The sequence below is a fragment of the Panicum hallii genome, chromosome 3 (assembly GCF_002211085.1).
Source record: "Panicum hallii strain FIL2 chromosome 3, PHallii_v3.1, whole genome shotgun sequence".
Taxonomy (NCBI): domain Eukaryota; kingdom Viridiplantae; phylum Streptophyta; class Magnoliopsida; order Poales; family Poaceae; genus Panicum; species Panicum hallii.
This window is the reverse complement of record NC_038044.1, coordinates 55274279-55346367: the sequence shown is the minus strand read 5'-3', so window position 1 is coordinate 55346367 and position 72089 is coordinate 55274279. Positions and strand designations below refer to the sequence as shown.

Genomic DNA, 72089 nt, shown 5'->3' with positions numbered 1-72089 from the left:
CACCAATATCGACAAATCATTGCACTGATCTGATCATAGAGCTGCTTTGGTATCTCGAAACATCCCATTGCGTATGACGGAATGGCCTGTGCCACAGCTTTGATTAAAATCTCCTTACATGGTCGTGACAGCATCTTCTCCTTCCACCCTTGTATCTTCTTTCACTCGCTGTTTCCCTTGGTATATTCGTTGTTGCCTCTCTTCTTTTTTGATAATGGAGCAGGAACAAGTATGCTGAGCTGTGTAATAGACTTCACGCTAGCTGGGCCAGCAGCTAGGAAGATTTTGATTGCAGCCCTCAAGGTGAGCATTTTTGTGCATGCAGAATTTCTATTATATTAACAGAGTGTTTTCATACAGGATTAGGTACTATATGTCAGTATACGCTTTGGCAATAGTAATTCCAAATCACTGAAACAAGCTTATGAGTTATGACCTTTGAATGGCGAATGTGTATCAAAATTAAAGCTAGGTATTTCTATCTTCGCTGCATACGTGTGATATGTCAATGAAGCTCAAGAGGCGTACCTCAAGGACTAGAAAATCTGAAGCTTGGCTGCATTTCACGGAAGTGGTGGACGCTATAGATAAATGTAAAAAGTCCATTTACCCTTGGCTCTTCTCCCCCTCCTCAATTTCCACTCTTTGTGTCGCTGTTCGCTCAACTTTCCACAACATTTTATATGATGATACATAGTTATGTAACAAGTAGCTTTAATCTTATTCTTCATGCGTCCAAAATACAATACGATGCATGGGTAAATAAAATTCTATGTTTCAAATTAAACACTTGTGATGTTCCATAAAATTCTATGGGTAATAAACTGGTTGCGGAATTTAGAAGGGGAAGGAGCCAAGGGTAAAGAGGACTTTTTGCATAAATACCATATTATTATGTAGTGTAATTTCAATAAAAGGATGAGTTTGACCCAAAAATGAAAGTTGAGTAACTATATTGGCCAATCTAAAAGTTGAGAGATTTAACTTGACCCTCACATAAAAGTTGAGGGACCAAAATGACTATTCAAGGCATTTTGCCTTAAAGCATAGAACTTTGCTTCACCTCGCCACATGCTTCGTAATGGTCCAAGTGTCTTTCAACTTACCACCGTTCATTTTGAGGGCTAAAATAGATAAACCCACCAAATGCTTGGTATAGAGATTCGAGCCGTTTAAATGTCCATGCCTTTGTTTGAGTTGTAAACCGGACATGGCTCAATAACATTGATGAATGTTACCTCTACCCTGCCGACTTCAATTCTCTGGACACGCACTCAAACTTTCCATCATCCTTCCCCTTGACTTGGCAGTTGGCACTATGTAATCTAAAAATATAATTTTTCACCATTTAGATATAAAGAACCACATGTATAGTATACTATATGTTACTAAATTTGTTATTGAATGTACTTCACTCCTATTCAGTTATATTTATCCAAAATGACTTCTTTGATAAATTTGCTAGACAAATTTCCACCTCTTAAACTATGACGATGTTCTAAACATTATATATTAGGCTAACATGCCCATTGCGTGGAGGTTAGCTTGCCGTACGTTATGCTAGTAGCTGGTCAGTAGTTCAGCTCCTAGCCTCACATGTAGGTGCCAAAAAATTGTGCAGTGGTCGGATGCACCAAATAATGGCCATCCTCATCTGGGTTCATGCTTACACACTACATATATAAAAGATCCATCATTGTAAGGATGTCTCGTGACCTTTTCTAGATAAAATATGGTTGCATGCAGATATTTTAAACATTATATGTTTTGAATCCTAATTAAGGAGTATTTTTGCATGCTTGCCATATTTACTCTCTTTGTCTGGTCAACAACCAACTGGAATGATGAATGCACAACGAGGTAGAGGCAGGGATGGCTTCATGTAGCACCATACGTTGCCCGCGAAACTCTCGTGGCCTCATACTTTTACAACGGCCTTTTGTATATAATTGCATCACGTCCTTCTCTCTTGACACACAACACAAACACACATTCACCAACAAGGATTGACGCTACCAAATCACAATGGCCCAGAGCAGGACCGTCGCCGCAGCCCTCTTCCTCGTTTCCTTTGCGGCGGTGGCTGCTTCTGTGGCATCATCAGCTAGCGCATCCGAGGCCGCCGCCACTAGGAAACTTCTATCAGGCGATGGCATGATCCCAATCACCACCAACGACTTGCTCCCTGCGTCAAGTGCGAAGTCTCTAACGACAGGCAGGGCCAGCGGAGTCGCCATCCAAAGGGAACTGCTGTCAGGCGGTGGCATGATCCCGATCACCACCAACGACTTGCTCCCTGCGTCAAGTGCGAAGTCTCTAACGACAGGCAGGGCCAGCGGTGTCGCCATCCAAAGGGAACTGCTGTCAGGCGATGGTATGATCCCAATCACCACCAAGGACTTGCTCCCTGCATCAAGTGCGAAGTCTCTGATGACAGGCAGGGCCAGCGGCGTTGCCATCCAAAGGGAGCTGCTGACCAAGGGAGATTTTGACATCGGCAGGTCCGGCGGCACGGAAGCCCTGACCAAGGCGAGGGGCGGGTCTATCGGCATCCAGACGGTGCCAGCAGCATGAGCCCTAACAATTTGACCATCATGCAGTGACCAACGGCACATTATCCCAAGCTATGCGCGTCGTCGGGTCGGTTGTTTGTGTTTGTGTCTTCCATGAGTGGATTGATGGATCTACTCAGCTACATGGTTATTTCATGTGTCGGTTCTGCATTTTTTTCTTGGATTATAAATCCAAGGGTGGAGTCCTGCCCTTAAACAAGAATCCAAGTATGTAATGGCAAATTCCATTGATTAATGTGGATTTGGAATTTCATTTGGACTAAATGTGTGTTTGTTTAAAGATTTTTTGTCACATTCATTCCCTGACTGCATAACAACCTTGCAAATCATATAGTGCATTGCATTCCGAAAAACAAAGTATTGTGGTCTCCCCTTTCACAACCTTTCTCACACTACTGTCACAGGTCGTGCACTAAACATGACGCCTTGTAATATTTTAATTTAATGCAGCTCTCTCCGCTCACTTCTCTATCCTATTTTTTGCTGAAGAATAAGAGATCATCTCGGGTGGATCTCCTATATTGCATCATCTGTAAGATGCTTTTTGGGAGTCCCCTGGAATCTCTTCAACATCTGGGGCCATGGGAGAGCACTACTAGGTTACCTTCATGTGGCCCTATATTTCATTTCATATGACTTCCTTTCTCCCTCGTGTCTATACACTCAATTCCATCTCCATGTCAGTACTATGGGAACCTAATCACCGCTGGTTCATAAGGTTTCATCACAGTAACTTGACAATTATCATCACCACCAGTTTGTGACAGGAACCGGTGGTGATATTTGTGACTTTACAGCCGGTTTGTGACATGAACCAATGGTGATGTTTATTTCGAGATAAATTAGCTAAATTTAAATCTAAATGTAGCACCATTTTGACAGCAACAATAATTAATAGAAACATAATATAGCTAACAGTGTCCATACATCACTAATGCATCAAAATGTATTCTAAATCCACACATCAAGCTCAAACCACGAGTCCATACCTCAAATCCTCATCACGTGTCCATACGTCATATATATACATACATTTATATATATATATATGTATATTACAAGTTTCATAAGAACTGGATAATGAAGAACTAGTTAGAGCTACACCTTACAACTAGATAAGACGGAACCTGAACCTAGTTTCAAAAAGTTGTCAAAAATGAACCTATCCGGTTGTTCTTGAAGTGACCATATATAGCTCATATAGAAGACCTAACTCGGGGTTCTGCAACACATAATGAGAAAAGCAAATTATAATACTAACCCAGATGCGATTGATACAACCAAAAGAATTGTCGTGCCACCCATTCACACGCCACATATACATAGCACATGGACAAACAACAAGACGCCTCATATTAAAGCATACAACTTTGCTTCACCTCATCACATGCTTCATAATGGTCCAGGTGTCTTTCAATACTTACCACCGCTCATTTTGAGGGCTAAAATAGATAAACCCACCAAATGCTCGGTATTGAGATTCGAACTGTTAAACTGTACATGCCTTGGTTTTAGTTGCAAACCGGTAAATCCTCTTGCATGCCCTATAAGGCATGGCTGAATAACATTGATGAATGCTACCTCTACCCTGCCAACTTCAATTCTCTCGACACCCACTCAAACTTTCCATCATCCTTCTCCTTGACTTGGCACTATGTAATCTAAAAATATAATTTTTCACCATTTAGATATAAAGAACCGAATGTATAGTATACTATATGTTACTAAATTTGTTATTGAATGTACTTCACTCCTATTCAGTTATATTTATCCAAAATGACTTCTTTGATAAATTTGCTAGCCAAATTTCCACCTCTTAAACTATGACGATGTTCTAAACATTATATATTTTGCTAACATGCCCATTGCGTGGAGGTTAGCTTGCCGTACGTTATGCTAGTAGCTGGTGGGTAGTTCGGCTCCTAGCCTCACATGCAGGTGCCAAAAAATTGTGCAGTGGTCGGATGCACCCAATAGTGGCCATCCTCATCTGGGTTCATGCTTAGACACTACATATATAAAAGATCCATCATTGTAAGGATATCTCGTGACCTTTTCTAGATAAAATATGGTTGCATGAAGATATTTTAAACATTATATGTTTTGAATCCTAATTAAGGAGTATTTTTGCATGCTTGCCATATTTACTCTCTTTGTCTGGTCAACAACCAACTGGAATGAGGAATGCACAACGAGGTAGAGGCAGGGATGCCTTCATGTAGCACCATACGTTGCCCGCGAAACTCTCGTGGCCTCATACTTTTACAACGGCCTTTTGTATATAATTGCATCACGTCCTTCTCTCTTGACACACAACACAAACACACATTCACCAACAAGGATTGACGCTACCAAATCACAATGGCCCAGAGCAGGACCGTCGCCGCAGCCCTATTCCTCGTTTCCTTTGCGGCGGTGGCTGCTTCTGTGGCATCATCAGCTAGCGCATCCGAGGCCGCCGCCCCTAGGAAACTTCTATCAGGCGATGGCATGATCCCAATCACCACCAACGACTTGCTCCCTGCGACAAGTGCGAAGTCTCTAACGACAGGCAGGGCCAGCGGTGTCGCCATCCAAAGGGAACTGCTGTCAGGCGGTGGCATGATCCCAATCACCACCAACGACTTGCTCCCTGCGTCAAGTGCGAAGTCTCTAACGACAGGCAGGGCCAGCGGTGTCGCCATCCAAAGGGAACTGCTGTCAGGCGATGGTATGATCCCAATCACCACCAAGGACTTGCTCCCTGCATCAAGTGCGAAGTCTCTGACGACAGGCAGGGCCAGCGGCGTTGCCATCCAAAGGGAGCTGCTGACCAAGGGAGACTTTGACATCGGCAGGTCCGGCGGCACGGAAGCCCTGACCAAGGCGAGGGGCGGGTCTATCGGCATCCAGACGGTGCCAGCAGCATGAGCCCTAACAATTTGACCATCATGCAGTGACCAACGGCATATTATCCCAAGCTATGCGTGTCGTCGGGTCGGTTGCTTGTGTTTGTGTCTTCCACGTGTGGATTGATGGTTCTACTCATCTACATGGTTATTTCATGTGTCGGTTCTGCATTCTTTTCTTGGATTATAAATCTAAGGGTGGAGTCCTGCCCTTAAACAAGAATCCAAGTATGTAATGGCAACTGACATTGATTAATGTGGATTTGGAATTTCATGTGGACTAAATGTGTGTTTGTTTAAACATTTTTTGTCACATTCATTCCCTGACTGCGTAACAACCTTGCAAATCATATAGTGCACTGCATTCCAAAAAACAATGTATTGTGGTCTCCCCTTTCACAACCTTTCTCACACTACTGTCACAGGTCGTGCACTAAACATGACGCCTTGCACTACCGGATTCAGGACCTTTGCCGAGCGTCGTAGACACTCGGCAAAGCTCTGAAAACACTCGGTAAAGGCTTTGCCGAGTGTAACACCCGGCAAAGGGCTACTCGGCAGTGAATATTCCGGCAAAGACATCTTTGCCGAGTGCCTTTTGTCGGGCACTCAGCAAAGGCTTTGCCGAGTGTCAGGTTTGGCACTCGGCAAAGAAAAGTAGCCGTGACGACGTTTGGGACCATGACGGCTCTTTGCCGAGCGCCCTCGGTAGGGCGCTCGGCAAAGAGCCTAGTCTTTGCCGAGCGCCCTCAGTCTGGCGCTCGGCAAAGGCTGGCTCTTTGCCGAGAGCCCTCAGTTTGGCGCTCGGCAAAGGCTGGCTCTTTGCCGAGTGCCTGTGACGTGGCACTCGGCAAAGGGCAGACTTTGCCGAGCGCCAAACAGAGGGCGCTCGGCAAAGTTTAGGTCACTTTGCCGAGTGCTTTTTTTATACACTCGGCAAAGAGTTTTTTTAAGATTTTAATTTGTTTTTTTCTGTGGCATTTTACACAAGCACATATTCACACAGGTATATTATATATTCACACAGGCATATTATTTGAAATTTCACATACACAACCAAATTCACGCAAGTCTTATCGTCACAACCAAATTTAACAAAGTCTCGTCAACACACAAGTAATATCACATACACAAGTTCACCACATAAGTGTTAAGAAAAGGTTCATTTAAAGTTCACCACACATGTTCACCACACAAGCTCCAATGTCACAAATGAAGATTTCGAGATGGCTGATTTGGAGTTGCCTGATTTGGAGATGGTTGTGCATGCGGATCATTTGACGCCGCCGATTGTCTCTACACAGAGAAGCAGAGATTGCATGTAAGACAAGATAAATGACGATCGTACATAAATATAGCCAGACTATTAGAAACCTAATAAAGAAATAAATTAGTACAAGTGAATTCCTCTAATCATCATCTAATGTACAAAAGCATCTAATACTGAATTAAGCTAACAAACAGCATACAAAACAAAAAATCTCTACTGTCAACAGCATCGAAGAACTAACACTTCGGCATACAAATGCAAGAAAGTGCAGCCCCGCTGCATAGAGTTATCATCTAATGTGATTATGTGATATACAAATTATAATCATAAGCAACTGTTTTCTAAATATGAATCTTATGACATCCTTTCTGTATCACAAAAGTTACAATTTAATAGAGTGATCGTTCCTGAAAGGCTTGTCCTAACTAAATGAAATAAGCCTTGTAATTTCAGATGTTGGGAGTATTGAGGAGATGTGTGATTCTGGATTAATTTCATGAGGGGAGTATCATCTATTATCACATCAACTGCAGTTTACTTTCTACTTGAAGATCAGAGGCATAAATTCCTAGGTCAAAAAATAATGTTGTTATGTTGCCATGGTGGATGCAGTTCGGAACTGCTAGCCTACTAGCACAGTTCCATCTTTTGCTCTATCATTGTAATTCAACTTCATTCCACCTTACTCGTCATGTTCACCTAGTATTTTCTACTATGTTCCTTTTATTAACGCGCGCATAAAAAATAAACTTTAAAATGCTAGCTCGCTGAATTAAAACATAAATGGACAAAAAGGTGCCCTCTAATCTTTTAAAAAGGAGCCCTACCATTACATAAAAGGACAATCACAAGCCTTTTAAAAGAAAAGAAGCTAAAGTTTGTCTGCAACTGACTAAGGAAAAGCTATTTTTATATACTAACAATGTTTATCTAGATGTATAGCAAAGACTATATATTTAAATTTGCTAAAACAATCTATATTTTATATTTTATATACTTACAGGAGTAGAGTACGGATCAGGTGGTGGAGGTTGCGCGAACAGAGAAGCTGGCGGTGGAGGTTGCGCGAACAGAGAAGCTGGCGGAGGTACACCCGTTGCAGCGCTAAGACTCTGCATGTAAGTAAGTACATCACTCATCCTTTGCTCCAACTCCTGTCGTTTCCTCGTCTCTTCTTCCAGCCGGCCCTGCACAGTTTTCACGCCAATGTTACAATAATGCAAACAAAACGTATGTAATAATCAACGAGCGACGGACAAAGAAGGAATAACCTGGAGTGCCTGTATCTGATGGCGTGAAGTGTCCTGCCGAGGTCGTATGGCTGGGCTCGCACTCGTGCTCCTTGCTCGGATCTAAGAAAGTGTAGGAGTAGAGGATGAGTCGATTGCGCCATCGGCAATCCAGTACCGTCCTTTCTTCTTACCTCCTCCGACCCTCATGACGATCTCTGTGTCAAGATACTCTGTGGTGGGATCATATTCTGGGCCATGGACCTCTCTTGCCATCGATGTGTAGTCACTGAGGCGGGAGTGAATGCTCGCATTGCTGTATGCCTCGGGCCCGTCCTCCGGGTTATAGCTAACGTCGGAGGTCGCCTTTCCCTTGTGGGACAGAGCAAATGCCGTGAAGAGATTGCAAGGCTGGCCACCATGTGACGATGACTACGAGAAAAGCAACAAAATGATAGATGATTAGAAAGCATGCATAATTGAGTGTTAGATGAAATAAATGTGCGTACCCATGCTTCAGCGTATCCGCTGAGGTTGCGGCTGCCTTGATAGTGTGCTACACCTGGCATCATCAAACGTCGCTCCCGGCAAGCAACGTGATTCTCCTCCCACTCCTCGGAGCACCACTTCTGCACTATGTGTCGCCAGCAATCGGGATACGAGATGCACCAATTAGGAGTCACCTAGAAGACACCAAGTACATGCATGACGTATTAGAAGATGAAATTAAGCCGTCCTTATGTAGAAAAAGAATCAAGCCACAGTGTTTATACCCTCGTAGTGCATCTCCCAGACCAGTTTCTTGTAGCAATTGGTGATCACCACATCTGCCTCGCCCTCTTTACCAGCCTCGCATCGGAAGAAATCCTACATATACAAACACAATGGATCTCATTCATTTATGGTATAAAATTGTGCAATTAATATGCGATTTATCGAGCACTTACCCACAGCTCCCCCTTCACCCGCCCCGCCTTGTTGCTGAATACCCGGCCCTCCCGATCTTCAGCATCCGGGGCCGCGGCATAGTGCTCAAATGTATAGGCCGGCTCCCACACTCCGCCATACAAAACCATGCCAGGAAAGTGTTGCCTGCATAGAATACCGATGATGCCATTGACGGTGCGCTTGTGAGAAGCTCCAGGCTACACAATCTTCCAACCCCTGCACAAGTGATTAAGAAAAATCATTACTTTCTATTCCAGATTTGCTCATATTACATGTACAAGCGGTGAAAACATTTAAAGTTACCTGTTCTTATCGGGAGTAATCAGCGGGCGCCTGTCACGAGGTATCGGTCGGTGAGGGAGACTCGAGGGACCTCGCAAGTAGACTCTCGACGCACCAGAGGCTGCGGAACCAGAGCCCGTGGAACCAGAGGCGGTGTGCTGCAAATCCTCGTCCTCCTCTTGCGAGTCCTCGTCCCTCTCCTGCACCTCCTCGTCCCTCTCCTGCACCTCCTCATCCCTCTCCGACCCCTCATCCTGCGTAGGCAACTGTGCCACCTCCTCCGTGTCATCCTGCGAGGGCCCCTGTGAGCTCCCCCTCCCCCTCCCCCTCCCCCTTCTCCCCCTCCCCCTCCGTGACAACCCCTCTGCTACATCGGACGGTGCAAGGGCAGTCCTCGCCCTAGAGTAAAGGGACCGTACGTTCCTCAAGTAACCACCGCCCACCATCTTTGTTCAATCACCTGAAATTAAGAAGAGTAAATCAATAAGTACAGATAAACTTGCCATACTTAGAAAGAGATGCAAAATAAATAAAATATAATTATGTAATAATATAGTATTACATTGATTAAAAGTAATCTTCATCATCAGGATTAGCTGGATCATAAGTCTCGTCATCACTATCAACCATGTCATAGTCCGCATTATCCGAAGCATAACTATCGTCATTGACATTGCCTAAATGTAATGCTTCTAGCATTTGTAAGTCTTTTGCATTTTGCACCTCATCTTCCTCCTCCTCATCATCAATAACCATTTCAACTTCTATTCCGATCGCTTCGGTTAAGTCTATCTCAAATCGCCCTTCTAGCCCCTCTTCTTGAAAGAACTCTCCGTCGTATGTGTTTGGGTCTAAGTTGTAATCCTCATTGATTGGGACAGGTACTTTGCCATGCGGTGATACCTTATGCACAACATACCAACCCTTAAGATGCTCCTTGGTTTGGCACGCATATGGGAGATAATAAACTTGTATGGCTTGTTGGGCCACAATATAGACATCATCTCCTGGTAAGATGGAATCCTGTCGGACCTCCACTAGCCCAAGATTAGAATATGTCCGTCTTGTTACCTCTGTATCAAACCAATGGCATTTGAATATGACGGGATTGAGAGGTTTGGAACCATGAAAACTGAGTTCGTATATTTCTTCAATTCTTCCATAATACTCGACATTATCAAGGCCGAGAGTAAAAACTCCAGAATTTGTGGTCTTTCGATTGGGTTGACTTGCCTCATGGCTTCTCGTCCAAAAACGATATCCATTAACGTCATAACCAGAATATGACCTGACCCTATAGTCAAAGCCATCTGCAACCTGTCTCAACTCGGCACTCATCCTATGACCCTGCAAGTTCAAGCACGATAGATCGTTATATTATTTGCACGTAACAACTACGATTGACAAACTATGTACGAGCTACATTGGATGGTACCTGCTGTTTGAACCAAGCAATGAAAGTGGGCGATCCATTGCCCACGCCCTGTCTAAGAAGGGTGTCACATTCCTGCTCGGTAGGATCCCTTGATTGATGCCAGAACTCACGAAGAAATCGCTTCATGTACGGCACCACCTCTTCAAGGTTGGTCAACACATATAGCATGATCTGAAGCCATTCTTGAGGGCTCAATGTCTTATTGCTCGAACCACTTGCACTTCCGAGTTGCCCTTAAAACAGGCTGAGGTTCGATTCATTTTCGCTAGCATTGTAACGAGGGGGAGGATTATGCACGCTAGGGAGGTTGTCACCTACAGGACAGCAAGTACATGCATGACATATTAGAAGATGTAATTAAGCCATCCTAATGTACAAAATGACTAAAGCCACGATGTTCTGTTCTTACCATAGTATGTTGTTGTGAAGTTGGACACCTCTTCATGAATGTATGCCTCTGCAATGGAAGCATCAATTTTGCTTTTATTTCCACATTTCTTTTGAAGCACCTTTAGACATCTCTTGATTGGATAGCACCAACGACCCTGCACGGGCCCCCCCATTCGTGCCTCATACGGGAGGTGCAAAATCATACGCTCCATCGGATTGAAAAAGCCGGGGGGAAGGATCTTCTCCAACTTACAAAGCAACACCGGTACCATTCTTTCTAAGTCTGCAACCACGGTCCGAGATAATTCCTTGGCACAAAGCTGGCGGAAGAAATAGCTCAACTCTGCAAATACTAGCCAGACATGCTCAGGGAAATAGCCTCGAACCATCACCGGAAGAAGCCGCTCAATCCATATGTGGTAGTCATGACTCTTCATCCCTAAAACTCGCATAGATGAAAAGTTGACCCCCCTACTCAGATTAGCTGCATACCCATCAGGGAACATCAACTTCTTAATCCACTCTAGTACTTCCCTCCTCTGGGGCTTGATCAAGACGAAATCGGCCTTAGGCCTTCTCCATGTCTTTCCGCGACAAGGAGGCTTCATCTCTAGGTTCGGTCTATCACATAATATTGCTAAATCAACTCTAGCCTTAACGTTGTCCTTTGTCTTGCCGGGAATATCCATGATTGTTGACCAAAGTGCCTCAGTGATATTCTTTTCGGTGTGCATGACATCAATGTTGTGTGGAAGGATCAGGTCATCATAGTAGGGGAGCCGAGTCAAGCCTGACTTATGAGTCCACATATGTTGTTCGCTATATCCCACAAAGCCACCTGCTGGATTGACCACGAGACCATCTATTTCCTGACGAATTGCGGCACTAGTCTTCATTGGAGGTGCAAGGCTTGTCACTGCAACACCTTTCGTAAAGTTCTTGATGTCTCGTCTGAATGGGTGGTCAAGAGGGAGGAATTGCCGATGTTTGTCGAAAGCAACATACTTGCCACCCTTCTGCAACCAAATGAACCTAAGACCTTCCTTGCATACAGGATATGGGAACTTCCCGTGAACACACCATGCGCATAATACCCCATACGCCAGCAAGTCATGCATGGAGTATTGGTACCAAACATGCATTATGAAGTTTTGCTTTGTAGCCCGATCGTATGTCCATACCCCGTCCTCCCAAGCATGGATCAAATCATCAATGCGAGGCTCCATGAACACACCCATATTATTCCCCGGTTGTCTAGGAATAATCAACAAAAAGATTATGTTCTGCCGTTGAAAGCATACGCCCGGGGGAAGATTGAGGGGGATAACGAATACAGGCCAGCATGTGTATGTGGCAGCCGACATTCCATAAGGATTGAACCCATCTGTTGCCAGCGCAACACGTACATTACAAGCATCTATGGCTTTCTCATGATGAATGCTATCAAAGTGTTTCCATGCTTCACCATCGGATGCATGTACCATCTTGTCAAGATTGTATCATTTGCCATTTTTGTGCCAAGTCATTTGTTTCGCGTAGTCCTCAGTCATGTATAGCCTCTGGATCCTCGGAATGAACGGAAGGTATCGTAGGACTGTCACGGGAATGTTAAGCTGCCTCTTTGGGCCATCACCATCACAGTCTACCTCCATGAACCTTGAGAATTTACACTTTGGACAGTACTTTGCTTCCGTGTATTCTTTCCTAAACAGGACGCACCCATTCCTACAAGCATGTATCTGCTCATACGGCATCTTGAGTGCATGAAGGAGTTTCCGTGCCTCATACATGCTCTTTGGCAGAATGTGACCCTTCGGAAGCAGGCTGCCAATAACCGTCAATAAAGCATCAAAGGCGCCTCGACTCAGACTGTACTGCGACTTTAACGCCATTATGCGTCCAATGGCATCAAGCTGAGAAACCGTCGTATGTCCATGAAGGGGTTTATGTGACGCGGCAAGCATGTCGTAGAACGCCTTTGCGGTCGACTCTGGCTCCTCCTCCGTTTGTCCCTCGGCGAACCATGCCTCCCCATAGTCATCCAACATGTCCGCTACACCGGCATTAGCATCATAATTCTCGACACGTGGTCTCACCACATCCTCTCTTATACGATTGGCTTCACCGTGGTAGATCCACCGGGTATAGTCTGCCGTAAATCCATTCTTGCAAAGATGTTCCCCCATGTTCTTCTTATTTTGTCTTTTCCTATTTGCACACTTGCTGCATGGGCAGAGAATCATATTCGCTCCTTTAGCAGCTTCGCCAAACGCCATTTCCAAGAAAGCATCGGTCTTCCTGATCCACTCACTAGTCATCCCAACCTGACTTGGGCGGCCAGTGTACATCCACGCACGTCTTCCATCCTCTAACATATACACCGGAGACAGAGTAATATCAATTGCCCTACATATATGCACGAGAGCGAGGAATATAGCATGTTATATCAACACAGCAGAATGATCTATAACAACTCCTAAAGATACATGGTGTATTTTTTTAAAGAAACGTGCATCAGCTGGTGGAACATGAACGGATGCAGTACCTGCGGCGGTCGGGGCGCGGCGGGGGCACGGCCGAGGGCGCGGGCCGGGGGCAGTACCTGCAATGGAAGCCTCAATTTTGCTTTAGTATTCCTAGGTGACTTAATAATATATGTTACATATGTTACATCAAAGGACGCACACTCACACACACAAACCAAAACAGAGATCACAAATTACTAAAGATTAGGGCGCTGCAAGATTAATTCCTGACACCTTCTAGTCCTACTGAAGAAATGATATTGATGCAAAGTAAAATATACATGTCTAAAAGAGGCTTGGAACACAGACATAATCCATGTGGTGGGCACTGTGATTAGGAAGGCACATCAATGACTGCGCTGCTCTTTTCGTTGTCCTTTTCTCCCCAGGGGAATGCTTAATGAAATGAATGATTTTCAAATTTGCTATTCATTTGTTAATCAATAGTAAAATCCCTTTTCATTTCAGGTAAAAAATTTGATTACTTGCCGAACTGAGGATGAAGTGCCCATTCGAAATGCTACTACCAGAAAAATTCCAAGGTATCATCTGACCAGCATGTAGCTCCAGGGGTGACCATAAATTCTTTCTAATTTATGCGATCTTATTTTGAGCGTAACTGCATAAGTACTCATTGTGTTCAATATGTTGTTCATAAAAAATTTGTTTGATAAAATTGGTGCATCTCTTTCTCCTTAATCTGCGTTGATTGTCTTCTAATTACCACAAAATGTTGCCACTGTTCTATATATCAGGGTGGCTGATGATCTTCCTCTCTATGACATTCTAAATGAGTTCCAGAAAGGTCACAGCCACATGGCTGTGGTAGTTAAACGAACAAAGGAAGCAGGAGCATCCACTGAAAAGCAAAAGAGCACTACTGCAGATTATAAAAGCAAAAGAGCACTACTGCACATTTTCTATCATGCTTACCACGCACGAAGCTAATGGCGACGACGGCGTGGGCAGAGATGTGGCGGAGAGGCGGGAGATGGCCGGGGGCGCGGCGGCGGCTCGGGCCGGGGCGCGGCTGAAGCGTCCCCTCATCCGAGGAGACTTAAATGTGATATACAAATCAGTCCCAGGAGGCTGATACACATTTATTACATCAGATGGTACATTACCGTACAAACCTCCGAGGAGGCGGGCACTCGATACAGACGATAACTAGTAATAAAATAGCTATGGTAATACACCAAAGCGTGACCCACGCGGGATCCAACTCGGGCTCAGAGTAACATGCTAGCAGAAGCATCTTGCGGAGGGCCAACACCACAGGCAGAGTTGGGCGCGGACACAACCCTTATTCGTCGTTTCCGATCACATAGTCCGGGTCTTCCTCTGAGAAAACCACATATATATATAGGGTGAGTACAAAGGTACTCAACAAGTCCAACCACACCCGCGGAGGGGGTGATAACAGAGATCATGCACGGTTATATCAAGGGTGGGGTTAGGGTTTATTTGCGATAAAGCAAGATTTTTCACATGCAAGGGTTTATTTAACAAAAGCACTTTCTCAAAACATTTTTATAGTAATCGAATCTTAAGTAGTGTTGATCCTGCACAAGGATCCAAGTTTTAGTGTCATCGGACTCGACGTCCTCAGTAGCTTACTGCACAACTGCCGAGTATTTTCAAACAACCTATGCCACAAAACCAATCATCCCGAAACATCTATTGAAGTGACCATGCCGTAACGCGCCCAATACCGTGGACACGGCTATTCGAATAGATTTTTACACTCTGCAGAGGTTGTACACTTTACCCACAAGTAGGGTACCGCGCTACGAACACCTTAATGTCGCGGCGGATTGAAGTGACCATGCCGTAACGCGCCCAATACCGTGGACACGGCTATTCGAATAGATTTTTACACTCTGCAGAGGTTGTACACTTTACCCACAAGTAGGGTACCGCGCTATGAACACCTTAATATCGCGGCGGATCCTAACAAAGCCATTACCCACCTTAGCTGAATCTAACTAGCCAACACGGAAGCTACCATGGGGTTAATGACCCATTCATGAAGTCATAACCGGAATATCACTCACACAGATTGTATCCCTTTTCCATGGTCTCCCGTTACTCACCCACTCTCCTTTTTGGCTAGTAGAACAACTAGTGGGGTTTATGCTAAGCCGTTGCCCACACAACGGTCGAGTGGTTGTACGATAAATGAGTTAGGCAAGATGACACCCCAGTTCATCCTTATACTGACCATACGGACATCTCCCGACCATGCTCAACCACAAAGGTAACAAGCACACTAGCGGCATTTCACACAGAAAACGCCCTCCGTCTCGTCGGATTATATCTCTCTTTTATTTTCCCAAAAATCCCATTTTAGCTTTTAAAACACTCGTACCCTTACTTTTGGTAAAGCACTTGTGGTCGTGGTTCAAAATATAATAAAGGGAATAACAGGTATTAGGCATCTCTAGCAGTAGTTAGCGTCTAGCAGAGCAATCCTAGGTCATCAAGGAGTAGTCGTAGCAATCAAAGGGTGGCTATCCAACCATGTCTTGCAATAAAATGATGCATTTTATAAAACAGGCCAACAGGTTGTATTTATAAATCTAGGATAAATATGCATCAAAGGATGGGATTGGACTTGCCATTCACAAAGCCTTCCGGGAAGTCCTGATCGAGGTACTGTCCTTCTGGTTCGGGCTCACGGCACTGGTTCTCGGATTCTTGCTCGCAGTACTGCTCGTCGACGGGTTCTCCCTCGGTCACTTCGTGATCTACGGCGCACACAAACAAACATTCCATAAGGAAAAGAATTAAGGGTTTTATTTACAAGCCCGAGTCAGGAATAACTTAAGAAACTATGGTAGAAGGAAGATTTCCGGGGGATTTCTTGATGGCAAGGCCGACATTATGCTAGAAATGGTGTGGTAAAGTTTCAGGGCAAACGGGGGATTTTTGGCGCATAAAATAATAGGCCGAACGGGGTTTCAGGGAAGGGGTAAGGGTCTAAGGACCTATTTGTAATTACTGTTGGGAGGGGAGGGCTTGATTGGAATTTCCGGGAATACCTAGGGTACTCTAAAAAGGGTCAGGGACTTATTCGTAATTATTTTGTGTAGTGGAGGGGTTCATTTCTCAAATAGAATGAGCAGGGGGGTTTATTTGTAAAGAGGGGGTAAAAAGGGGGGTGGGCTCTTAAGGGAATAGGCAAAAGGGGCAGGGGGTTCAGGGCAAAAGTGCCCTTCTTCCTCCTCCCGTTACCATAGACAGGGGAGGAGATGGGGGCCGGCGGCGCCACCAATCCCGGCGGCCCTAGGGCACGGCGGCGCCCGGGGACGGGGCTACACGGAGAGGGGAGTGAGGGGGATCCATTCCCCCACTCACTTTGTGTCGGGGCGGCGCGGGGCGTGCTGCCCACGAGGGCCAGGGGCGGCGGGTGGAGGTCCTGGCGGCGGCGGTGGAGCAAGGCCGGGGAGGGGCTTGGGGTTGCGGGGGAAGCTTGTGGTGGTGGGGAGGCGCGTCGTGGGGGGGTATTTGTAGGCCGGCGAGGGCTGGAAGGAGGGGGGCGCGGTGGAGGTCGGTGGCGGCCAGTAATGGCAGTGGGGGCAGGGTCGCCGCGGCGCAGGGCGGCCGGTGGCGCTGGTCGTCGCTGCGCAGGGCGGGGGTTGGCGCGTAGCGGGGAGGGACGGCCTGGGGGCGTGTGGCGCAGGGGCAAGCGGCCAGTGGCGCGACAACGCGCGGCAGCCGGCTCTGCTCGGTGCCGTGACAGGCTGGGGCAACGCGAGTGCCAAGACGGCACGGCGGGGTACGGCGCGCGCAGAGGAGGGGCCTGGTTAGGCCGTCCCTGTGGCGTCGTCAATGGAGAGAGGGTGGTGGTGGTGGTGGTGACCGGCGCCGAGCTCTGCTCGGTGCTGTGCTGCGCGTGCAGGGGAGCGAAGGAAGGAGCAGGAAAGGAGAAAAGAGAAAGGGAGAAAGAAGAAGGGGGAAAGAGAGAAGCAGGGGAGAAAAAGGAAGGAAGGGGGGGAGGGTCCTGCGTCGGCGGGATTCGCGGCGAGGTCGCGAGCGTGCGACGCGACGCGCGAGGGGAAAGAGCTGCGTCGGCGGGATTCGCGGCGACGGTCGCGAGTGCGGAGTTGAGCATGCGGCACGTCGCGGGGGTCGAGGAAAAGAGAAAGGCTGGCGGTCAATGTCGGATGTCAGACGGCGAAAGGTCGAGGGATGTTTTGGGCGGTAAGGGTTTAGGAACGATCCGAGCTTGATGACGGAAAAGTTTTGAAAATTATTTTTAGCGAGTGATTTGTACTGTAATTTAGACAGGGTAAAAAAAACGCGGGCGTTACAAACCTACCCCACTTAAAATGAATCTCGTCCTCGAGATTCGGCTGGTTCCTAAATAGATGGGGAAACTCTTTCTTAAGGGCATCTTCGCGTTCCCATGTGGCTTCTTCTACTCCATGTCTGCTCCACTGAACTCTGCAAATCCGTATTTCGGAGTTTCTTGTTCTCTTTATGACCGTGTCCAAAATCTTGATAGGCACCTCCTGGTACTGAAGATCTGTTTGTAAAACTATCTCTTCTTCCGGCACCCGTTCCCTCTCGGGCACCCTCAGGCATCTTCTCAGTTGGGATACATGGAATACTGGGTGTATGTTAGACATCCCTTCCGGTAGTTCTAGACGGTATGCTACAGCTCCAATTCTCTTCAGTATTTGGTACGGTCCAATGTACCGAGGGGCTAGTTTCCCCTGTACTTGAAATCTCCGAGTCCCTCGAATAGGTGAAACCTTGAGATAGACGAAGTCTCCTGGATTGAAGCTTACTTCTCGTCTCTTCTTGTCTGAGTAACTCTTCTGTCGGGATTGGGCGGCCTTTAGTTTCTCTCTAATTTCGGCCACTCTTTCTTCCGCTTCTTTTATGAATGCGGGTCCAACCAGGGCACGCTCTCCGACTTCTGACCACATCAGGGGGGTCCTACACTTTCTCCCATAAAGAGCTTCAAATGGTGACATGCCCAAGCTTGCTTGATAACCATTGTTGTACGAAAACTCAGCGTACGGTAAACTTTGTTCCCAATCCTTGCCATAAGTAAGGACACATGCTCTCAGCATATCTTCCATAATTTGGTTCACCCTTTCTGTTTGACCGTCGGTCTGCGGGTGATAAGCTGAACTGAAGTCCAACTTGGTGCCCATGGCCTTATGCAAACTTTTCCAAAACCTGGAAGTGAATTGGGTCCCTCTATCAGAAACGATTCTGCTAGGCACGCCATGCAGCTTCACTATGTTATCCACATAGAGCCGTGCAAGCTTTTCTCCACCATAATTGGTCCGTACAGGTAGGAAGTGGGCGACTTTGGTGAGCCGGTCCACTATCACCCATATGGAGTCATGTCCTTTCTGTGTCTTGGGTAATCCCACTACAAAATCCATTCCTATCTCATCCCATTTCCAAACCGGGATGGGCAAGGGTTGCAACAATCCTGCTGGTCTCTGATGTTCAGCCTTGATCCTTTGACAAGTATCACAATGGGCGACGAATCTTGCAATATCCGCTTTCATTCCACTCCACCAATACTTTTGCCTTATATCTACATACATCTTGGTGGATCCAGGGTGGATGGAATATGCTGAGTTGTGGGCCTCATCCATAATAGTCTGTCGGAACTCTCCTTCCTTAGGCACGCAAATCCTATCCTTGTACCATAAAGTTCCTTTGTCATCCACTCTGAAATCCGGTGCCTTGTTTTCCCCCGTATGCATGCGGATTCTCATCAAGTCCTTATCTGAACTTTGGGCCTTTCTGATCTGGTCCTCCAAAGTAGGTTGAACACTCAACTTGTGACTGGAGCCCTGGGGAACGATGTGCACATTTAATTGTGCCATCTCTCCTTGAAGGTGGGCATTCTTAGGTCCATAAGATTTTCGGCTTAGGGCATCTGCTACCACGTTTGCTTTGCCAGGATGGTAATGAATTACCACATTATAATCTTTAACTAGTTCTAACCACCTTCTTTGCCTTAAGTTCAATTCTGGCTGGGTGAAGATGTATTTCAAGCTCTTATGGTCCGTGTAGATCTCACACCTATTCCCAATCAGATAGTGCCTCCAAATCTTGAGGGCATGTACTACGGCTGCCAATTCCAAGTCGTGGGTCGGGTAATTTTGCTCATGAGGCTTGAGTTGTCGGGAAGCGTATGACACTACTTTCCCTCCTTGCATGAGGACACATCCTAATCCTTGACGGGATGCATCACAATAAATGATAAAGTCCCGTTGGATGTCTGGCAAGGTTAGTACCGGGGCGGTTGTTAGTCTTCTCTTTAATTCCTGGAAGCTTTTCTCACATGGCTCGGTCCAGGTGAACTTCTTCTCTTTCCTGAGTAGCTCTGTCATGGGTCGGGCTATCTTGGAGAATCCCTCAATAAATCTCCGGTAGTATCCGGCTAAACCGAGAAAACTCCTGATTTCACTAACATTGGTTGGCTGCTGCCAATTGGAGACCGCTTCGACTTTCTCGGGATCCACTGCTACTCCTTCTGCGGTCAAGATATGACCGAGAAATGCTACTTTCTCAAGCCAAAATTCACACTTGCTGAACTTGGCATAGAGCTTGTGCGCTCTCAACCTTTCTAGAACCACTCGCAGGTGCTGCTCATGTTCGTCGACACTCTTGGAGTAAATAAGTATGTCGTCAATGAAAACTACGACAAACTTATCTAACTCCTCCATAAACACCTTATTCATGAGGTTCATGAAGTAAGCGGGTGCATTGGTGAGCCCAAAGGACATCACGGTAAACTCATATTGCCCATAGCGGGTGACGAAGGCCGTCTTTGGAATATCACTTTCCTTAATCTTGAGCTGGTGATACCCCGACTTTAGGTCTATCTTGGAGAAATACTTGGCTCCCTTCAGCTGATCAAATAGGTCATCAATTCTGGGAAGGGGGTATTTGTTCTTGATGGTGACATCATTTAGTGCGCGGTAATCCACGCACATCCTCATGCTTCCGTCCTTCTTCTTGACAAACAAGATCGGAGCTCCCCATGGTGATGAGCTTGGTCTAATAAAACCACTTTGTTGTAACTCCTCCAGTTGTCTCTTTAGTTCTGCCAATTCTGAAGCTGCCATCCTATAGGGCCTCTTAGCTATAGGAGAGGTTCCAGGGACAAGGTCAATGACAAATTCTATATCCCTATCTGGCGGCATCCCCGAGAGTTCTTCTGGAAAAACATCTAAGTATTCTTTTACTACTGGAACTTCTTCCACAAGTTTAGCTTCCATGCTAAAAACCATTGGGTCTGGTCCACTTCCCCGAGTGTGGCAGGTTACTTGTACTCCTTCTGGGTTGGTTAGGTGTACCACCTTGTCAGCACAGCTTATAAGGCCATTGTGCAGGCTTAGCCAATCCATCCCAAGGATCACATCTATGCCTTTAGACTTAAGTACTACTAGGTCTGCTAGGAACTCTACCCCACTTAAGATGATCCTTACCCTAGAACAACCCAGCCGGCACTTAATGTCACCTCCGGGCGTTCGGGTTAATAGGGGTGTCTTAAGTAGCACTGTAGGTATATTGTGTTTTTCCACAAAACTTGAGGATACGAATGAATGTGATGCTCCGGAATCAAACAATAGTGTTGCCAAAACTGAGCTGACTAGGAACTCACCGAGCACTACGCCCTGAGCGTCCTGAGCCTCCTGGGCGTTGATGTGGTTGATGCGGGCTCGTCCGAAGGACTGCTGGGGCGGTCCCATCTGCTGGTTGTTGTTGCCGGTATTGTTATTGAGGATGGGTACATGATTGGCTCCTGATAAGGCTGGCCTTGGTCCATTCACTGAGTTGGAGAGGGCTGGTGCCGCCGGCTTGTTGTTGGCATATGGGCAATTGGCAATGAAGTGTCCGGTCTCACGGCAGTTGTAGCATGCTCGGGGATTGCTGCTGGCAGTAACTTGGCTTGCATTACTCTGTGGGACCTTCATGGTGCTCTGGCTCTTGAATTGTCTAAGTTGGGTGTTGGGGGCTTGAGAGCCAGTAGCTTGTGGCTGGGTCCTATACTGCATAGGGGCTTGGGACTTGGTCGCCGGAGGGCCAAAGTGCCTTGGTTTCTGGAAACGGTCCTGCTGGCGAGCTTTGGCTTCTAGGAACTTACGCTTATTGTCTCTCTTTTCCTCTGCCATGGCTCTTTCAGTGATGATAGCCATATTCATCAGTGTGTTGAAGTCTGGGTAGATGCATGGGGAAAGCAGCTTCTTGAGTTCTGCATTTAAACCCTTTCTGAACATATCCTGCTTCTTTTCATCCTTGTCTACTTCCTCCGGTGCATAGCGAGCTAGTTCTATGAACTGGTATGTGTACTCTTCTACTGACTTGTTGCCTTGCTGCAGTTCACGGAACTCATCTGCCTTGCGTTTCATGGTGGCTGCTGGGATGTGCTAGCGGCGGAATTCATCCACAAACTCGTTCCAAGTAATAGCGGAGGCATCCTGCGCAGCTGCACAGTAGTTTTCCCACCAAGCTAAGGCAATTCCGGTGAGCTGGTGAGCAGCTAAACGGACCTTGTCACGGTCTCCATGCTCAAATGGTTCGAGTTTCCTCTTGATAACACGCAGCCAGTCATCTGCGTCCAAGGGGTTGTAGGAGCCTGCAAAGGTGGGCGGCTTGGTCCTCAGAAAGGCTGTCAGTTTGTCATTTGCATTCTGCTCACGGGGTCTTGGGTTAGTGACGACATTGGTCAAAGCTTCCAGTAAGAGGTTCTGGTTGTTCAATACTTGCACCAGGTCGATGGCCGGTGGGGGTGGGGCATGTTGTGCTCCTACTTGGCTTTCCCCTCCCCGCTGGCTCACTTCCTGATCTTCCTGGTCTTCCTGATCGGGGGCTTGTCCTTGCATATCTTGTTGTCTCTCCGTACTTGGGGTGGCATGTGCCCGTCTTTGGAAAGCCCTGTTGTTACGCCTAGGGGCCGTCTGCGGATTGGGTAAAATCCTTATGAGACTTAGATTTGAAATTAAGTGATATATATACGTGTTTTTTTTTTGAAAAGGCAGACTCCATCTACTGCCGGCAATCGCATAGACTAACAAGCATCAAGTGCAAATAGTTTTCATTTATTACGCTGGGGTACAACACTCGGGGGATACAGCTACACACACACTACACGGTCGGGTACAAGGGTCACAACAGAGGGGTGGGCACAATCCTAGGCTCGGGGCCGAAACGGCTTCATCCTTGGGGCACCTCTAAGGCACATTACTCACGGGGCGAGTCGTTTTCCGGGGCAGAGTGAACTTCCAGTGGGATGAGTAGCTCTTCCTCGTCGTCCTCGAGGATCCCATTTTCCTGGGGCCGCTCGACGGCTCCTCCTTCTACAGCTGCAGCTGTCCTTCCGGCACCTTCGGGTGAAGCTTGCGGGGTCCTAAAAAGTCCTCCCCATCCTGTGATGGGTGTTCCGATTAGGACTCGGGTTTCCCCGATTGCCGAGACGGGCGTCCCACTGCTGGTCCACTCTTGCATGCGCCGATCCTGGATCTGCCTGAGGCTTTCCTGAGCGACGGCTTCACTACTTATAGCAGCCGCGGTCCTTGCTTCAGCTTGAGCCACCCGGATTTGGTGCATCCTTACTGCAAGCTCCGCTTGCTCAGCCCGGTGGGTTTGCTCCCTTAAGATTTGGGCTTGCTCGTCAAAGAGCTTGTCCAGGGAGACGAGGTATGCAACCACATGGTACAAAAGGTCTTCGTGTTGGCGGCGCCGTTCCAGGTTCCTCATGCGGGCCTGCCAGACTTGCGTCCTGATGACCGGAGGAAAGAGCCTCATTGGTGTGGGAATGAGGTGCTCTTCGAAGATCCGGCACAGGTAACGGAGAGCTTTCCTGATGGCCAAGGGATAGGCATCTTGATGTTGGAATCCTGTGGCAGTCACTCGCCACGGTTCGATGTCGGGGTGGCGGGTGCTTCTGGCGATGGATAGAACCACCCTACAGCGACGAGTACCGAGGTGTTCGTACTCCCTGCTGTAGTACCTTGGGTGCTCGGTAATACCGAGGCGCTCCAGGGAGTTGATCAAAAGGCGGGGAAAACCAGGTTCCTCTTGGCAAACGCCCTAGGTCCACCCATTCTCAGCCATCTGAAAACAAGGACAGGGTAAACAATCTGGCACAGGTGCAAAGGGAGTAGATAACATTTATTATTACAACAGGGGTGGTACAGTTTTCATGGATACGTGGTCATTAGGGTAAGGTTCTGGCTCGGAATGCTAATCCTATCATGGGGACTCTTCCTCGGTTCTGATAGGGCGCTTCTTTATTGGGATGCTTTGATTTTCGGTTTGTGTGCCTTTATCCCAGTGGGTTTCCATGGGTTCTTCTTCTTCTTCTTCCTCTATCCATCCACCTATTCCATTGCGGTTCTCGTATTCTTGCATCTGGGCTTGGAGGGCGGCTAAGGAATACTCGGCGCTGGCAGCCCTTGCCCGTTGTTCCTCCAGTTTCTGGGTTAGCTTTTCAATCCCATGGATTAGCTTCCTCAGTTGTGCCGCCTGTTCGCGGTAGAGCGCATCCAAGCCGGTAAGGTAGATGGATAGGTGGGACACCGTATCTTCTAGGTCTTCTTCTTCTCGTCCAAGTCCTCTTATCCGAGCAATCCAAGTGCGTCCCCTTCTCTCAGCGGGTGGGAAAAATCCCATTGGGGTCCACTGAAGGTGGTGCCTGTAAAGCACACGCAGCCGTCGCAGGGCTTTACGGGCGGCCTTTCGGTAGGTGTCGGGGAAGCGGAAACCCACGGTGGAGATGAACCAAGGGTCCACATCAGGGTAGCGGGCGCTTTTCTCCACAAAAACCATTATGTCGCACCGAAGGGTGCCCCCGGAGATGTATTCACGGTAGGCATACTCTGGTGGTTCCATAACCCCAACGCGTTCCAGGCTGAGCAATAATAATTTAGGAAGGCCAGGCTCTGCGTGGCAGATTCCGTTGACCCATCCATTGTCAGCCATCTGGAACAGGGCAAAAACCAGTGGTGAGTGTTTGTGCAGGAAATATCTAAGTCAAAACAAGTCCTATGGTTTAAAAAAAAGGTTTCGCTCCTAGGGTCACGTCCTACGGCCAACCTACGGCTCTGATACCACCTGAAGCGTCCCCTCATCCGAGGAGACTTAAATGTGATATACAAATCAGTCCCAGGAGGCTGATACACATTTATTACATCAGATGGTACATTACCGTACAAAACTCCGAGGAGGCGGGCACTCGATACAGACGATAACTAGTAATAAAATAGCTATGGTAATACACCAAAGCGTGACCCACGCGGGATCCAACTCGGGCTCAGAGTAACATGCTAGCAGAAGCATCTTGCGGAGGGCCAACACCACAGGCAGAGTTGGGCGCGGACACAACCCTTATTCGTCGTTTCCGATCACGTAGTCCGGGTCTTCCTCTGAGAAAACCACATATATATATAGGGTGAGTACAAAGGTACTCAACAAGTCCAACCACACCCGCGGAGGGGGTGATAACAGAGATCATGCACGGTTATATCAAGGGTGGGGTTAGGGTTTATTTGCGATAAAGCAAGATTTTTCACATGCAAGGGTTTATTTAACAAAAGCACTTTCTCAAAATATTTTTATAGTAATCGAATCTTAAGTAGTGTTGATCCTGCACAAGGATCCAAGTTTTAGTGTCATCGGACTCGACGTCCTCAGTAGCTTACTGCACAACTGCCGAGTATTTTCAAACAACCTATGCCACAAAACCAATCATCCCGAAACATCTATTGAAGTGACCATGCCGTAACGCGCCCAATACCGTGGACACGGCTATTCGAATAGATTTTTACACTCTGCAGAGGTTGTACACTTTACCCACAAGTAGGGTACCGCGCTACGAACACCTTAATGTCGCGGCGGATCCTAACAAAGCCATTACCCACCTTAGCTGAATCTAACTAGCCAACACGGAAGCTACCATGGGGTTAATGACCCATTCATGAAGTCATAACCGGAATATCACTCACACAGATTGTATCCCTTTTCCATGGTCTCCCGTTACTCACCCACTCTCCTTTTTGGCTAGTAGAACAACTAGTGGGGTTTATGCTAAGCCGTTGCCCACACAACGGTCGAGTGGTTGTACGATAAATGAGTTAGGCAAGATGACACCCCAGTTCATCCTTATACTGACCATACGGACATCTCCCGACCATGCTCAACCACAAAGGTAACAAGCACACTAGCGGCATTTCACACAGAAAACGCCCTCCGTCTCGTCGGATTATATCTCTCTTTTATTTTCCCAAAAATCCCGTTTTAGCTTTTAAAACACTCGTACCCTTACTTTTGGTAAAGCACTTGTGGTCGTGGTTCAAAATATAATAAAGGGAATAACAGGTATTAGGCATCTCTAGCAGTAGTTAGCGTCTAGCAGAGCAATCCTAGGTCATCAAGGAGTAGTCGTAGCAATCAAAGGGTGGCTATCCAACCATGTCTTGCAATAAAACGATGCATTTTATAAAACAGGCCAACAGGTTGTATTTATAAATCTAGGATAAATATGCATCAAAGGATGGGATTGGACTTGCCATTCACAAAGCCTTCCGGGAAGTCCTGATCGAGGTACTGTCCTTCTGGTTCGGGCTCACGGCACTAGTTCTCGGATTCTTGCTCGCAGTACTGCTCGTCGACGGGTTCTCCCTCGGTCACTTCGTGATCTACGGCGCACACAAACAAACATTCCATAAGGAAAAGAATTAAGGGTTTTATTTACAAGCCCGAGTCAGGAATAACTTAAGAAACTATGGTAGAAGGAAGATTTCCGGGGGATTTCTTGATGGCAAGGCCGACATTATGCTAGAAATGGTGTGGTAAAGTTTCAGGGCAAACGGGGGATTTTTGGCGCATAAAATAATAGGCCGAACGGGGTTTCAGGGAAGGGGTAAGGGTCTAAGGACCTATTTGTAATTACTGTTGGGAGGGGAGGGCTTGATTGGAATTTCCGGGAATACCTAGGGTACTCTAAAAAGGGTCAGGGACTTATTCGTAATTATTTTGTGTAGTGGAGGGGTTCATTTCTCAAATAGAATGAGCAGGGGGGTTTATTTGTAAAGAGGGGGTAAAAAGGGGGGGTGGGCTCTTAAGGGAATAGGCAAAAGGGGCAGGGGGTTCAGGGCAAAAGTGCCCTTCTTCCTCCTCCCGTTACCATAGACAGGGGAGGAGATGGGGGCCGGCGGCGCCACCAATCCCGGCGGCCCTAGGGCACGGCGGCGCCCGGGGACGGGGCTACACGGAGAGGGGAGTGAGGGGGATCCATTCCCCCACTCACTTTGTGTCGGGGCGGCGCGGGGCGTGCTGCCCACGAGGGCCAGGGGCGGCGGGCGGAGGTCCTGGCGGCTGCGGTGGAGCAAGGCCGGGGAGGGGCTGGGGGTTGCGGGGGAAGCTTGTGGTGGTGGGGAGGCGCGTCGTGGGGGGGTATTTGTAGGCCGGCGAGGGCTGGAAGGAGGGGGGGCGTGGTGGAGGTCGGTGGCGGCCAGTAATGGCAGTGGGGGCAGGGTCGCCGCGGCGCAGGGCGGCCGGTGGCGCTGGTCGTCGCTGCGCAGGGCGGGGGTTGGCGCGTAGCGCGGAGGGACGGCCTGGGGGCGTGCGGCGCAGGGGCAAGCGGCCAGTGGCGCGACGACGCGCGGCAGCCGGCTCTGCTCGGTGCCGTGACAGGCAGGGGCAACGCGAGCGCCAAGACGGCACGGCGGGGTACGGCGCGCGCAGAGGAGGGGCCTGGTTAGGCCGTCCCTGTGGCGTCGTCAATGGAGAGAGGGTGGTGGTGGTGGTGGTGACCGGCGCCGAGCTCTGCTCGGTGCTGTGCTGCGCGTGCAGGGGAGCGAAGGAAGGAGCAGGAAAGGAGAAAAGAGAAAGGGAGAAAGAAGAAGGGGGAAAGAGAGAAGCAGGGGAGAAAAAGGGAGGGGGGGAGGGTCCTGCGTCGGCGGGATTCGCGGCGAGGTCGCGAGCGTGCGACGCGACGCGCGAGGGGAAAGAGCTGCGTCGGCGGGATTCGCGGCGACGGTCGCGAGTGCGGAGTTGAGCACGCGGCACGTCGCGGGGGTCGAGGAAAAGAGAAAGGCTGGCGGTCAATGTCGGATGTCAGACGGCGAAAGGTCGAGGGATGTTTTGGGCGGTAAGGGTTTAGGAACGATCCGAGCTTGATGACGGAAAAGTTTTGAAAATTATTTTTAGCGAGTGATTTGTACTGTAATTTAGACAGGGTAAAAAAAACGCGGGCGTTACAGCGGCGGGGGGCCGGGGGCGTGAAGCGTCCCCCCATCAGGGAAGACTTTAAAAGTGATGCTTTATCAGTCCCAGGAGGCTGATAACACTTTTATTACATCAGATGGTACCTCACCGTACAGCTCTACGCGGTAAAGGGCAGTGAAGCGCCACTATCGCGAGGATTACAACTAAAACCCACACTACTACACTAGCTACGAAAAGAGGGTCATCAGAGTCTTGCGCCATGCGGAGTTCCAGCGGTGGCCTTAACCACAGGCAAGACTGGGTGCAGGACGAAACCCTACTCGATGTCTTCGGGGATGTAGTCTGGATCTTCCACTGTAAAAGTAAGAATGGGGTGAGTACAAACGTACTCAGCAAGTCCAATCACACCCACGGAGGAGGTATAACAGAAATCAATGCACAGGACAATCCAAGGATAAGGTTATGGCTCATTTGCGGAAAACTTTGTTGTATGCACAGGTTTGTAAAAAAAAACATTTCCAAAACAAGTTTTCTAGTACCAAGGAGCACACGATGTTGATCCACACACAGGATCCAAGCTTTAAACTGCTACCGGACTCCCCGTCCGCCGTAGCACACGGCACAACTGCCGGACAATTTTTCAAACAACTCACACCAGCCCAACCATTCCCGGAGAGAAACACTAGTTATGTGACCACACCATAACTTGCCCAATACCGTGGGCACGGCTATTCGAATAGATTTTAACTCTGCAGAGGTGTGCAACTTTACCCACAGGTGGGGTACCACAGCACGATCACCTTAGTGTCGGTGCAGATCCCAACAAAGCCATTACCCACCTTAGCTAGACCTGACTAGCCACCACGAGATCCATCAAGGGGTCATTCGACCTATCTCCGAGGTTTAACCGGGGCATAAGTCACACAGATCTTATCCCTTCTCCTTGATCACCCGTTGCTCTCAGCTCTCCTGATGGCTACCAGACTAACTAGTGGGATTTATGCTAAACCGTTGCCCATACAACGGTCAAATGGTTTGCACGACAGGAAGCTAGGTGAGATGACACACCAACTCGGTCCTTAGGGGTGACAAGATGGATATCTCCCTTCCTCGCTCAACCACATAGGTACGAGCACACCAACGGCAATTCACACAGAAATGACATCCATCCCGTCTGACTCATCTTTCAAAACCACATTTTATCCCTTCCCACACGCACACATTTCTTTATAAAACCAGGTGGTCAAGGTATGGTTATCACAAATAAGGGTGGCTATCCTACCATGTTTTCAGCAAGTAAAACCATGCAATTTTATAAAACAGGCCACTAGGTTGTGTTTATAAAAACTAGGACAGAAACATGCATCAAAGGGCGGGATTGAACTTGCCATTATCAAATCCTTGCGGGAGGTCCTGATCGAAGCACTGTCCCTCGGATTCGGGGTCGCAGAACTGGTCCTCGTTCGCTAGGTCACAGTCGGGACCTTCCTCGTTCACTCCGGGTCCTACGACGCAAACAAACAAGCACACAATCAATCAAAAGAACTAAAAGCTTTTATCGTTGAGCTTGTATCGGAAATAATTTAGTTACGGAGATAGGGTTAATATTTTTCGGTGGTTTTGTAATGGCATGGTTGGAACTATACTAGAAAGGGCATGGTAAAGTTTCGGGTCGATCGGAGACCATTTGGCGCATAAAATGACGAGGTAAAGGGGATTTCAGGGGCTAAACAGGGGTCCAGGGGCTCATTCGCAATCTTCCGGAGGGAGTAAGGACCTTTTTGCGAACCCTAGAAATATTCAGGTCATGCTAACGGGTGTCGAGTGTATCTAGGTTTATGTAATGGAGGGTTCGGTTTGAAATAATGGAAAGAGCGAGGCTTCTTTTGCGAAAGGGAGTGAATAGGGGGTGTTTAGAGAAAAAGGGGGGGCCTTTTGGGGAAATACAGGGAAGGGGGGGCTTTTGGGCAAAAAGCCCTCTCTTCTTCCCCTCTCCACGAGAAACAGAGGAAGGGGGGAGGAGCCCCTGCGCCAGCCGATTCCGGCGGCCAGGGCTCGACGGCGGCTCGGGATTAGGGGAAAAAGGGAGGGGGAGAGGAGGGGGCCTGATTCCCGGCCTCACCTCGGGCCGGGGCGGTGTGAGGAGGCCGGGCGATGGCGGGCAGCGGGCGGCGACCGAGCGGTGTGCGGCGGCGGCGCTTCGGGCTTGGGGAAGAGGCCGTCTGCGGGTGCTGAGCTCGGAGGCGGGGTGAGGGTCCTTTTATAGGCGGCCAAAGGCGGTGGGGCGGTGAGGAAGCCGGCGAGCGGCGCGGGGCGTCTTAATGGTGTATGTGTCGTGGAGCGGCGGTGCGGCCGGCAAAGCCGGAGCGACGTGACGGCTCGGCACACGTGCGGGCATGTGGGGCGGGCGCTGTGCGGCACGAACGGCGAGGGCGGAGCGCCAGCGGCGGACGGCACGACACGCGCGGGACGGGTGCGCGCGTGCGCACACGGCGTGGCGAGGTGCGGGCCAGGGCGGGGCGGTGCACACCGCGGTGTACGCTCGTGGGAGCAGTGGCTGGGCGCTGTGCGGCACAGGGTGGGGAACGGCGGCGCGCGCGGCGGTGCGGGACGCTGCAGCGGCGGGCGGCGCGGCGTCGCGGGTCCGGGCGCGCGCACGGCGCGGCGTGGCGCGGGCCAGGGGCATGGCGCGGGCGACGGGCGGCACGGCGCGGCGCACGGCCACGCGTTGCGCGTGCGCGTGCGACGTGCCACGGCCGGGGCAGAGCAGGGGCACGGCCCAAGCGGCGCTCGGGCACGCGGCAGGGGAAGGAAACAGAGAAGAGAGGAGGGGGAAAGAAGAAAGAAGGGAAGAAAAAGGGAAGAAAGGAAAAGAAAGAAAGAGAGATTGGGGGAAAAAAAGAAAAGAAATGAAATGGGAGAAAGAAAAAGAAGAAGGAGAGAGAGAGAGAGGGGCGCGTCGGCGCCGATCGCAGCGGCGACCGCGGCCGTTCGGCCACGCGTGCGCGTCATTCGCGCGCTGCGCGAGGAGAACGAGGGGTGGGACTGCGGCCGGATTCGGTGTCGGCTCGGGAATTAGGGTTTCGGGTTGAGCGGTCTTCGGCGACGAAAAGGTTTGAACAAACATGTTTTAGCGCGTAATTGACTTGGAAATTTTCTGGGCGTCACAAACCTACCCCACTTAAATAAATCTCGTCCTCGAGATTTGGCTGGCTCCTAAACAGATGGGGAAATTCCTTCTTTAGAGCCTCCTCGCGTTCCCATGTTGCTTCTTCTACTCCATGTCTGCTCCATTGAACCCTGCATATCCGTACTTCGGAGTTTCTTGTCCTCCTAGTGACAGTGTCCAGAATTTTGACCGGTACTTCCTGGTATCGCAGGTCCGGCTGCAGATCTATTGTTTCCACCGGCACGTGTTCTTCCTCGGGTATTCTCAAACATCTCCTTAATTGCGAGACTTGAAACACTGGGTGTATGTCTGCCATTTCTCTGGGTAGCTTCAATCGATACGCTACGACTCCGACTTTCTTCAGAATTTGGTACGGTCCAATGTACCGAGGGGCTAGCTTCCCTTGTACTTGAAACCTTCGGGTCCCTCGGATAGGTGAGACCTTGAGGTAAACAAAATCCCCTGGGTTGAAACTCACTTCTCACCTTTTCTTGTCTGCGTAGCCCTTTTGTCGGGATTGAGCTGCTTTCAATTTCTTGCGGATTTCCGCTACTTTTTCTTCTGCTTCTTTTATGAGTGCGGGTCCTACTATGGCACGTTCTCCAACTTCTGACCACATTAGGGGAGTTTTGCACTTCCTTCCATAGAGGGCTTCGAATGGTGACATGCCTAGGCTGGCTTGGTAACTATTGTTGTATGAGAATTCTGCATAAGGCAGACTCTGCTCCCAGTCCTTTCCATAGGTCCGGACGCATGCTCTCAGCATATCCTCCATAATCTGATTTACCCTTTCGGTTTGACCATCCATCTGTGGGTGATATGCGGAGCTGAAATCTAACTTGGTGCCCATAGTTTGATGCAAGCTTTTTCAAAACCTAGAGGTGAATTGGGTTTCCCTATCCGAGACAATTCTGCTAGGCACTCCATGTAACTTTACTATGTTTTTCACATAAAGCTTTGCCAGCTTTTCTCCACCGTAATTAGTTCGTACGGGTATGAAATGTGCCGATTTAGTGAGTTGATTAACTATTACCCATATGGAATCGTGTCCCTTCTGTGTTCTGGGTAGGGCCACTACAAAGTCCATCCCTATCTCATCCCATTTCCAAACCGGAATAGGTAGGGGTTGGAGTTACCCTGCTGGCTTTTGGTGTTCGGCCTTGATCCTTTGACAAGTATCACAATGGGCCACAAATCGTGCAATATCCGCCTTCATCCCATTCCACCAATATTTTTGCCTTATGTCCATATACATCTTGGTGGATCCTGGGTGGATGGAGTAAGCTGAGTTATGGGCTTCGTCCATGATTATATGCCGGAAGTCTCCATTCTGGGGTACACAAATCCTATCCTTATACCATAACGTTCCCTTATCGTCTACTCTGAAACCCGGTGCTTTGTTTTCTCCAGTTTGTTTGCAGATCTTCATTAACTCCTGATCCGAGCTATGGGCCTCTCTAATTCTATTCTCTAGTGTCGATTGGACGTTTAGCACATGGCTGGAACCTCGAGGAACAATGTGCACATTTAATCGTGCCATCTCCTCACGCAGATGGTCATCTTTGGGCCCATAGGATTTCCGACTTAAGGCATCGGCTACTACATTTGCTTTCCCGGGGTGATAATGAATTTCCAAATTGTAGTCCTTGACCAACTCCAACCATCTCCGTTGCCTTAAATTTAAATCCGGCTAGGTGAAGATATACTTCAGACTCTTGTGGTCGGTGTAAACCTCACACTTATTTCCAATCAGGTAGTGTCTCCAAATCTTAAGGGCATGCACTACGGCTGCCAATTCCAAATCATGGGTCGGATAATTCTATTCATGAGTCCTGAGTTGGCGGGAAGCATATGCAACGACTTTCCCGTCTTGCATCAGCACACACCCTAATCCTTGTCGGGATGCGTCACAATAAATGACAAAGTCCCGATGAATGTCCGGTAGGGTCAGCACTGGGGCGGTTGTCAGCTTTTGCTTCAATTCCTGAAAACTTCTTTCACAAGATTCTGTCCAGGAGAACTTCTTCTACTTCTTAAGAAGTTCCGTCATGGGTCGGGCTACCTTGGAGAATCCCTCAATAAATCTCTGATAGTATCCGGCTAATCCAAGAAAACTTCTGATTTCACTAACATTAGTCGGTCGCTGCCAGTTGGAAACGGCTTCGACCTTCTCTAGGTCCACTGCTACGCCTTCCGCAGTCAGAATGTGACCAAGGAAAGCTACTCTCTCCAGCCAGAATTCACATTTGCTAAACTTGGCATATAGCCTATGTATTCTCAGCTTTTCCAATACTACCCGCAGATGTTGCTCATGTTCCTAAATACTCTTGGAGTAGATAAGTATGTCGTCGATAAAGACTACGACAAACTTATCCAGCTCGTCCATAAATACTTTGTTCATGAGGTTCATAAAATAGGCAGGGGCATTGGTTAGTCCGAAGGATATTACGGTGAACTCAAACTGCCCGTAACAGGTGACAAAAGCTGTCTTAGGGATGTCACTTTCTCTAATCTTGAGCTGAAAATATCCTGACCTTAGATCGATCTTGGAAAAGTACTTGGCTCCTTTTAGCTGATCGAAAAGGTCATCAATCCTGGGGAGGGGGTACTTATTCTTAATGGTAACCTCGTTCAGTGCTCGGTAATCTACACACAACCTCATACTCCCATCTTTCTTCTTGACAAACAGAACTGGGGCTCCCCATGGCGACGAGCTTGGTCTGATGAAGCCAATTCATTGCAGTTCTTCTAGCTGCTTCTTTAACTCTGTCAACTCAGAGGCTGCCATCCTATAGGGTCTCTTGGCTATGAGGGAGGTCCCAGGGATAAGGTCAATGACGAACTCTATATCCCTGTGCGGTGGCATACCGAGAAGTTCTTCGAGGAAGACATCTGGGTATTCGTTTACTACCGGAACTCCTTCTAAGGGCTTGGCTTCCGTGCTAAACACCATCGGGTTAAACTCACTTTCTCGAGTGTGGCAGATTACTCGTATTCCTTCGGGGTTTGTTAGGTGCACCACTTTGTCAGTACAGCCTATGAGACCATTGTGTCGGCTTAACCAGTCCATTCCAAGGATCACGTCTATTCCCCCAGACTTAAGCATTACCAAGTCTGCTAGGAATTCTACCCCACTTAAATTGATCCTTACCCGGGGACAACCTAATTGACAATTGATGTCGCCCCCAGGCGTCCGGGTTAATAAGGGTGTTTTTAGTAGTACTGTAGGTATTTTGTGTTTTTCCACAAAACTCGAGGATATGAACGAGTGCGATGCTCCAGAATCAAATAGTACTGTTGCCAGAGTTGAGTTGACTAGGTACTCACCGAGCACTATGCCCTGAGCTTCTTGAGCTTCCTGCGCGTCGATGTGATTGATGCGGGCTCGTCCAAACGATTGCTGGGGCTGCTTCATCTGTTGACTGTTGTTGTTGTGGCGGACGGGCACTCGGTTGGCACCGGTCAAGGCTGGTCTGGGTCCATTCACTGTGTTGGAGAAGGCTGATGTAGCCGGCTTATTCTTGGCATAAGGGCAATTGGCGATGAAGTGCCCTGTCTCACGGCAGTTAAAACAGGCCTTAACATTGTTGTTATCGGAGGCGACCAGGCTTGTAGTGCTCTGCGGGGCCCTTATGGTACTCTGGCTCCTAGGCTGTGTGTCGGGGGCCCATGGTCCTGTCACTTGAGACTGAGTCCTATACTGCATTGGGGCCTGAGATCTTGGTGCAGTGTAGCTGAAGTTCCTCGGCTTTTGGAATCGGTCCTGTTGGCGGGCCTTACTTTCCAGAAATTTACGTTTGTTGTCCTTCCTCTCTTCAGTTTTGGCCCTTTCCGTAAGGATAGCCTTGTTCATCAGGGTATTGAAGTCCGGATAGATCTGAGGGGTAAGCAGGGTCCGGAGTTCTGGGTTGAGTCCCTTCTTGAACATGTCTTGTTTCTTGTCATCGTCGTTTACTTCCTCCGGTGCATATCGGGCTAACTCTATGAACCGGTGGGTGTACTCTTCCACCATCATGCTTCCTTGCTGCAGTGCGCGGAACTCATCCGCCTTGCGCTTCATGGTGGCCGAAGGAATGTGATAACGGCGGAACTCTCTCACGAATTAATCCCAAGTGATGGTAGAGGCATCTTCGGCTGCGGCACAATAATTCTCCCACCAGGCTAATGCGGTTCCGGTGAGTTGGTGGGCAGCCAGAAGGACTTTGTCTCGGCCCTGGCATTCGAACGGTTCAAGTTTCCTCTAGATTACTTGTAACCAGTCATCTGCATCCAAAGGGTTGCAAGATCCGGCAAAGGTGGGCGGCTTGGTCCTCAGAAAGGCTGTCAGCTTGTCATTCATGTTCTGCCCTCGTGGCTGCCGATTAATGAGGGCATTCGCCAGTGTCTCCAGTATGAGGGTCTAGTTGTGGATTATCTGTGCCAGGTCTCCGAGGGGTGGGGGTGGTGGTAGTTGCTCTCCTCCTTGATTTTCTCCTCGGTCCTGGCTTACTTCCTGTTCTTCCTGAGGAAGGTCTTGTTCAACAGGCTGTGCTCTGGCACCAGCGGCTGCGGGGTTCCGGCTACGGGAGGCCCTCGCGACATTCCGGGGAGTCACCTGTTGATTGGGTAGATTGGGGTTACGATTATGTGATGTTTAAGTTGTTTAATTCGTATATAAGGCAGAATCTACCTTCTGCCGGTAGTCACACAGACAAACAGCACAACAAACCAGCACACAACATCACAACAAGCACAAATGACTTCATTACTGCAAGGGGGGTACAGCTTGGGGGTAAAGCTAGGTTTCGTACTACTCGTCCAGGGTCACGCTGAAGGGCACGACCTGAGCAAAAGAGGCTGGGAGTACATCACTAGGGCGGCGTCGGTTATTTTATTCGCGGGGCGTGCCTTCTTCCGAGGCGGATAGTGTGAGTAATCCTTGCTCGCCGTCCTCTGGGTTCCCATCTATCAAGGGTTGCGCCGCAGCATCCCTTTCCACGGCGGCTGCAGGACTTTCAGGGTTCTCGGGTGGGGTTTGTGTGTTTCCAAAGAGCGGTCCCCATCCTATGACGGGTGTCCCGAGTAAAACATGGTCTTCTCCAATTGCCGGGACCGGTGTTCCACTTTGGGTCCATTCTTGCATACGCCGGTCTCGGGCCTGCCTGAGGCTTTCTTGGGCGACTGCTTCGCTGCTGACCGCGGCTGCGGCCATTGCCTCGGCTTGGGCTGCTCGGATCTGCTCCAGCCTTACTGCGAGCTCTGCTTGCTCGGCTCGATGGGTCTGCTCTCTCAGAAGGTTGGCTTGCTCATCGAAGAGTTGGTCCAAGGCGGCTAGATAAGTAGTCACTTGGTACAGAGGACCTTCTTCCTGGTGACGTCGTTCCAGACTTCTCATGCGTGCTTCCCAAACTGGGGTTCTGACGGCCGGCGGAAAGAACCTCACTGGTGTGGCGGCGAGGTGCCCTTCAAAAATCCGGCATAAATAACGGAGCGCTTTTCTGACGGTCAAGGGGTAGGCGTCCTGGTGCCTAAACCCTGTGGCAGTCACTTGCCACGGCTGGATGTCGGGGTAGCGGTTGCTCCTAGCGATGACCAGGATCACCCTGCAGTGGAGGGTACCATGGTGTTCGTACTCTCTGCTGTAGTACCTTGGGCGTTCCGTAACGCCAAGGCTTTCCAGGGCGTTGATCAACAGGCTGGGGAAGCCAGGTGCAGCTTGGCAATTGCCCTGGGTCCATCCTTCCTCAGCCATCTGAAACAAGGACAGGGTAAACAAATTTTGCACGGGTACAAAGGGGTAGGTAACATTTATTCTTGCAACATGGAGTTACAGTTTCCATGGGTGCGTGGTTATTAGGGTAGGGTTCTAGCTTGGAGTACTACTCCTATCGTGGGGATTCTTCTCCGATTCTGATAGGGCGCTTCTTTATTGGGAGGCACCGATCCATCGCCTCGTCTTCAGTCTGAGTACTTCTGTCCCAATGGGTTTCCTCGGGTTCTTCTTCTTCCTCTATCCATCCACCTATTTCCCTGCGGTTTTCATACTCCTGCATCTGGGCTTGGAGGGCGGCTAAGGAATACTCGGCGCGTGCGGCTCTTATCCGTTGTTCTTCCAGTTCCTGGGTTGCTTCTTCTGCCCTATGGATTAGCTGCTTCAGCTGGGCCGCCTGTTCGCGGTAGAGTGTGTCCAAAACAGTAAGGTAGATGGATAGGTAGGAGACTGTATCTTCTAGGTCTTCTTCTTCTCTTCCGAGTCCTCTCATTCGGGCAATCCAAGTGCGTCCTCTTCCTTCAGTAGGTGGAAAAAATCCCATAGGGGTCCGCTGAAGGTGGTGCTTGTAGAGCACACGCAGTCGTCGCAGGGCTTTACGAGCGGCCTTGCGGTAGGTTTCAGGGAAGCGAAAGCCAGAGGTGAAGATGAACCAGGGGTCCACATCAGGATAGCGAGTGGATTCTCCCACAAAGACCATCATGTCGCACCGAAGGATGCCCTTAGAGGTGTATTCTCGGTAGGCATACTCCGGTGGTTCCATGACTCCGATGCGTTCCAGGCTGAGTATTAATAACTTACGAAGGCCGGGCTCTGCATGGTAGATTCCGTCAATCCATCCATTGTCAGCCATCTGGAACAAGGCAAAGACCAGTGGTGAGCGTTTGTGCAGGAAAAAGCTAAGTCAAAACAAGTTCTGGGGCTTGAAAAAGGGTCTCGCTTCTAGGGTCACGTCCTACGGCCAGCCTACGGCTCTGATACCACCTGAAGCGTCCCCCCATCAGGGAAGACTTTAAAAGTGATGCTTTATCAGTCCCAAGAGGCTGATAACACTTTTATTACATCAGATGGTACCTCACCGTACAGCTCTACGCAGTAATGGGCAGTGAAGCACCACTATCGTGAGGATTACAACTAAAACCCACACTACTACACTAGCTACGAAAAGAGGGTCATCAGAGTCTTGCGCCATGCGGAGTTCCAGCGGTGGCCTTAACCACACGCAAGACTGGGTGCAGGACGAAACCCTACTCGATGTCTTCGGGGATGTAGTCTGGATCTTCCACTGTAACAGTAAGAATGGGGTGAGTACAAACGTACTCAGCAAGTCCAATCACACCCACGGAGGAGGTATAACAGAAATCAATGCACAGGACAATCCAAGGATAAGGTTATGGTTCATTTGCGGAAAACTTGGTTGTATGCATAGGTTTGTAAAAAAAACATTTCCAAAACAAGTTTCCTAGTACCAAGGAGCACACGATGTTGATCCACACACAGGATCCAAGCTTTAAACTGCTACCGAACTCCCCGTCCACCGTAGCACACGGCACAACTGCCGGACAATTTTTCAAACAACTCACACCAGACCAACCATTCCCGGAGAGAAACACTAGTTGTGTGACCACACCATAACTTGCCCAATACCGTGGGCATGGCTATTCGAATAGATTTTAACTCTGCAGAGGTGTGCAACTTTACCCACAGGTGGGGTACCACAGCACAATCACCTTAGTGTCGGTGCAGATCCCAACAAAGCCATTACCCACCTTAGCTAGACCTGACTAGCCACCACGGGATCCATCAAGGGGTCATTCGACCTATCTCCGAGGTTTAACCGGGGCATAAGTCACACAGATCTTATCCCTTCTCCTTGATCACCCGTTGCTCTCAGCTCTCCTGATGGCTACCAGACTAACTAGTGGGATTTATGCTAAGCCGTTGCCCATACAACGGTCAAGTGGTTTGCACGACAGGAAGCTAGGTGAGATGACACACCAACTCGGTCCTTAGGGGTGACAAGATGGATATCTCCCTTCCTCGCTCAACCACACAGGTACGAGCACACCAACGGCAATTCACACAGAAATGCCATCCATCCCGTCTGACTCGTCTTACAAAACCACATTTTATCCCTTCCCACACGCACCCATTTCTTTATAAAACCAGGTGGTCAAGGTATGATTATCACAAACAAGGGTGGCTATCCTACCATATTTTCAGCAAGTAAAACCATGCAATTTTATAAAACAGGCCACTGGGTTGTGTTTATAAAAACTAGGACAGAAACATGCATCAAAGGGCGGGATTGAACTTGCCATTATCAAATCCTTGCGGGAGGTCCTGATCGAAGCACTGTCCCTCGGATTCGGGGTCGCAGAACTGGTCCTCGTTCGCTAGGTCACAGTCGTGACCTTCCTCGTTCACTCCGGGTCCTACGGCGCAAACAAACAAGCACACAATCAATCAAAAGAACTAAAAGCTTTTATCGTTGAGCTTGTATCGGAAATAATTTAGTTATGGAGATAGGGTTAATATTTTTGGGTGGTTTCGTAATGGCATGGTTGGAACTATACTAGAAATGGCGTGGTAAAGTTTCGGGTCGATCGGAGACCGTTTGGCGCATAAAATGACGAGGTAAAGGGGGTTTCAGGGGCTAAACAGGGGTCCAGGGGCTCATTCGCAATCTTCCGGAGGGAGTAAGGACCTTTTTGCGAACCCTAGAAATATTCAGGTCATGCTAACGGGTGTCGAGTGTATCTAGGTTTATGTAATGGAGGGTTCGGTTTGAAATAATGGAAAGAGCGAGGCTTCTTTTGCGAAAGGGAGTGAATAGGGGGTGTTTAGAGAAAAAGGGGGGCCTTTTGGGGAAATACAGGGAAGGGGGGGCTTTTGGGCAAAAAGCCCTCTCTTCTTCCCCTCTCCACGAGAAACAGAGGAAGGGGGGGGAGGAGCCCCTGCGCCGGTCGATTCCGGCGGCCAGGGCTCGACGGCGGCTCGGGATTGGGGGAAAAAGAGAGGGGGAGAGGAGGGGGCCTGATTCCCGGCCTCACCTCGGGCCGGGGCGGTGTGAGGAGGCCGGGCGACGGCGGGCAGCGGGCGGCGACCGAGCGGTGTGCGGCGGCGGCGCTTCGGGCTTGGGGAAGAGGCCGTGTGCAGGTGCCGAGCTCGGAGGCGGGGTGAGGGTCCTTTTATAGGCGGCCAAAGGCGGTGGGGCGGTGAGGAAGCCGGCGAGCGGCGCGGGGCGTCTTAATGGCGTCTGTGTCGTGGAGCGGCGGCGCGGCCGGCAAAGCCGGAGCGACATGACGGCTCGGCACGCGTGCGGGCACGTGGGGCGGGCGCTGTGCGGCGCGAACGGCGAGGGCGGAGCGCCAGCGGCGGACGGCACGGCACGCGTGGGGACGGGCGCGCGCGTGCGCACGCGGCGTGGCGAGGCGCGGGCCAGGGCGGGGCGGTGCACACCGCGGCGTACGCTCGTGGGAGCAGTGGCTGGGCGCTGTGCGGCACAGGATGGGGAATGGCGGCGCGCGCGGCGGGGCGGGACGCTGCAGCGGCGGGCGGCGCGGCGTCGCGGGTCCGGGCGCGCGCTCATGCACGCACGGCGCGGCGTGGCGCGGGCCACGGGCGGCACGGTGCGGCGCACGGCCACGCGTTGCGCGTGCGCGTGCGTCGCGCCACGGCCAGGGCAGAGCAGGCGCACGGCCCAGGCGGCGCTCGGGCATGCGGCAGGGGAAGGAAAAAGAGAAGAGAGGAGGGGGAAAGAAGAAAGAAGGGAAGAAAAAGGGAAGAAAGGAAAAGAAAGAAAGAGAGATTGGGGGAAAAAAGAAAAGAAAAGAAATGGGAGAAAGAAAAAGAAGAAGTAGAGAGAGAAAGAGGGGCGCGTCGGCGCCGATCGCGGTGGCGACCGCGGCCGGTCGGCCACGCGCGCGCGTCATTCGCGCGCTGCGCGAGGAGAACGAGGGGTGGGACTGCGGCCGGATTCGGTGTCGGCTCGGGGATTAGGGTTTCGGGTTGAGCGGTCTTCAGCGACGAAAAGGTTTGAACAAACATGTTTTAGCGCGTAATTGACTTGGAAATTTTCAGGGCGTCACAGGGCGCGGCGGCGGGGCCGGGGGCGCGGCGGCGGCTCGGGCCAGGGGCGCGGCGGGGGGCCGGGGGCGCGGCGGGGGGCCAGGGGCGCGGCGGCGCAGGCCGGGGACGCAGCCAGGGCCGCGGGGCGGGGGAGCGGCGGCGGCGCGGCGGGGCCGGGGGCGCGGGCGCGGGCGGGGGCGAAAATGAAGAGAGCGCGCGTGTGGGTAACGTGCGGGGGCGCGGCACTGGCATATATTGCCTCTTTGCCGAGTGCCCCAGATCTGGGATACTCGGCAAAGCCTCCCAGGCTTTGCCGAGTGCCGCAGATCGGAGGCACTCGGCAAAGAGGAGGCTTTGCCGAGCGCCCCGAGCAGGCACTCGGCAAAGAGGCGGCTTTGCCGAGCGCCCCAAACAGGCACTCAGCAAAGAATTTTAATTTTTTACACCTATTTGCCACCAAACTTTTTGCTGTGATACTTACATTACATGCAACAGTATGTGCAATTTGTGCCCATTAATCGAAGTGTTTGCTATATTTCGTCAATTTATTTCATGTTATTGAATTTCTTGTAATTATTAAAATTTGAACTAGAAGTCACACGAATAATAGAAAATAATGAATCAAAAAATGATATTCATGTTATTGAAGCATGCGTTGAGACATTATCGACAAAGAAATCAGAAATTTCAAATTTGTTGTCCACGAAACATGACGACGAACTTATTGTTCAGTTGTTTTTAAAATGTATAAAATGCAAATATGGTCCGAAAATTATGAAACTTGTCGAGATGTAACGATATCACATGGGGAACCTATGATAAAAATATGATGAGGTTTCGTTAAAGTAAAAACATACGATGCTTACAAATTAAAAGTTTTCGAAAGAGGTGTATGATTTTATATACAGACCGATTAGGTGTTAAGCATTGTAGATTGCAAACTTTCACGAAATCTTATAAAAATTTTATCACAATATCCTCACATGATAACATGACATCTCGACAAGTTTCATAATTTTTTCCGACCAAATTTGCCTTTTTATACAATTTACATACGACTCGAACACAATTTAGTCGCCGTATTTCGTGAATAGTAGTTCAAAAATTTCTGATCCTTTTTTCGATAACATAAATAACAATTTTTCATTCATTTTTTCCACTATTCGAATGACCACGCAGTTCAAATTTGAATTATTCAAGAAATTCAATAAAATAAAATAAATTGATGAAATATAGCAGACACTTTGAGAAATGAACCTAAATTACATATGTTGTTGAGGAGAATGTAGGATGACAATAGAAAAAAATTAGGACAAAATAGAGAGAAAAAATGTGTACATTTTGCCGAGTGTTTTGCCCAGGCACTCGGCAAAACGTCTCTTTGCCGAGTGCCTGTGACGTGGCACTCGGCAAAGAATGACGCCGTTAATTGCGTGCCGCTTGTTTGCCGAGTGTCCTCCTTTGCCGAGCGTCCGACACTCGGCACAGTATTCTTTGCCGAGTGTTTTTCTTTGCCGAGTGACTGGCGCTCGGAAAAGGATGTGTTCACCGTGTGTTTTTCTTTGCCGAGTGTAGCACTCGGCAAAGAGTCTATTTGCCGTGTGCCCGATATTTAGCACTCGGCAAAGCCTCGGACACTCGGCAAAGACCGCGTTTCTGGTAGTGTTGTAATATTTTAATTTAATGCAGCTCTCTCCGCTCACTTCTCTATCCTATTTTTTGCTGAAGAATAAGAGATCATCTCGGGTGGATCTCCTATATTGCATCATCTGTAAGATGCTTTTTGGGAGTCCCCTGGAATCTCTTCAACATCTGGGGCCATGGGAGAGCACTACTAGGTTACCTTCATGTGGCCCTATATTTCATTTCATATGACTTCCTTTCTCCCTCGTGTCTATACACTCAATTCCATCTCCATGTCAGTACTATGGGAACCTAATCACCGCTGGTTCATAAGGTTTCATCACAGTAACTTGACAATTATCATCACCACCAGTTTGTGACAGGAACCGGTGGTGATATTTGTGACTTTACAGCCGGTTTGTGACATGAACCAATGGTGATGTTTATTTCGAGATAAATTAGCTAATTTTAAATCTAAATGTAGCACCATTTTGACAGCAACAATAATTAATAGAAACATAATATAGCTAACAGTGTCCATACATCACTAATGCATCAAAATGTATTCTAAATCCACACATCAAGCTCAAACCACGAGTCCATACCTCAAATCCTCATCACGTGTCCATACGTCATATATATACATACATTTATATATATATATATGTATATTACAAGTTTCATAAGAACTGGATAATGAAGAACTAGTTAGAGCTACACCTTACAACTAGATAAGACGGAACCTGAACCTAGTTTCAAAAAGTTGTCAAAAATGAACCTATCCGGTTGTTCTTGAAGTGACCATATATAGCTCATATAGAAGACCTAACTCGGGGTTCTGCAACACATAATGAGAAAAGCAAATTATAATACTAACCCAGATGCGATTGATACAACCAAAAGAATTGTCGTGCCACCCATTCACACGCCACATATACATAGCACATGGACAAACAACAAGACGCCTCATATTAAAGCATACAACTTTGCTTCACCTCATCACATGCTTCATAATGGTCCAGGTGTCTTTCAATACTTACCACCGCTCATTTTGAGGGCTAAAATAGATAAACCCACCAAATGCTCGGTATTGAGATTCGAACTGTTAAACTGTACATGCCTTGGTTTTAGTTGCAAACCGGTAAATCCTCTTGCATGCCCTATAAGGCATGGCTGAATAACATTGATGAATGTTACCTCTACCCTGCCAACTTCAATTCTCTCGACACCCACTCAAACTTTCCATCATCCTTCTCCTTGACTTGGCACTATGTAATCTAAAAATATAATTTTTCACCATTTAGATATAAAGAACCGCATGTATAGTATACTATATGTTACTAAATTTGTTATTGAATGTACTTCACTCCTATTCAGTTATATTTATCCAAAATGACTTCTTTGATAAATTTGCTAGCCAAATTTCCACCTCTTAAACTATGACGATGTTCTAAACATTATATATTTTGCTAACATGCCCATTGCGTGGAGGTTAGCTTGCCGTACGTTATGCTAGTAGCTGGTGGGTAGTTCGGCTCCTAGCCTCACATGCAGGTGCCAAAAAATTGTGCAGTGGTCGGATGCACCCAATAGTGGCCATCCTCATCTGGGTTCATGCTTAGACACTACATATATAAAAGATCCATCATTGTAAGGATATCTCGTGACCTTTTCTAGATAAAATATGGTTGCATGAAGATATTTTAAACATTATATGTTTTGAATCCTAATTAAGGAGTATTTTTGCATGCTTGCCATATTTACTCTCTTTGTCTGGTCAACAACCAACTGGAATGAGGAATGCACAACGAGGTAGAGGCAGGGATGCCTTCATGTAGCACCATACGTTGCCCGCGAAACTCTCGTGGCCTCATACTTTTACAACGGCCTTTTGTATATAATTGCATCACGTCCTTCTCTCTTGACACACAACACAAACACACATTCACCAACAAGGATTGACGCTACCAAATCACAATGGCCCAGAGCAGGACCGTCGCCGCAGCCCTATTCCTCGTTTCCTTTGCGGCGGTGGCTGCTTCTGTGGCATCATCAGCTAGCGCATCCGAGGCCGCCGCCCCTAGGAAACTTCTATCAGGCGATGGCATGATCCCAATCACCACCAACGACTTGCTCCCTGCGACAAGTGCGAAGTCTCTAACGACAGGCAGGGCCAGCGGTGTCGCCATCCAAAGGGAACTGCTGTCAGGCGGTGGCATGATCCCAATCACCACCAACGACTTGCTCCCTGCGTCAAGTGCGAAGTCTCTAACGACAGGCAGGGCCAGCGGTGTCGCCATCCAAAGGGAACTGCTGTCAGGCGATGGTATGATCCCAATCACCACCAAGGACTTGCTCCCTGCATCAAGTGCGAAGTCTCTGACGACAGGCAGGGCCAGCGGCGTTGCCATCCAAAGGGAGCTGCTGACCAAGGGAGACTTTGACATCGGCAGGTCCGGCGGCACGGAAGCCCTGACCAAGGCGAGGGGCGGGTCTATCGGCATCCAGACGGTGCCAGCAGCATGAGCCCTAACAATTTGACCATCATGCAGTGACCAACGGCATATTATCCCAAGCTATGCGTGTCGTCGGGTCGGTTGCTTGTGTTTGTGTCTTCCACGTGTGGATTGATGGTTCTACTCATCTACATGGTTATTTCATGTGTCGGTTCTGCATTCTTTTCTTGGATTATAAATCTAAGGGTGGAGTCCTGCCCTTAAACAAGAATCCAAGTATGTAATGGCAACTGACATTGATTAATGTGGATTTGGAATTTCATGTGGACTAAATGTGTGTTTGTTTAAACATTTTTTGTCACATTCATTCCCTGACTGCGTAACAACCTTGCAAATCATATAGTGCACTGCATTCCAAAAAACAAAGTATTGTGGTCTCCCCTTTCACAACCTTTCTCACACTACTGTCACAGGTCGTGCACTAAACATGACGCCTTGTAATATTTTAATTTAATGCAGCTCTCTCCGCTCACTTCTCTATCATATTTTTTGCTGAAGAATAAGAGATGATCTCGGGTGGATTCCTATATTGCATCATCTGTAAGATGCTTTTGGGGAGTCCCCTGGAATCTCTTCAACATCTGGGGCCATGGGAGAGCACTACTAGGTTACCTTCATGTGGCCCTATATTTCATTTCATATGACTTCCTTTCTCCCTCGTGTCTATACACTCAATTCCATCTCCATGTCAGTACTATGGGAACCTAATCACCGCTGGTTCATAAGGTTTCATCACAGTAACTTGACAATTATCATCACCACCAGTTTGTGACAGGAACTGATATTTGTTACTTCACAGCCAGTCCTGTCATAAATTGGCGGTGATAATTGTCACTTTACCGCCAGTTTGTGACCGAACCAATGGTGATGTTTATTTCAAGAGAAATTAGCTAAATTTAAATCTAAATGTAGCACCATTTTGACAGCACAGTAATTAATAGAAATAGAATATAGCTAACAGTGCCCATACATTACTAATGCATTAAAATATATTCTAAATCCATACATCAAGCACGAACCATGAGTTCATACTTCAAATCTTCATCACGTGTCCATACATCATATATTTATTACAAGTTTCGTAGGAACTAGATAACGCAGAACTAGTTAGAGCTATACCGTACAACTAGGTAACATAGAATCTGAACCTATTTTGAAAACATCATGAAAAATGAACCGAGCCAGTTGTTCTAACACTGATCAGGAACCCAAGAAAACATGAATGTTTCTTGATGTTATGAATCTGAACAATTCCGTATTTTTCTTGCCTGCATTTTATGCCCGCCCAGCCGCTAGTAGTCTCCATGGTTTGACAATGTTATTAATAAACGCAACGATGCATGCGTGCATGCTTGACATATATGCCATCCCGCGGTCTCCAACCGAAAACGGAAGGAAAGAAGGTCGAACACACCACAATTGGAGGTGAATGCAAATGGATTAGCGCCATTCATTTCCCGCAAAGCTCTCGCTGCCTTTTATCTTGTTGCGCCATTTTTTCTATTTAAGCAGAAACAATGTACCAAACGGTCAATCAAAACTAGAAAACAACAATGGCCCCAAACAAGACCATCGTCGCAATGCTCGTCATCATCGTTGCCATGGCTGCTTGTGTGCCAGCAGTGACCTCATCTGAAACCCCCGCCGAAAACAAGGTCCTGACGGGAACTACACAGGGCGGCGCCAGCACCTCTAGCGGCATCCATTACGATCCAGCCATCATGGGAGCCCTAGGATCTGACAAGAATGCCCTCTACGGGTAAATGCTTACACGGTGTACGCGGTCTTGCTTCAAAATGTATCAAACTTATGTAGATGTTGAGGTTTCTGAGGAAGCATTCAACTCAACCCATATCAACCCGATGGAATTGTTCCACTAGTAGGACAAAAGCTTATTGCAGTGTATTATCATTGTTCTTTTTTCCCTATTCAATGTAACGGTTTGTTATAAATTTATTAAAAATGGAGACAGATGAGGGATGTCTTCAATCAAGTTATTAAGATCGATCAAAGGTTCCCACTATGGATCAAAGGCTTTTAATTTTATCACTTCCTGCAAGTGCATTATTGTACATTCAGTTGTGATGAGTTTGTATTTTCAGGTAAAGACTATGCTTTAGCTGCTTGATTTACAATCTCTCTTAACTCGATATTGAAGGATAAGTGAATTGTCCGTCTTTCCCTATTAGATTAATCTTTTGGGTGCATGCAATTTTGTTTGTCTTCAGCACGAAAGTGTCGATCGTAAGTGAAAATCATCATTTAACCCAAAGACAAAAATGAACGGAAGCATGCACCATCCGGTGATGACCCAGGAGGCCAGGGGCGCCCAGTCGTTGCCGGCGATTCGAGCTTGGCGCTCCAGTAGTCGAGCCGGCCCGCCGGAGGTCTGTACACCGAGCAGATCTCGGCCATGGAGCGCGCCGCCAGCCCAGCGTCATGGACGCCGGCCCGCCCTAGAGCAGCCCGGTGTTGTACGTCGTGGTCGCTGCCGCAGCACGGGTCGTCGGCGACGTTCGGGCAGCTCGCCGGAGCGGGGAGACACCTGACACCGTGTAGTCTCTGGCTACGCGGGCGCTTCCTCTGTTAGTGCGGCAACCCAAGTGCAGTGTGCAGGTTGCTAGGTACTTGCTTCTCCGGCCGGGACTTGATGCATTGGATTGATCGACAGGGTCAGCAGCATTTGGTAGTAGCACGCGGTAGGATTCACCCTTTCACCTCTAGGGACAGTAATTTCATCACGCACAAGGCCACAAGGGTCAGTCAAGAAATTAAATAAGGCACGGTTGCGCCTGATTCGTGCATGTCGCGGAGCTGAAGGTCTCCCTTTCAAATGATGGAGGATCCCGGCCTAAATTCTTGGCTGAAGGGGATATGTTATATGTTGTATGATCTAACGTTTTAGTATAACTCAAAAAGTCCACGTCAAATACGATTAATAAATATATATCTTCAGATTAAATAAGAAAATTTGGACTTGACCAATGTCGAATATAATTAGTACGTAAATAGTTAAATTCGTAATTAAACATATAAGAAAATTAGCACTTAACAAAAGAGTACATGTTGGAATTTCATTAGTAAATAGTTAAATTTGGAAATAAAAAACATAAGGAAATTAATAGTTGATCAAATGATAGTTCGGTTTCTATTGAGTTTGAGAAAGATAATTATGTATGTAAATTGCCCATGCACTACGTCTGAAAAATATAGCTTGAAATTGCCACACTAATAAAAAATTAATCGACAACATTAATTTTATAATAATCTAATGGTTTAAATTAATCCAAAGATTTTGTTGAATACAATTAATATATAGTTTAGCTTGAAATTAAAATAATTTAAAATCTGTAGTATTATATATGAATTTGGAGGGAAATAGAAAAATAAAAGATACATGTAAATAAAAATTATAAATAACTAATTTATAAATAAAAATAATGAAAAATGGTACCTAAATTTTGAACCAAATTACTTAAATAAAAAGCATAGTTGCTATTTTTTTCATGCTACTACCACTACTAATACATGCTTTTATAAACAGTTAACCATTGATAATGGTAAAAGTGACCATAATAATTGTTAGGGTTTGTTCAACGGGTAAAATAAAATGACTTCACATAATAAGCCCACGTAAAGCCCCACAACGGCTTACACTATGGTGGAGGAGAAAAAAAGTAGCTTCAGCGGCTTCTCCTCCCTCTAAGCACTAAAGTGTTCTTAGAATTACCACATTAGTGCTAAGAAGATATTTTTGCCAAACGTTCAGCTCCAAAAAAGTTGCTTCACCATTGAAGCCAAAGCTAAAACTATTTTAGAAGGATTCAAAGTCCTATCAAATAGACACTTAGTTTGTGTGGCGGTCTATTTTTGGTCCGCATTATTCTGAACTAAAAGACTATAATATAGTGTGCAATTTAGAAAGCATGACGATAATCACAATGAGAAGCATTTGAATGACCACGGAGAATGACAACTTAATAACAATAACTTATAGGGGATAATTATGATTAAAAAATGGAGAGGGAAAAAAATCAAAGCGGGTCAGATTCCAAAGGAGTAATGATGACGAAGAAAAAAAATAATGGGTTGACCACAGAGAAGTACAGCCACGTAGCATCATAGAGAGAATAAATGCACAATCAAGCGACGAGAGTTGCTAATCTTCGAAAGTGCAACAATAAGTAGCATACAAAGATTAGGAGCACATCAATGATAGGATGACAGTACCACATATCATCTTTGCACAACGACTACTTTCGTAACAACGCAAGTGCAGGATTGCGTTGTCACTTTCTTTGCGCCAACCGAGACATCTTCGCATGGCAACGTACGGCTTGTCTTAGCCCGTCCAAAGAACTGATCAAGATCAAGTGCACGGCCTCGTCGTCACCTCCTTTGGGCCAATCGAGATATCTTTGCATGGCACCACTCGAATTATCTTGGCCCGCCCTAGGAATTGATCACCCCACGTGAAGGACCTCGTCATCAATTTCTTCGGGCCAACCGTGACGTTTTCGCAATTCAACATATGAATTCTCATGGTCCGTCCAAGGAATCGACTGAAACTACCAGCAAAATTTATTTCTCCCTCGCTAATTGACTTCCAGTCACCTTCACATACTTCAAGTACAACTCCGTTTACTGGTTCACAACTGATATCCGTGCAAGTTCACTAAAGGGGCCTCGCTCCCATAGTTCCAGTAACGTTCAGATTACTAGTTCCCGACTAGTATGTTATGTTATTGAAGGGGTCTCGCTCCCATACTTACATTATAACTCCGTTTACTGGTTCACGACTGGTATCCGTGCAAGTTTACTGAAGGAGTCTCACTCTCATAGTTCCAGTAACGCTCAGATTACTAGTTTCCGACTAGTATTCTATGTTATTGAAGGGGTTTCACTCCCACACTTCCAGTACAACTCCGTTTACTGGTTCACAACGGTATCCGTGCAAGTTTACTAAAGCGGCCTCGCTCCCATATCTCCAGTACAACTCATTTTACTGGTTCACAACTGATATCCGTGCAAGTTTACTAAAGGGGCCTCGCTCCCATAGTTCCAGTAATGTTCAGATTACTAGTTTCCGATTAGTATTCTATGTTACTGAAAGGCTTCGCTCCCATACTTCTAGTAACAGATTACTAGTTTCCGACTAGTATTATATGTTACTGAAGGGGCTTTGCTCCCATATTTCCAGTACAACTCTATTTACTGGTTCACGACTGGTATCCGTGCAAGTTAATAAGGGGTCTCGCACCCATAGTTCTAGTAACGTTCAGATTATTAGTTTCCGACTAGTATTCTATGTTACTGAAGGGGCTTCGCTCCGTAACAGATTACTAGTTTCCGAATAGCATGCTATATTACTGAGGGGGCCTGGCTCCCATATTTCAGTACAACTCTATTTACAGGTTGACGACTGGTATCCGTGCAAGTTTACTGAAGGGGCCTCGCTCCCATACTTTCAGTAACGCTCTGATTACTGGTTTCCGACTAGTATTCTATGTTACTAAAAGGGTTTTGTTCCCATACTTCCAGTAACGTTCGGACTACTAGTCTTCGACTAATACTCTATGTTACTGAAGGGGCATCGCTCCCATACTTTTAGTATTACTCCGTTTACTAGTTTCGACTAGTTATACATGGCGTTTACTGCAAGGGCATTGCTCCCGACACGGTTTTATGTATATCAGTTACAACATACATTTATATTTACCTTGCAGGGGACTGATCTAGACCTTGCTACTGGGTGAGTCGGATTCAACTCTGATTAGTTGGCTTCATCAACAATTGCCAACGACTACTCCGATTTTGCGAGAACGCTCGACTACATGTCGCTGACTACAATGACTACTCGTCGGATTCGACTTCGACTAGTTGGGTTCATCAACAACCGACGACGACTATTGAACTTCGTGAAGAATGCACGGCGACACGCTGGCGACTACTTCAACTACTCGTTTCGCCTCCAAGCTAGTCAGAATCGACTCTGCTCGGCGATACGCTGGCGACTACTTTGACTACTCGTCTTTCCTATAAAACTAGTCGGAATTGACTCTGACTAGTCGGCTTCATCGACAATTCAAGATTCAGCGGCAACTTGGCCAACACCTAGGCTTGGGGGGCTAGCGCCACCGACTACTAGGCATATCCTATGCGATTCATCTAGCTCCCAAGCTTGGGTGCAAGGTACGACATGGCTCTCAGCAACACAGGTTTGATTTGAGTGGTAATTTAGGGCGCTGTTTGGTGAATTTATTTGTTTAACCATTTTTCAGGAAAGTTATCCCAAAAAAAGAGGTTTTCGAATTTACTGAACCGATTTGCCCATCTTCACCATCAAATCTTTATTGTCATATATTGCATGCCATAATTTTTTGGATCCTTTATTCTAAACCTTGGGGATTTAGACTTAAAGCTCGGGGGCTGCGGGTAGGGCTGGATATCGAGCCGGCTCGGCTAGGTCCAACTCGTTAAGATAACGAGCTGGTTCGACTTGGCTCGGCTCGTTATCCTAATGAGCTCAAAAGCCTGCTCTGCTCAGCTCGGTCCAGCTCGCGAGCTGGCTCAAGCAGCTCGCAAGCCAAACACTAACATACTCTCCCAGATGATATATATCTATACAGATTAAATAAAAAAATATTAGGACAACATATGGTTCTATTTCTATACTTTCAGGATCATATATAATTCTATTGGCAATACTTCCATGATTCATCAACCATACATATTCCATCAATAACATATGCCCATAAGCTAGCCTATCATAAGCAAAGAGGTTACAAAATACTAAGTCTTGGTCTCTCAGATAGATAAATTTATCGGTCCATTTAATGGACATTGGACAAGCACAAAAGCATAAAGAAAATACTGAGTCTTGGCTTCTAGACAACCTATAATGTATGTAGAAATCATGTTGTACGTGTGGCTCATTCGGCTCACAAGCAGCTCGCGAGCTGGCTCGAACTCGCTCGTTATACTAAGGAGCACAAAGTTGTGCTCGGCTCTTTAGGAATTAGACCGAGCCAAGCCGAGCCGAGCCGAGCTGGCTACGAGTCGAGCGAGCTAACGAGCCACGAGCAATTTTTCGAGCCCTAGTTGCGGGACACATGTCATCAGTGACTTATTTTTCAAATCTGTTGGAAGATAAGGATAGAAGACTCAAGATTAAATTGACCCTCAGCCTGATTCTACGAGTCAACCTAAGGCTCGGGGCTACTCCATATGGAGTGCGAGTTTAATCGCACCCCATATAAAAGAAGACTTGACAACTACTCGGGGCATGAGCACCTCACAGCCTCGATGCAGCTAGGGAAGTACTCGGAGGACACCTTCAAGATGGAGTTCGGAACAATTCGAAGACGCCTGCAGTACTCGACTCTGAAGAGCTTGGGGGCTTGTCAGACCCGGGCCCATGGGACTATGCAAATAGCGTACATTTCCTAGGATAAGGGATGGGACATAGCCCACACCCTACATCTGTTGTAACTACTCGTAACGTAGTAAGACTACTCATACAGTAGTAAAACTAGTTAGAGACGATAGGATACTACCCGAAAAATACTCGGGTAGAACTCCTGGTCTTGTATCCGACTAGAACTTCCATGTAAACCTGTCCCCCCAGACTATATAAGGACGGACAGGGACCCCCTCCAAACAGGAGATCACCTGATGACCACCTAAGGCAATACAAACCACACAGGATGTAGGGTATTACACTCTCAGCGGCCCGAACATGTCTAAACTTTATGTTACTTGGACCTTCGAGTTCCTGATCTCGGTGACACCCTACCTACAAACTCACCACCTTGGGGGTATCCCTCGGTGGGCGTGGCAGTAAAACAGCAACATAGCCCGGTCTCAAGCTCAAATACCACCCTAATATGACCACAAAGATGTGGTGATCACTTCCAGTGACAACAAGAAGTACCAACATGGTGATTCATCGGTGTGTAGCATTGTGATCAGTGGATGGTTGAGATCTAAAATATTTAGGAGAGAAGGAATGGTAGATGATGTTGTCACGTATAATGTTGATGTGATCTAGAAATAACAAACATGGAAGTCGATGTTTGACATCCATGTCCATCCATGAAAGCTGCAAGAAGTGTTTGAAAAGAGAAAAAACACGCACCATCTGATGTCAGCGAACAGAAGCAGAAGAGAGGGGATAAGCACTAAGGAACAGACTATGCCTTAATAGCTACAATAGTGAATGAGTAGACCCAGTTCATGGCACGTGGTCGGAAAAGATGCATCAGTCGTAATATCCATATCTTATTGCATTTTATTGATTTTGATATGAATTTTGCATTAATAAGTCATTTATAGATGGATCAAGGATGGATGTATTTTTCGAAGCCTCCTGATCCCAAGTTTGTGGATGGTGTTGATTCTTTTGTGAAGATCGCACGAGCATATTGCATCAATAAGTTACAAGCTGATGATCATGTGTACTACCCATGTGTTGATTGCTGCAATCAGAAACAGTTTCGCAACATCGAGCAAATTCATTGTCATCTGTTGATTAGCGGTTTTATGGCAAACTATAAGATTTGGAATAAGCACGGAGAAACTGGGGAGAACTTACATCAGGAAGCTTCACAACAGGATCCCGTCCAGGAAATCGTGCATGAGAACATCGTTGAAAGAGTAGATGAAATAGTTGAGGAAACCATCAGCAAAGTCGGCAATGATACGTTGTATGAAGAGGATGTACCTTATGATGCCATTGTTGATCCAAGGGCCAAAACAACTTGGAAATGATATAGACGTGTATTTGGAGCCATTGGTGGATGATCTCATGATACTATGGAATGATGGTGTTAGGGTATGGGACGAGTACAAGCGAGAACACTTCACGATACGAGGATTGCTGTTTGTAACAATCATGGACCTACCCGGCCTTGGTAGCATATCAGGACAAGTTACAAAAGGATATAAAGGATATGTGGTGTGCTTGGATTATAATGATGCTAGATGGTTGACCACAGTAATAAGGTGATTTATATGGGTCATTGTAGGTTTCTTCCTAAACATCACCTATATGGCCGAAATAAGAAATCCTTTGACGGAACAAGGGAAGATCGCTCAGCTCCGGAGATTCATGATGGGAGGGAAATATTTAAAGTAGTGAGTAGACTTAATGTTATCTTTGGCAAAGGCGCAGGAAGTGTATCCGCACTTGCCACATCTTCTGCATCTTCGTGGAAAAAGAAATCTTTGCTATGGAGACTTCTTTATTGGCAGTTCATGATTGTTCGCCACGCACACTCAGAATCTTAATGGAAAAGAAAGCATTACATTTTTTTCATATTTGTTTCTTTTTCTTTCTTTGTTGTCATACCTGATAGTGTTACTTTCCATGTGGTCATCTCATCTGCCTCTACTTACTCATATATAGGGATAATGGGATGATTCGGCTCTCGTCGTCGGAAATGTGTCAACAAGGATGCAGCAGTCAATGTTGAGGCTGAGGGCGAAAACCAGGAAGTAGAAAGGCGCGAGGATGAAAACCAGGAAGGAGAAAGGCGCGAGGATGATAGCCCTTCCGCATACCTCAACCTGGACCAAGATGCCGAGGTAATTTGCTCTTTTCTTTTCTTTCAGCTCTCTAGATTATACATATCTTTAAATTTTCTTTGAGCAATTCTGTACCCATGTGAACTGTGTGAAATTATTGAAATACGGTTTAATTTTGATAATAATGGTGCTGGAATAACTAGCAGAAAACGATTATCACTGTCGGCCCGTGTCACGGTCCGGCGGTGATAACCCTATTTTAATCGCTGGTCCGTAACACGGGCCGACAGTGATAATTCATTTTCACCGCCGGCTGGTAACAAGGACCGGCACTGATATCCTCATTTTCGCCGCCAGCCTTGTTAGAGACCGGTGGTGATAACATGTTTTCACTGCCAGCCCTTAACATGTTTTTACCGCTGAACTTTCAGCATCGGCACCTAAAATCGGCAGTGAAAATAGGTTTAAGGCCGGCAGCGAAAATAAATCTCTAGTAGTGGATGGTAGTTATGAATGGGCAACGACAAATCAGCGAGGAACACTCAGCGACAAGATTCTATAAAATACACTATATACGGTCGGCCATTCCATATAAACTCTCAGACAAGCCAGTCGGGAGATAAAAAGGGAAATCAAATTCGAGGGGTTTCATTCAGCAACACACAAGAGCAAACAACAGACTTCTAAGCAGGCCGACGAAAACTGAATGGCCCAACAAAATATAGCATAAACGGCGCAAACAACAACCCTATGTTACTTATATATCCCCAAAACGTTCACGAATCTAAAACAATCACAGTCACACAAATTTGAGTGAGAAAGGAACCGAAAAACAACCGGATGATGTATAGAAATCCCAAATCTGAATTGAACAAACTCCAGCAATTGAAAAAATATAGAAAATAAAAAAGTTGGATACCCGTGGGCTGAATGGTCACTTCAAGACCCAAAATCGACGGGCAACCCAGCCAGCCCAAGGGCACCACCCCTTCTTACCACCAATGGGCCGGCTTATCGGGAATGGCCCGCCATTCAATTCTTTTGTGTGCTCGTCTCAACAAAAATAATTCTTTCGTGCGCTATTTTCACTGAACACATTTTACTTTCAAAACGACTTTTCAAATCGAATTATTTTGTTCTGGAGTTTTGAGTGAAAACGGGAAAGGAGTATGGTGGGACACCCAAGGTAGTTCCCCCCATTTCAGCCCCACCTCCGCCCAGCCCAACCACGGTCGCCGGCTCGCCGCCACACCAGCCGTCCCCACCGGCTGCCGCCGTCTGCTTCCCATCTGCCGTCCACGCCCCCTCCCCCTTCCGCCACAGCAATTCCTTCGGAATCCATGGCCAAGTTCTCCTTCGACGACGCCGACGACGACCCTCCCGCCGCCGCTTCCGGGAGCGAGAAGAGGAAGCGCGAGGACGGCCCAGACGAGGCCGCCGCCGGCTGGGGCCCTCCGAAGGCCCGAATTTTTGCCGACCGGGGCGGAGGGCCGGAGGGAGGCGCGGTGGTGGGGGCGGAAAGGGCCGAAGGGAGCGGCCGGAAGGCGGTGGAGACGGTCGTGGGCGGGGAGGCTGACCGGATCAGTGTGCAGATCGACCCGGATGTCCTTGATTGCTCCATCTGCTTCGAGCCCCTCCGACCGCCCCTCTACCAGGTCATTCACTTTCCTTAGAGAATCACCCACGTTGCTTGATTTTTTCCTTAGAGAATCACCCACGTTGCTTGATTTTCCTTGTTAATTGGATCGGATGAAGGGATTACCTGTTGTTGTAGTGCTAGCCATGCGGTTTCGCCTAGGCTTGAATGCATCGTTCGCTTATTTCTCTTTCTTGATTTCCCCGACTTAATCGATAAGAGACCATTTCCTAGATATAGCAGAGGTCTGAATGGTGAATGTGAATAAAGTTATGTATTACGTTCAGCTGTCAATGCTTTTGATAAGCCATTAAGCCATCAATTTTAAGGACACATTTTTTGGTGCGCTGCACATGTTGCCGTGTTTGTACCTAACCATTCTCTTTCACCTATTCTCTATAGATTATTTTGTTGTAAGAATGGAACTCTTTGTCACAATCCAAATAAAGTTCTTATTCTACCAGGTGTCTTAAATTCCTAATTTTCTTAAATAACACATTTGGACATATTTCTTGAGCTTCATAGAAAAAAAGAATTGACTGTATAATGAATCAATGACTGTGAATTATGTTTCCAAGCATGTCTATCGTCCTCATCCAGAGTTACTGATATGCTATATTAACATAATATGCTGATTATCAGAACCCAGTAATATGCTGTAAAACTATAATATGGTAATCATCCTTGTTTTCTGAAAGATGTTTGGTTCAGACTGTAAGAAGTAAGAAGCAACACTTTGTTACAGAACTGAAGATATTGAATGGGGGCAACAACATATGAATGCAGAGCATATCAGGGTGCATGCAGCACTCTTCAATAAAATTTTCATTCATATTGTCCATATACGTTCTTGTATCAACCATGACATAAAGTCAAGTAAACAGAGTAATTAATCCTGACTATGATTTTTTAAAATGTCTGAAATTCAACTGATACTTATCAGTTTCAGACAGTTTGACCTGACACTTTTAATAGAAAAAAGGGGCAAGCCACTGCACCTCTCACCTTGTAGCTAATTAAAATCCCTATGTCCAGCCATATATAGTATCATTAATATTACTCAAGAAAACTATAGCACACTAAGGTGTACTGATTGAATATTATGTCTTCCATAAATAGACAAACAATTTTGATCACCATATCTTAATACTAAGATATTGAATTGACCACTTAGCAGAACTACTGGATACTGATAAATGCTACTGAAAAATGCCCACAAACTTTTGAGCTTCTAATTAATCGTGGTCAGTGCTGACAAGGGAAATAAACTTAACAATACGCTACAACTATGAGCTATATAGTTAACAATTAACCCTCTTGCTACACAACATTGAAGGTTATCAAGATCTAATATCTTCTTAGTTAATACTTGGATGAATCTGCAATTATATCCTGGATAAATGCACTCTTTCCAAAGTTGGTTGGACTGAGAAAAAAGAGAAGATATTCTGTTCCTGGGCTAAAATTTCCTTCCTGTGCTCATGTAGCAGGGAGCGATACTTTGTGTGCTTCACATTTCTGTCCAACCATGCTGCACTTGCCACCATCAACACATACTAGTTCTGTTGCAAAGTATCTGTTGTTTTTCTTGGAACATGCATTACAAGTGTCTCATTAGAAAGAGAATGCAAATTATCTGTTGTTAAACCCAATTTGTCTTGCAGTGGATATGTCCCTTTAGCTATGGTTCATAAATGTGTCAGAATCTTTTCCTTTCTATTAATTCAGAATCAAAATCTGTTTGGACACATTTGATGGAGATGTTCTCATTATATAGTATTGCTGTTCTTTGGCATTTTACTGCAAGGAGGCATTTGGGTTGTTTGTGATAGAACATCATCTATGTATATTAGGATGATTTATCTACGAAGGACAATTTTAAACATTCTTGTGAGCTAAGCTACAAATGTCTGAAAATTTCTCAATACATCTCTGGATTTGTAGGGAAGAGTTAGATTGTATCTGACTGAATGTTTTACCAAACCAATTACAATTGTGTGGAACAGAAAAAAAATGACAAGATCCTGTCTGTCCAATGATTTGTATTTTTCTTTCCACTCTTCCATTTTCCATTTTGGTTTCTCCAAACTGCAGTTAGATTGGTTCATATATAATATATTCAAATGAGCCATATGATTGTCTACATCCAGAAGTGTCTATTTGTAACTATAAGTTGGTCCATCATGCTGTATGTATTCTCATAATAAAGCAGACCATTTATATCACAAGACTCATACTTGTAGGATACCATTAAATGATTGCAGCTTGTTTCTGTATTTTCCAGTGCCAAAATGGCCATGTAGCGTGCTTTTCCTGCTGGTCCAGGCTCACCAACAAGTGTCACATTTGTTCTAATGAAGCTAACTTCGTACGGAACATTGCACTGGAGAAGGTTGTTGAGTCAGTCAAGTCCGCCTGCTCATATGCCAAATGGGGCTGTAGCAAGTTGGTCAGTTATTCACTTAGAAATGCTCATGAAGAATCTTGCCTTTTTTCTCCTTCAAAGTGTCCTATTCCTGGTTGTGGGTACAGAGGATTCACTGGATGGTGGTCAGGACATTTCCATACAAACCATAATAATGATAGCCTACGGTTCTCATATGGCCAGTGCTTCAAAGTGAGTTTGGAAATATCAGTTCCTTTTCTAGTTCTTCTATCCGAGGATGATCACCTATTCCTTCTCCTCAACAAGAACATGATGCCCTACGGGCATGCGCTTTCAGTTGGTTGCCTTAGGACTGGCAATCTGAACTGGAATTTCTTCTATGAAATGAAAGCAACTAGTGAGGGAAACACTGAAAACAGCCTGCAATTGAAGGCTTCTGTCACAAACACAGAGGATTGGCGTGGCCTCCACCCGACAGAAGCTTTCCTTTTGGTTCCTTATGCCTTCTGCAGATCTGGCAAACTAACACTATTCGTCTCTATTGAGAGAGTTGCTGATGTGAGGTGAATATTTGAAAGTTTCATTTGTTGTACTTGTTTTCAGTGAGGCATCCCTTGCCTATGCTTTGCTAAACCCTTACTGTGCTCATGTAATTCAGAAGCTGCAGTTGAAATCTGTAAATATATGTGTATGGTTCCATGTACTAAGAACTGTAATTAAGATGCTTGATGTAGGAACTGAATTAAATTGCAAGTTGCATTCTTGTGTAAATCACGAATTCCTGATGTAGATGCAACGATGTGGTCCCTTCTTTTGCTAGACCTGGCAATCGGATGTGTGTGTATTGACGTGCTTAGATGCAAAGAATGAACGGTGCCATGTAGACATGCATGATGCTGAGTTTATTTGGTTATTATGTTTTGGTATCTTCCTGTGTTTGGCTTTTGCTGTATTCCCGAGAAGAGTTCAGATTGTATTTGTACTTGTATCAGCTCGTTAATTCTGAAACATTTGCAATCAATCAATTTATGTTTGTAGCACCTTATGTTGGTGCTCATTTTGGACAGTACAGTTCTGCCTTACGGGACTTGTGAGACTGCGTATCATATACTAGTGGTCTGAATGTTCTGAATGGACTTATTTTTAGTACCCCCACCCCCATATTGTGTTTCTGAATGTTCTGATATTTCCTACACCCCTGCTGCTATGGATGCAAAATTGCAATCGAATCTTGCTGGATGGAAATGAATGGACTGATCTTATATGTTTCCATTCTTGAATCATCGCATCGTGCTTCCTGGTTAGTGGTCGAATGATTCATCATTGTATAACAAGCGAGAAGTTGCTGTTTTCTGGTCACCATGTCACGGAAGCAAGCAAAAGGTGTTCCTAACATTGTCCTTTGAGTCATAATGTATTTACTTGCAGGTTTTGATACAATGGATTGTTTTAGATTACACAGTACAATTTAAACACTTACAACGTATGCACACTCACCCCTATAAACACACGTACGCAAACCCTGCCCCTATGAGCATCTTCGGAGACTGAGCTGGCAAATCCTCGAGATTCAAGAAGTCACCATAGGCGTTTCGCTATTGACAGGAACGTCGCCTACCACTGAAAGCATAATGCCATTAAATCCTAAAAAATTCGCTCAAACTAGGACATGAGGTATTACTGATGCTTTTGTAACCACTAGGCTACAGTCTCTTTCGCTTTGATACAATGGATTAGCACACATCTAAGGGTAAGATATATGTTAGCATTTTTCTAGAAAAGATAAACACTCGCTTTGCGGTTATATCGTACTGCCTTCGTCCACACTCCACCCACAAATGTACGGATTTATAAATTTCAAAATTTTTCCTTAAATATAAGAATTTCTGCCCTAATCTACCTGAATGGGCAGGATTTAACACTCGAGTAAGGGGTATATATGTCTTTTTCCTCTCTGCTCAAGTTCTCCTAAAAATCCAGAAGTCCTAACATTTGATTTGTGGATGAAGGGAGTACCATTTTATGTCATTATTGATGCTCAGACGTGAGCCTAATTACAACAAATCGGCAATCAATCTCAATGAGTAAACCAGTTTCTTTAATTCAGTCTTCACACATCAAACTTTGAGCCATTGTGAAACGCATTAATCTGGTAACATGAACTGTGCTAATCAACAAAATTTGACTCCACATTCCAGTGCCATCAATATGTAAAGGAGATCATCACATGTGAATTAGAATTTGAGAAGACCTTTGACACTACAGAGCACAATGCTACAATGAAAATGCTAGAAACAATGGATTTTCCCTTGTCAGATGGATCTATTGGATGATGGAAATTCTTTTCTGGAACCTCGGCGGTGGTCTTATTGTTGGGATGAATCTCCTCTGCAGTACTGCTGAGGTACTTCCTCACTGACGCAGAAAGGTGTGTGACAGCAGAAGCCTTTTGTTTACGCTGGCAGTGGATTTTCTACAAAGTGTCATCAATAAAGATTATCGACAAGCGCTTTGAAGCTAAAAAAAGCTACCTCTGCGTTAAGTTCTTCGGAAAGATTTCCGTATCATGGAATATGCTGATACGTTACTTCTTATGTAAGCAGATTCTCCTCAGCTTGTGTAGATATTGAGCTTTCTCCATCTGGTCCTGTCACGACAAGCATACACTTAACTGACAGCTGGACTCAACTTTGGGGATCATCTGAATATGCGCAAATGCAAGGAGATTCTACGAAGCAAGTTCTAGTGCGGTTATATATACCACCCAAGCGCCCTGCAATGGATCTCAAAAGGTGAGGTGGAGCGTGGAGGAGACACTCAAGTCATCTTTCTTTTTTTTTTTTGAGTACTGAACAAGTGTCTCACATCGGTTTGCTATTGGAATTCAGTGGAATCCACAGCTCAACATGTTTCATATGCTTCAAAAGGCATATTCAATTCTACTTCTTTATGAAAGCATTATTCATCATTGCAGGTGCATCTGGAAGCAAATGAATGGCTTAATTTTTTATGACAAATAAAAATCGGAAGCATTGCTTCTTGGAAGGTGCCTTTCACAAACAAAATTATCGTGCCATTTGCCAAGGATAAAGGAAGATCATCAACTCACCAACTGCCCCCTATCCACCCACCCACCCACACAGCACGGCACAGCACCAATTTCAGCATGTCTTAACAGATGTAGTTCTAGTTTTTGTTCATCCTTGTTGCTTTTACTTTTTTGGTCTTGTTTGTCGTACATACTTCCTTTCCATACTATTGATAAAACGGTCTCACTGGGCTTTTCTCCCCCACAGTTTTCGGTGCAAAAATCTTAGAACCAGGCGAACTCTATAAGGAGACACAACAGCCAGCTTCATACTTGGTAGCTTTTGCTACTTCCAACATTTTACTACTGGAGAATATATACCGGGCACAATTAGAGCTGGTAATAATGCAAGCATCAATACTGGTTCCAATAGTCATATCCCCAGGAGGGACATTAGTACGAGATAGTTACACTAGCCGGTACTTAATATACCCGACATATGCATATTAGCACCTGTTGGTGATAACAGTCGGTACTAATGGTCGGTATATATGGGCTGGATGGATTGCCTTTTCTCTAGTACTGTTACTATGTAACATTCACTACCAGAAAAATGACGTTTCGTCGCACACGGTTAAGTATCGGTCACTCTTTACCCGGTACAAAGGTGGCATGGAACCGGCTCTAAATTTGAAAGCTCCCAAAGCCATTTTAGTACTGGGCCAAAACACTGACTGGTACTGAATGTAACCTTTTAGTATCGGCCGGTGCTTTGATCCGATACTAAAATGGCACAGCCATTTAGTACCGATCACTGACACCACCCGGGACTAAAGGGTGACATTTAGTACCGTTCGGTGTCGTGGCTCGGAACTAAATGGTCCTCCATAGGTTACTTCAGAAGAAAAGCATCTCCCACCCAGTCACACGAATTTTTCGCGTGTGCGGAACCTCCCGTGAGTTCATTATATTTTTTTATTTTTTCTGGGTGGTGCGCTTAGTACTGGTTGCTGCAACTTGTACTGAACATTCCTCCATTTAGTACTGACCAGGCGGTACCGGTTGCGCCAACCGGTACTAACGGCACCCTATGACCGATACTAGTTTTTCTAGCTGTGATCGCCAGATGCTACGTTAATTGACTAGTACCAAATTAAACACATAAGTGTAGTTTTTTCAATCTTATATTCAACTTTGTGATAGCATAAAAGCTAACTTCACCTTTGATCAAAACGTTAAAGAACAGGTCAAAGGAATATAGTTTGACACCTCACCACACAACTAACACTAGTTCCACTCACTACGGGAGAAGCCTCGTTTGCCGAGTGTCTGGAACACTCGGCAAGACAACAAAAGCACTCGGTAAAGAGGAAACAGCAAAGAAAGGGTCGGCAAAGGCCTCTTTGCTGAGTGTTTTTTGTCAGGCACTCGGCAAAGACTTTGCCGAGCGCATAATTCTACTCTCAGCAAAAAAAATGGCCGTGACGGTGGAAGAAACGGTGACGGACGCTTGCTGAGCGCCTGAGAGAAGCACTCGGCAAAGTGTATGCTCTTTGCCGAGTGCTGGTGTCGGGACACTCGGCAAAGATTATGCTCTTTGTCGAGTGTCCTTGGTCAGCACTCGGCAAAGTGTATGCTTTTTGCCGAGTGCTGGAGGAGTGAGACTCGGCAAAGAGTATAATCTTTGCCGAGAGCTGACACAGGACACTCGGCAAAGAGCATAATCTTTGCCGAGAGCGGCGTGAGAGGCACTCGGCAAAGATATAATTTTTTTTTTGAAAACGCCTGTTTTCTCCCTCCCCGACCCCGGTTGGGAAGCCTCACACAATAGTTTTACAAGTTTACAGTAGCTACACAGATGCATCAAACAAGCTGATCGACCACAAGTTTTATAAGAGTTTAACAACGAAATTAATAAGCAATGCAAAATAGTTTTACAAGATTTCAACGGATAAATTCACAAAGTTCACAAACAGTTCTCAAAACCACTGATTACAACAAGTTTACAACAAGTTCACAACAAAGAATCATTCGACTAATTTCGAGAACCATCACCAAATTGGCTAATTAGATTGAATTTGGAGAAACATGAGGATCATTTGAGGCCGCCGATTGATTCTGCACAAAGTAGAAGAGATTACATGTGTGAGACAAGAAAAATGACGATCATACATGACTAAAACTTATCCATACTCATAGGAGTATAAAACGGATCAGGAGGTGGAGGTGGAGCTCGAGGTGGAGAAAACAACGAAGCTGGCAGAGCAACACCTGTTGCGGCGCCAAGGCTCTGCATGTAAGTAAGAATCTCCCTCATCCTCTGCAGCTCGGCCAGCCGCTCGGCGTCACACTCGGCCCGCATCCTCGCCTCCAAGTCCACACGTAGCCTTCTCTCTTCTTCTAGCTGGTCCTGCAAAATTTTCACCCCAATGTTACAATAATGCAAAGAAAAGATCTATAATAATCAATAAATGATATATAAAGAAATAATAACCTGGAGTGCCTATATCCGGTACTGTGAAGTGTCCTGCCGAGATTGTATAGTTGGGCTCGCGCTGGTGCTCCTTGCTCTAATCTGAGATAGAGTAGGAGTAGAGGACGAGTCGATTGCGCCGTCGGCAATCCAGTACCGCCCATGCTTCTTACCTCCTCCGACCCTCATGACGACTTCACCGTCAATGTCCTCGGTGGTCGGATCATAATATGGACCATGGACCTCCCCTGCCATCGATGTGTACTCACTGAGGCGGTTGTGGGCAGTCGCGTTGCTGTATGCCTCGGGCCCGTCCTCCGGGTTGTAGTTGACATCGGACGTCGCCTTTCCCTTGTGGGCCATAGCAAATGCCTTGAAGAGGGAGCAAGGCTGGCCACCATGTGACGACGACTGCGACAAAACCAACAAGACAATTAGAAATCATGCATAATTGAGTGTTGGATTAAATAAATAAATTCGCGTACCCATGCTTCTGCGTATCCACTGAGGCTGCGGCTGCCTTGATGGTGTGGTACACTAGGCATCATCAAACGCTGCTCCCGGCAAGCGTTGTGCGACTCCTCCCACTTGTTGGAGCACCACTTTTGCACCATCTGTTGCCAACAATTGGCATGCGCAGCGCACCAATAAGGAATCATCTACAGGACAACAAGTACATGACATATTAGAAGATTAAATTAATCATACGTAATGTAAAAGGAATGAATACGTAATGTAAAAAGAATAAACATTAATATTCTATATTTACCTGCAAGTACTGCTCCTCAGTCAACGATATGGTTCTTGCGTCCGTTTTGGTGACCTTCTCTCCAAGGACGGTGGCGTGGAAACTTATAATGGCCTGGAGACGCGCCTCATAGTGCATGTCCACGACTAGTTTCTTACAGCATCTGGCGGCCACCACATCAGCCTTGGCCTCAAACCCATCCTGGCATCTGAAGAAATCCTGCATGCAAACACGATGTATACCATTCATTATTTCAAGAATGTGCAATGAATGCGATGTATTTAGCACTTACCCATAGCTCCTGCTTCACCTGCTCTGCCTTATTGTTGAATACCCTGCCATCCCGATCTTCAGTATCAGGAGCGGCGGCGTATTGGTCGGACGTATAGGCCGGCCCCACCACTCCAGCGTACTCAACTAGGCCAGGGAAGTGTTCCTTGCACAGAAGACCGAGGATGCCATTGACGGAGCGTCTGTGAGCAGCACCTGCACTCTCCACAGTCCTCCAGGACCTGCACAAATGATTAGCCATCACTTTTAGTTTCTAATTTGAATTTGAACATATAACATGAAGAAGCAATGAAAACATAAAAATTTACTTACTTTTCCCCCTCGGGGTGAATCAACGGGCGTTTCTCACGGGGTATCGGTCTCTTAGGCAGGCTCGCGGGACCTACACAATTGATTAAGAAAAATTATTAGTTTCTACTTCGAATTTGAACATATAACATGAAGAAGCAATAAAAACATATAAAGTTACTTACCTTGCGAGTAGACACGAGACGAACCAGAGTCCGCGGAACCAGAGGCCGTCTGCTGCGCCTCGTCCTCCTCTTGCGCCACATGCGCCTCCTCCTCCGTGTCGTCCTGCGAGGCCACCCGCGCCTCCTCCTCCGTGGCCTCCTGCAGGGGCAACTGCGTCGTCCCCCTCCTCCTCCCCCTCCTCCTCTCTGACGACCCAGCTTCAGCGGACCTAGCCCTCTGGTAACGCGACCTAACGCTCCTCAGCCCACTGCCCACCATCTTTGTTCAATCACCTGCAATTAAGAAGAGTAAAATAATAAGTACATATAAACAAGGCGTACCTAGAAAGAGATGCAAAATAAATAAAACATAATTACATAATAATATAGTATTACATTGATTAAAAATAATCTTCATAATCGGGAGCAACTGGATCATAAGTCTCATCATCACTATCAACCATGTTATAATCAACACTATCTGAAGAATCAATGTTGTCATTGGCATTGCCTAAATGTAATCGTTGTAGCATTTGTAAGTCCTTCGCATTCTGCACCTCATCCTCCTCCTCCTCCTCATCAACAACCGTTTCAACTTCCATTCCGTCCGCTTCGGTTATGTCTATCTCAAATCATCCTTCTAACCCCTCTTCTTGAAAGAACTCTCTGTCATATGTGTTGGGGTCTAAGTTATAATATTCATCGTTTGGGACAGGTACTTTACCGTGCGGTGATACCTTGTGCACAACATACCAACCCTTAAGATGCTCTTTGGTTTGGCACGCATATGGGAGATAATAAACTTGTATGGCCTGTTGGGCCACAATATAGACATCGTCTCCTGGTAAGACGGAATCCTGTCGAATTTCGACTAGCCCAAGATTAGAATATGTCCGTCTCGTTACTTCAGGATCAAACCAATGACATTTGAATATGACAGGATTAAGAGGTTTGGAACCATGAAAACTAAGTTCGTATATTTCTTCAATTCTTCCATAATACTCGACCCCATCAAGGCCAGGAGTAAAAACTCCAGTATTTGTGGTCTTTCGATTGGGTCGACTTGCCTCGTAGCTTGTTGTAGAAAAACGATATCCATTCATGTCATACATAGAATATGACCTGACCCTATAGGCAAAGCCATCGGCAACCTGTCTCAACTTGGCACTCACCCTATGGCCCTGCTGTTTGAACCAAGAAATGAAATCGGGCAATCCATTTCCCGCACCCTATCTAAGAAGGGTATCACATTCCTGCTGGGTAGGATCCCTTGATCGACGCTAGAATTCATGAACAAATTGCTCCATGTATGGCACCACCTCGTCAAGGTTGGTCAACACATATAGCATGATCTGGCGCCACTCTTGATGTCTCAATGTCTTGGTGGTCGAACCACTTGCACTTCCGAGTTGCCCTCGGAAAAGGCTGAGGTTCGATTCATTTTCGCTAGCATTGTAATGAGGGGGTGGATTATGCACGCTAGGGAGGTTGTCACCATAGTATGTTGTTGTGAAGTTCGACACCTCCTTCAGAATGTATGCCTTTGCAATGGAAGCCTCAATTTTGCATTTATTTCCACATTTCTTCTGAAGAACCTTTAGACATCTCTCGATTGGATAGCACCAACGACCCTGCACGAGACCCCCCATTCGTGCCTCATACGGGAGGTGCAAAATCATATGCTCCATCGGATTGAAGAAGCCGGGTGGAAAGATCTTCTCCAACTTACAGAGCAACACTGGTGCAATTATTTCCAAGTCTGCAACCACGGTCCAAGATAACTCCTTGGCACAAAGCTGGTAGAAGAAATAGCTCAACTCTGCAAGCACTAGCCAGACATTCTCAGGGACATACCCTCGAACCATTGCCGGAAGAAGCCGCTCAATCCATATGTGGTAGTCATGACTCTTCATCCCTAAGACTCGCATAGTAGATATGTTGACTCCCCTACTCAGATTAGCTGCATACCCATCAGGGAACATCAACGTCTTGATCCATTCTAGTACTTCCCTCCTTTGGAGCTTGGTCAAGATGAAATCGGCCTTAGGCTTTCTCCATGTCTTACCGCGACTAGGAGGCTTCATCTCTAGGTTTGGTCTATCACACAATGTTGCCAGATCCACTCTAGCCTTAACGTTGTCCTTTGTCTTACCGGGAATGTCCATGATTGTTCCCCAAAGTGCCTCAGCGACATTCTTTTCAGTGTGCATCACATCTATGTTGTGTGGAAGGAGAAGATCATCATAATAGGGGAGCCGAGTCAAGCCTGACTTATGAGTCCACATATGGTGCTGGCTATATCCCACAAAGCTACCTTCTGGATTGCCCACGAGACCATCTATCTGCTGACGGACCGCGGCACTAGTCTTCATCGGAGGTGCAAGGTCTATCACCGCGACACCTTTCGTGAAGTTCTTTTGGTCTCGTCTGAATGCATGGTCACGAGGGAGGAATTGCTGATGTTTATCGAACGCCGAATACTTGCCACCCTTCTGCAACCAAATGAACCTAAGACCTTCCTTGCATACTGGGCATGGGAACCTCCCGTGAACACACCAGGCGCTGAATATCCCATACGCCAGCAAGTCATGCTGGGAGTATTGGTACCAAACATGCATTTTGAAATTTGTCTTCGTGGCCCGGTCGTACGTCTATACCCCTTCCTCCCAAGCATGGACCAATTCATCAATTAGAGGCTCCATGAACACACCCATATTATTCCCAAATGTCCAGGAATAATCAACGATAATAATATGTTCTGTCGTTGAAAGCATACACCTGGTGGAAGACTGAGGGGGATAACAAATACGAGCCAACATATGTACGTGGCAGCCATCATTCCATAAGAATTGAACCCATCTGTTGCCAATGCAACACGTACATTACGAGCCTCTCTAGCTTTCTCATGATGAATGCTATCAAAGTGGGTCCATGCTTCACCATCCGATGCATGCACCATCTTGTCAGGATTGTATCATTTGCCATTTTTGTGCCATGTCATCTATTTCCCGTATTCCTCAGTTATGTATAACCGTTGGATCCTCGGTATGAACGGAAGGTGACGTAGGATTGTCACGGGGATGTCAAGCTGCCTCTTGCGGCCATCACCAGAGTCTACCTCCATGAACCTAGAGGATTTACACTTGGGACAGTACTTTGATTCCACGTATTCTTTCCTAAACAGGACGCACCCCTTCGGACAAGCATGTATCTGGTCATACAACATCTTGAGTGCACGAAGGAGTTACTGTGCCTCGTACATGCTCTTTGGCAGAATGTGATCCTCCGGAAGCAGGCTGCCAATAATTGCCAACATACCATCAAAGGTGTCTCGACTCAAGCTATACTGCGACTTTAACGCCATTATGCGTCCAATGGCATCCAGTTGAGAAACCTTTGTCTGTTCGTGAAGGGGTTTCTGTGCCACGGCAAACATGTCATAGAACGCCTTTGCGGTTGCCTCTGGCTCCTCCTCCGTACGTCCTTCAGCGAACAGTGCTGAGTGATAGTCAATAAGCATGTCCGCTACCCCGGCATCGGCATCATAATCCTCCACGCGTGGTCTCACCACCTCCTCTCTCATACGACCATCTTCACCGTGGTAGACCCACCGGGTATAGCCTGCCGTAAATCCATTCCTCCAAAGATGTTCCCCCATGACCTTCTTTAATTTGTTTGTCTCTTCCTATTTACACAATTGCTGCATGGACAGACTATTTTACTCGCTCCTTTAGCAGCTTCGCCAAACGCCCATCCCAAGAAAGCATCGGTCTTGTCGATCCATTCATTGGTGACCTGACCCTGACCTAAGCGGCCACTGTATATCCACTCACGGTCTTTAATACTCTAAACATATACAGCCGAGCGGCGGGGGCCCTGGATTAACTAGAGCATAAATCAGAAATGCTACCGATGCTTGGCTAAATGTTGAAGAGTCTCAAGATCATAAGTCTGCTTGGCTAAATGTGGGCATGGATCTTATTCAAGGAGTTGATCAACCACAAAGCTCCTTTTGGGCAAGAATTTATGATTATTACCATGCTAACAAAGTGGATGGAAAGACGCATGCAAAATGGTGGAACAACAACAGATAGTAATAAGAAACAGAAAACAAAGGTGAACTCACATGTGGCAGAACCAACCTGAATTATACCAGCTCAAGTACGCGAGTCCACTCCAGAGGGCTCCAGCGTGCTTCAAATGGTATAATCCCTTGGCCTGTCGGGCAACGTCCCGATAAACCACCGATACACAGGATCAAATAAGGTTACCTCACACGAAGGTGAGTCCAGAGATACAATCACTAGCACATTTTTACATCACAGAGGTTTACATTACAAGAGTTTTCAAAAGCAATACATTACAAACTGCTAAATCTATGGTTTTTGGCAGCGGAAAACATTCGCGATGATTATGACACGTCGTCAAGACGGATGTCATGCTAAGCCCGGGCACGACATCACTCGAGATTATCAGTATTGGCCGGGGACGGATCCCATTCCGCGGACCAATCTTCTAGAAGAGCACAGGGCCATGACAGGGAAAGAGTAGGGTCTTCAAAGGCTTTACCTGAAAAACATAAAACTAGCAAGGCTGAGTATACTAATACTCAGCAAGGCTTACCCAAGATTGGGTATACTTAAGCCCATAACTAGACTCATGAATGCTTATAAGGGTTCTGGGTATAGTTTTAGCTGAAAAGCAACTAAGAGTAGATCCTTAATTTCAACTTTTAGCTTTCAAGTTCTATGTGATTATCCATTCTAGATAAGCACCTATAACTAAGCAAGCATGGTATAATCTTTAGTCAAACATCATCTTCGATAATCATAACATTGCTCTTGTTACTCAATGTGACAAAGGGATTAAGCAGTCTCAATCATCGTGAGAAGCGGACGATTCTGAATCGAATTTAACCTTGCAAGGTAAACCTAACTCACACGCTTGGAACACCAAAGGGTCGTTCCGAGCAACCGTTTACCTTTCATTCCGACTCGTGGATCAGAGCCACCACAAGCGACTGCAGGACCATACGCACTTCCAAAGTGCAGGACGTACGTCTGTAGCGCGACTATAAAACCCGTACTCCTGGTTGCCATTGCAACACGTATTCCCACACGTCGGTGCGTGTGAACATAAAATAAAGATCGAGTGGTGGGAGGTATGTCCACTCCTCGGGCCGATTGGCTACTAGGCTTACCGCTTACCATATTTCGCGGCATGTGGTTAGTACTTTCAAACACTTAACCCCGATCACCACACGCTGCGACCTTATCAAGTTCAACAACACAGACGGGGTATCATCTCAACCATGATACCTCATAAAACTCCCGTCCATCATCCTTATAGTGATAACAGGAATGTAAACATTACAACTCCTATATCGCGCGAGCGACAGGAAATCACCCGACTTCTACCGGCCCTATTAGCATAGCAGCTACTCGGACTCAAGTGCTAGTATTCAATACATTGGTTCCTAGGGAAATGCAACTAGGGTTTCAAGCAATTCCTAAGAACTTAATGCATAGAATACGTAAATAGATATAATTTGCAGTGTAATTAAAATAGTGGGTTATGACCGGAGCTTGCCTTTACTGGTGGGGCTGAAGTCAGAAATGTCAATATCTTCCGAACTTTGGTTCGGGGCTTCAGTTAATCCCTTGGTGATGTTTATTTGGTCTTCAGGAACATCTTCCGTAGACTCCGGGGAGATTTCGTAGGTACCGTTGCCGAAGTAATCGTATCTACATGCAATGCAATATTTCATTCAAAGTGTGCACATAAAACTATTTTATTTCACAGCAAAGTCGCAATCCAGCACTTATATAACACACTATTCACATAACAACCAAAAAGATCTGAGCTAAACCTAGACAGAGCTTTAGGGGGACAACTAACTAGAATCGGCTACTCGTTGAAGATTACAATAGAGCCGATTGGAAACAACAGAGGTTTAGCCAATGGGAAGGTGCATCGGGTTCCTAGATGATCGATGGAAGCATCGATTATTTTGGCAGAAGGATGATTCCTAAAGCAGTTGTCTTAACTGAGATGTGCTTAAGCGTTATTCTAGGTAATTAGGTGTGGTTGTAACGGCTCGATTACGTCAACACAACAATTGAGTGACGTATCGCCGATGGGAGTGTGGTTAAGAGTATATGATCGATAGGTATATAGCCGATCTTTCAGTCGATAAATCGACTGATAGAAGTGTGTGGATAAAGATGGGAAAACTAAAGATTGATCGGCCGTGTTTGACCGATATGGAAAAGCAACCAAAATCGGCTTGAGTCGGTCGATAGCAAGAACCCTAAGATCGTGTGTGTTTCTCCGATACATCGACTCTGTGTAGTCGATATAGAACAGAACAAAAGAATTGTATCGGCAGTAGCCGATACTAGAAAGGTAACGACCGTATCAGCTAACCAGCCGATGGTAGAAGCATATCAAGAGGAATGCATCGGCTGACAGCTGTTACACAGAAGTATTCTAGACTCAAAGGAGACAGATGCTTAGCGGCTGATCTGATAGCCGATACTAAAGCATAGTTGCAGAGACGTATTGGCTAAGTAGCAGATACACACGGATTAACAAGGATCTTTATACGAAGAGAACCTTAAGGAAACGATAATCAAGACGAGGACAATGCCTTGAGGGCAAAGATATGAGCATTC

General features: G+C 46.7%; 1 protein-coding gene across 1 annotated transcript; it reads left to right on the top strand.

Annotated features, from left to right (window-relative positions):
- The first annotated feature begins 55567 nt into the window (after positions 1-55567).
- LOC112887289 (putative E3 ubiquitin-protein ligase SINA-like 6) lies at positions 55568-59242 on the top strand. Its single transcript, XM_025953428.1, has 2 exons — positions 55568-56056; positions 58322-59242. The coding sequence occupies exons 1-2, from the start codon at positions 55742-55744 to the stop codon at positions 58988-58990; spliced, it is 984 nt and encodes a 327-aa protein (XP_025809213.1). The 5' UTR covers positions 55568-55741; the 3' UTR covers positions 58991-59242.
- The last annotated feature ends 12847 nt before the right edge of the window (positions 59243-72089 follow it).

Coding starts and splice junctions, on each gene's coding strand:
- LOC112887289 (XM_025953428.1), top strand. CDS start 55,742: ATGGCCAAGTTCTCCTTCGACGACGCCGACGACGACCCTCCCGCCGCC. Junction 56,057..58,321: donor TCCGACCGCCCCTCTACCAG/GTCATTCACTTT, acceptor TGTATTTTCCAG/TGCCAAAATGGCCATGTAGC.